This window comes from Garra rufa, chromosome 20, assembly GCF_049309525.1.
Source record: "Garra rufa chromosome 20, GarRuf1.0, whole genome shotgun sequence".
NCBI lineage: Eukaryota > Metazoa > Chordata > Actinopteri > Cypriniformes > Cyprinidae > Garra > Garra rufa.
This window is the reverse complement of record NC_133380.1, coordinates 32648954-32721042: the sequence shown is the minus strand read 5'-3', so window position 1 is coordinate 32721042 and position 72089 is coordinate 32648954. Positions and strand designations below refer to the sequence as shown.

General features: G+C 36.5%; 4 protein-coding genes across 4 annotated transcripts in view; all 4 read right to left on the bottom strand.

The window, feature by feature from the left end:
- The window catches only part of slc1a6 (solute carrier family 1 member 6), a 20510-nt gene extending 10320 nt beyond the window's left edge, over positions 1-10190 (bottom strand). The window contains exons 1-6 of the mRNA XM_073825716.1: positions 9938-10190; positions 9712-9849; positions 6607-6814; positions 6480-6522; positions 6019-6332; positions 2412-2645 (exon numbers count right to left, since the gene is read on the bottom strand). Of these exons, the coding sequence (XP_073681817.1) occupies positions 2412-2645; positions 6019-6332; positions 6480-6522; positions 6607-6814; positions 9712-9849; positions 9938-10154 (1154 nt within the window). The 5' untranslated portion in view covers positions 10155-10190. The remainder of the gene's footprint in view (positions 1-2411; positions 2646-6018; positions 6333-6479; positions 6523-6606; positions 6815-9711; positions 9850-9937) is intronic.
- Positions 10191-22914: 12724 nt separating this feature from the next.
- On the bottom strand, positions 22915-33298 carry tax1bp3 (Tax1 (human T-cell leukemia virus type I) binding protein 3). The gene is made up of 4 exons (XM_073825979.1): positions 33158-33298; positions 32232-32351; positions 32054-32131; positions 22915-23829 (listed from the first exon to the last, which is right to left on the bottom strand). The coding sequence occupies exons 1-4, from the start codon at positions 33194-33196 to the stop codon at positions 23692-23694; spliced, it is 375 nt and encodes a 124-aa protein (XP_073682080.1). The 5' UTR covers positions 33197-33298; the 3' UTR covers positions 22915-23691.
- A 3283-nt stretch (positions 33299-36581) lies between these two features.
- nr2f6b (nuclear receptor subfamily 2, group F, member 6b) lies at positions 36582-51647 on the bottom strand. The gene is made up of 5 exons (XM_073825717.1): positions 51433-51647; positions 47511-47861; positions 42216-42310; positions 38474-39049; positions 36582-37810 (listed from the first exon to the last, which is right to left on the bottom strand). The coding sequence occupies exons 2-5, from the start codon at positions 47777-47779 to the stop codon at positions 37536-37538; spliced, it is 1215 nt and encodes a 404-aa protein (XP_073681818.1). The 5' UTR covers positions 47780-47861; positions 51433-51647; the 3' UTR covers positions 36582-37535.
- A 15148-nt stretch (positions 51648-66795) lies between these two features.
- ushbp1 (Usher syndrome 1C binding protein 1) overlaps positions 66796-72089 on the bottom strand; it is a 19324-nt gene continuing 14030 nt past the window's right edge. The window contains exons 9-12 of the mRNA XM_073825551.1: positions 70806-70964; positions 70255-70352; positions 70049-70171; positions 66796-67645 (exon numbers count right to left, since the gene is read on the bottom strand). Of these exons, the coding sequence (XP_073681652.1) occupies positions 67480-67645; positions 70049-70171; positions 70255-70352; positions 70806-70964 (546 nt within the window). The 3' untranslated portion in view covers positions 66796-67479. The remainder of the gene's footprint in view (positions 67646-70048; positions 70172-70254; positions 70353-70805; positions 70965-72089) is intronic.

The following is a 72089-nucleotide window of genomic DNA, read 5'->3' as shown; positions in this document are numbered from 1 at the left end:
TCTGTCAGACAAGACCAAAAAATCATATTACTGATATCAAATCATATTAAATGAATGACACTGTATATATATATAGTCAAATTATAATATAATAACATTTCAAAAATATAGTGGATCTTGCAAATATTTGTCCAATATAATGCTATCTAGAATCTAGAAATCATAAATACTACCTGGGCTTTAAAGGGATAGATTATCCAAAAAAATTAAATTCTGTCATTAATTACTCACCCTCATGTCGTTCCAAACCTGTAAGACCTTCGTTCATCATCAGAACAAATTAAGATATTTTTGATGAAATCCAAGAGCTTTCTGACCCTGCATAGGCTGCAAACATAACTACCATGTTCAAGGCCCAGAAAGGTAGTAAGGACATTGTTGAAAAATGTCTCATTAATGGTGCCAACAGTGACACAGAGGAGAAGTCATTTTTGCAGAACAGCTTTTATTTTTGTTTTCTTGTTGCACAAAAAATATTCTCTTAGCTTCATAAAATTAAAGTTAAACCACTGATGTCACATGGGCTATTTCATCAATGTCCTTACTACATTTCTGTGCCTTGATCGTGGAAAGACCTGTTTAGAACAACGTGAAGGTGAGTAATTAATAATACAATTTGAATTTCTGGATTTAAATATTAATAAAAAAGTGCTGTGCTGTGTTCAGTTTAAATAGAAAATACATCCACACAACATTCATAAAATCATTCCATGGGGTTTTTAATGTATATTATTTAGAAACACCATCTGCTACTGGACCAGCTGATCTTCATCTCAGTTAACTGTCACAACAACAACAAACTATTTGCTCTGTATTGTTGCTGTGGAATGTGTAAAGTACTTTGAGTTTTTTTTTTGCATGTTTGTCACACTTTAATGTTTCAGATCATCAAACAAATTTAAATATTAATCAAAGATAACACAAGTAAACACAGCATGCAGTTTTTTAAATGAAGGGGGTTTTTTATGAAGAGAAAAAAAAAATCCAAACCCACATGGCCCTGTGTGAAAAAGTTAAAACATGTGATGATAAACTGTGGTTTATCACACCTGAGTTCAGTTTCTCTAGCCACACCCAGGTCTGATTACTGCCACACCTGTTCGCAATCAAGAAATCACTTAAATAGGACCTGCCTGACAAAGTGACGTAGACCAAAAGATCCTCAAAAGCTACACATCATGTTGAGATCCAAAGAAATTCAGGAACAAATGAGAAAGAAAGTAATTAAGATCTATCAGTCTGGAAAAGGTTATAAAGCCATTTCTAAAGCTTTGGGACTCCAGTGAACCACAGTAAGAGCCATTATCAACATGGAACAGTGGTGAACCTTCCCAGGAGTGGCCAGCCGACCAAAATTACCCCAAGAGCGCAGCGACGACTCATCCAAGAGGTCACAAAAGACCCCACAACAACATCTAAAGAACTGCAGGCCTCTCTTGCCTCAGTTAAGGTCAGTGTTCATGACTCCACCATAAGAAAGAGACTGGCAGAGTTCCAACACGAAAACCGCTGCTGAGCAAAAAGAACATAAAGGCTTGTCTCAGTTTTGCCAGAACACATCTTGATGTTCCCCAAGACTTTTGGGAAAATACTCTGTGGACTGACGAGACAAAAGTTGAACTTTTTGGAAGGTGTGTGTCCCATTACATCTGACGTAAAAGTAACACAGCATTTCAGAAAAAGAACATCATACCAGCAGTAAAATCTGGTGGTTGTAGTGTGATGGTCTGGGGCTGTTTTGCTGCTTCTGGACCTGGAAGACTTGCTGTGATAAATGGAACCATGAATTCTGCTGTCTACCAAAAAATCCTGAAGGACAATGTCCGGCCATCTGTTGGTGACCTCAAGCTGAAGCGAACTTGGGTTCTGCAGCAGGACAATGATCCAAAACACACCAGCAAATCCACCTCTGAATGGCTGAAGAAAAACAAAATGAAGACTTCGGAGTGGCCTAGTCAAAGTCCTGACCTGAATCCTATTGAGATGCTGTGGCATGACCTTAAAAAGGCGGTTCATGCTCGAAAACCCTCCAATGTGGCTGAATTACAACAATTCTGCCAAGATGAGTGGGACAAAATTCCTGCACAGCGCTGTAACAGACTCATTGCAAGTTATCGCAAACGCTTGATTGCAGTTGTTGCTGCTAAGGGTGGCCCAACCAGTTATTAAGTTTAGGGGGCAAACACCTTTTCACACAGGGCCATGTGGGTTTGGATTTTGTTTTCCCTTCATAATAAAAAAAACTTAATTCAAAAACTGCTTGTTGTGTTTACTTGTGTTATCTTCGATTAATATTTAAATTTGTTTGATGATCTGAAATATTAAAGTGTGACAAACATGCAAAAAAATTAAAAATCAGGAAGGGGGCCAACACTTTTTCACACCACTGTAAAGGTCAATAACGTGGTTACCTGGATGACGTGCCTAGAGCCGTGATGAGAGCCTGCAGCAGCCCAGCGATGAAAGTGAAAGGGTTCCTCTTGGTTACCACAAAGAAGAGCAGAGGCAGAACGAACAGGCCGTGGATGAGCAGCCCAACAATGACAGAAACCGTGTACATCCCTAACTGTCCGCCAACCTGAGCAAGATCCTTCATCTCAACAATCTTCCCTGCAATCAGGAAGAGGATTCCCACCGGAGCATACCTGCTCAGCAGAGGAGAGATGGGACACACATTGTACGATGAGTATATAATAAATAGTAGATTTTAATAAATATGAATTTGATAAATAACATTCGCATACATGCGTGCATTAATGAAGCCTTTATTTGTTAATTAAAGGGATAGTACTTTTTGTGCAAAAAGAAAACAAAAACAACAGCTTCATTCAACAATTTCTTCTCTTCCATGTCAGTTTTCTTTAAAGAGCAGACATTGTTGCAGAAAGTTGTTATTTTTTACTATTTTAACAATTTCCTTGCTACCTTTATGGGCCCTGTCTATGCAAGGTCAAAAAGCTCTCTGATTTCATCAAAAATATCTTAATTTGTGTTCAGAAGATGAACAAAGGTCAACATGAAGGTGAGTAATTATTAATGACATAATTTTCATTTTTGGACAAACTAACCCTTTAACTTTGAATTTTATTGCATGGTATTTTTAATGATATGTATAATTTTGTTTCAATATAAAAAAAAAACATTATAATTAGAAACGTTCTAATAATTACAAATGAATATGCCAAAATATACTCATAATTACACAATTATAATTATACAAATATTTCATATAATTATGACTTTTATTATATTGAGAACATTTCTCATAATAATTATAATAATATTTTAGAATATCATAATAATGAGAACCTTTCTCATAAAATCGAAACTTAATTATTATAAACATTAAACATATTATATAATATGTCATAATATTTACAGAAAAAAATTACATAAATACATTATTATGAGAAACTTTCATAATAATGAGTTAGTATGTATAATAATGAGTATAAATTGTATAAAGGTTTTCATAACAAAACAATTATGACAGGTATTTTATAGGAATTTTTAAAAACATATTAATGACATTATAATAACACACTAATTTGCTATTATAAAAAGGTTTCTCATTAATATGATAAACTAATGCATTATTATAAGATTAGTTTATGTATTTTTAAAATATTATAATATTAATATACAATATAATATATAATAATAATATATGTGACCCTGGACCATAAACAAAACCAGTCTTAAGTCGCTGGGGTATATTTGTAGAAATAGCCAAAAATACATAGTATGGGTCAAAATTATTGATTTTTCTTTTATGCCAAAAATCATTAAGAAATTAAGTAAAGATCATGTTCCATGAAGATTTTTTGTAAAATTCCTACTATAAATATATCAAAATGTAATTTTTGATGAGTAATATGCATTGTTAAGAACTTAATTTTGACAACTTTAAAGGTGATTTTCTCAGTATTTTGAATTTTTTGCACCCTCAGATTCCTGATTTTCAAATAGATGTATCTCGGCCAAATATTGTCCTATCCTAACAATCCATATATCAATAGAAAGTTTATTTATTGAGCTTTCATATGATGTATATATCTCAGTTTTGTAAAATTTAACCTTATGACTGGTTTTGTGGTCCAGGGTCACATATTAAAAATGTTTCATTTATTTAAAAAAAAAAACTTTCATATACCATTTCAAGAAATGTTCATCACACCTTGAATATATCAGAGTGTAGTGCATGGAGCCAATCAGACATGAAATAACTAGTTATATTCCTTAAATGACTTCTCCCCCATGATTAACACCTATGTGCTATGAGCCAGTCCTTTGTTCACTATCCAGCTCATCCCCCCACCATCAAGATAAGACTCCTACCAGAAATGCAGGGAAAGATAGACTTTCCTTATTCAGACATGCAGTCCCACATACAGTTATATAGAAATGTACACGTATCAATGTGTTACCTTTTCTTATATTGTTGTTTCTGTTATGTATGTCGGCCTCAAACAATAATCCGCAATAGGTGAATTATTGTGCATGCTAAGACTCTCACATTTAGAATCACTCAGTCAAACGAGAAGATACATAGATCATGTTTGGTGTCTATGAGCAGCATTTATTATTCCCTAAATGTTAATGTTTGTGGCATCTTAATAACTCATTGCTTTATATGTATTATTGAACTTTTGAAAGTTTTGTGGCCAAACAACCAATCAGCTTCCACATGCGAAACCCCATTGTGAGAGACAAAGACTTTCAATCTTCCCTCCAAAACTCAGATCAACCGGATTGGTCAAGGTCCAACTGTGGGCGTGAACGACCTACAGGTTTATAAACCTTCCCTCATCTCTCTCATTTTCTTGCTCTTGCCTTCGGGACACAAAGACACGTCACCCGCACCTCCCCCCAGATCCATGGGGGGGGGGGGGGGGTCTCACCTAGCGGAGGAGATGATGAGGCCTGCGATACTCTCAAGGAACTGGAAAGGACTTTCTGAACTGAACACAAACGGAACAATGCACAACAACAACAAGCTTGCAAGTATCCGTCCTTTCTACAAACGTAGATAGCTGCGTTTAAGGCGTTTTATAAAAGAAACGATTTCAGGATGTTCAGAACCGTTTCATTCCTGTCCCTTTGCAAACTCACTGTCTGTCTCTCTCTCTCTCTTACTCTCTCTCTCTCTCTCTCTCTCTCTCTTACTCTCTCTCTCTCACGCGTTCTCTGTCTATTTGTGTTTTATGTACGTTTGTCTATGTGCGATCGTTTGTAAGTAGAATAGTTTAATAAACAACCATATATTCACATATAATGATTCTCGGTGCTGAATGCTTACATTACAAAGTCACTTAAACTGTTTCGATCTCATATTGCTACCTTAAGCCCTATTCTGTTCAATTGTTTTAACTCCGTTCTGGTTAGTAAAAACGCGTTGCCGTGACGACGGGCCAACGTCAGAGTAATGGGTATCGCTGAATAATTTGCTGGACAAAGAAACCAGTCGATATCGTTATTACTGTTACTGATCAGAAACTGGAAATTGCGTATATTTAATGACGATTATTATACACGATTTCCTGTGAGTTAAACTACTTTCCCTGACTGAAATGTATGTTTTAAATAACTCATTTCATCCTATTCATTGGTCGTAAGACCTGGTGGAGTTTGCAGTGTATATGTGATGAGAGGAACAGTCTCATGCATATACACACATATATTGATCATCTTAAATTCTTTGAGCTAACCAAAATTCTCTACACAGAGTATACACCTCTTAATCAATATTTTCAAAAATATGTTCAATTATATTTTTAATTTAATTGAAATTAATTATTAAACGTTTGGTGTGTCACATCACATGAGTTTAATTTTGCTCATTATTACATTGTACAGTATCACACTGCCTTTTATTTACCTTTTGGTCCCCCAAAAAATATCAAAATAAACTGTAGTAGGTCTACAAAAATTATCTGTATCTGTGTCATTGTCAGTATGAATTGCCTTACATAAAAGATTCAACAGGAAGGTTATCAGAACATCAAATTACACACTAACCAGATAATGATGGCCACCAAGCGCATTATGGCTTCATTCAGGCAGTCAAAGAAGTCCCGGAGAGCCTGGCCCTGCTGTTTCATGTTTCCAATCACTAATCCAAAGCACATAGAGAACACCACCAACCCCAAGGCGTTCACGCCGTTCGAGGACCCTGAGACAGGCAACACCTCTTCCACCGTCTCCTGGATGGTCTGCAGGACTGTGCTGAGGTTGGACACTTGGCTGAGATCTGTAGAGTTGAAGCTGTCTGATGCATTGACCACGATGGTGACATTTTTGGTCAGCACGGTTTTCTTGTATAGTGTTTTGTACTGCAAGAAAAATGGGCGATTAGTAATGTTACTTGTACCAAATGGGTCTGAACAGAATATTAGAAATTAGAAAGACATTAGATATTACATATTAGAAAAAGAATATTTTTAACCTCAACCATGTGAACAATTTAAGGACAGACAAACCTGTTTAAAGCAGGCCTCAACTAAATTCGGTGGAAACATATTTCTATAAGAACAATGAGAAAAATCTGAGTTCATAGCATTCAAAAAATAAACAAGCATCAGGGGTCAAACTAAACTTTCTCCTCACCTTATCAAGTCCAGAAAAGCATCAGCGGCCTGCACTGGCTCAATGCTGCCACTAGAGGCCACTGGACTGTCCCTGCTGCCTTTACCTGGCCTGATTATAATCACCATTACGATACCGATGAAGACTGCTATAAACGTGGTCACCATGTAGTAGACGATGGCCCGAATTCCCATCTTCCCTGAGGCCTTGCTGTCTAACGAGGAGATTCCTGAAGACACGCAGCAAAAAGAGACAAAAGATCTGTGCTTGAGCATTTCAGAAGTGACAATCATCCTATAAAGCAGCATGATTACTTTAAATAATGGATTTTGATTAAATAGTTTTAGCTTATGCATGTATTAATTTCACATTTCACAGTGGCAAAGAATTGGTATTTTTTTACATATACTATTAAATATATATTAAAATATAGCTATTATATACAGTGCCTTGCGAAATTATTCATACCCCTTCATTTTTTCACATTTTGTTACATTGCTGCCTTATGTTAAACTACTTTAAATTACTTTTTTCCCACATCAATCTACACTCCCTACTCCAATGGCAAAGCAAAAAATAGGTTTTTAACATTTGTGCAAATTTATTAAAAATAAAAAACTGAAAAGATCCCGTTGCATTAGTATTCATACCCTTTTCTGGGACATTCAAAATTTAGCTCAGGAGCATTCATATTGCTTCTAGATGTTACTACACTTCGAGTGGAGTTAAAGTGTGGCAAATTCATTTGAATGAGTATGATTTAGAAAGGCACACACCTCTCAGAAAAGGTCTAACAGCTGAAAATGCATATCAGAGCAAAAACCAAGTCCTGAGGTCAAGATAACTGCCTGTAGAGCTCAGTGACAGACTTGCGTTAAGGCAGTGATCTAGGGAAGAGTTCAGAAAAAAATCTGCTGCATTGAAGGTTCACAGAAGCATGTAGCCTGCAGTATCCATAATAGAAGACGATTGGAACAGCTAGGACTCTAGAAAATGTCTGCCAGCCCCCATCCAAGCTGACAGAGCTTGAGAGGTGAAAAGGTGAGGCAAAGAATGGCAGATAATTGCCAAATGCAGATGTGCAAAGCTTGTTACATCATACCCAAAAAGACTTGAGGCTGTAAAGGTGCTTCAACTATGTACTGAGTTGAGGGTATGAATACTTATGCAATGTACTTATTGCAGTGTTTGATTTTTAATACATTTGTAAAATTTGCAAATCTGGTTTTTGCTTTGTCATTATTATGGTGTATGGAGTGTAAATTGATGTGGGGAAAAACTAATTTAAAGCAGTTTAACATAATACTGCAACAAAACGTGAATAAAAATGAAGGGGTATGAATACTTTTGCAAGGCACTGTACACTACTGTTCAAAAGTTTGTTACGAATTTTTAAACCTTCTCTTCTGCTCATTAAAATGTATTTGATACAGTGAATACAGTGAAAACAATATTGTGAAATATTATTACAATTTAAAAAAACTTTCTAGCTGAAAATATTTTAAAATGTAATTTATTTCTGTGATCAAAGCTGAATTTACAGCATCATTACTCCAGTCTTCAATGTCACATGATCCTTCAGAAAGCATTCTAGTGTGATTTGCCATTTAAAAATAATTTCTTATTATTATCTGTTGTGCTGATTCATATTTTCCATAAAGTGTGATACATTTTAAGATTTTTTGATGAATAGATACACACAAACAGTATTTATTTAAAAAATAAATCTTCAGTAACATTTTAATTAAATGTCTTTACTGTTTTGTTTTGTTTTTTGTTGCACATGTGATCAAATTAATGCATCCTTTCTGAATAAGAAATGAAAAACTTATAAACCCTAAAGTTGTGAACAGTAACATAGAACAGAATTATAAAGTACAATTGTACAAAACAAAAGCACAGAAAGCATAGACGCTGAATACGTTACAAGCGATAGTTTTACAAAACATAAATTATCAATGAAGAATAAACCCTGCTGTAAAGAAATGTTAAACGGGTAGTTCACCCAAAGATGAAAATTGCCATCATGTTCTCACTCTCCAAACCTGTGCGAATATTTTTCTTCTGTTGAGCACAAAAGAAGATATTTGGAAAAATGTGGTAACTGTTGCTGGTAACCATTAACGTCCATAGTGTGGAAACAAACACTATGGAAGTCAATGGCTACCAGCAACTGTTCGGTCACCAACATTCATCAAAATATCTTCTTTTATGTTCAACAGGAAGAAATTCATACAGGTCTGGAGGGTGAGCAAATTATGAATGAAAATTATTCATTTTATGTGAACTACTCTTTAAAGGATTAGTTCAATCCTGAATAAAAAACATTCTGATAACGTCATTCAAGATGTTCATGTCTTTCTTTCATTTGTCGAAAAGAAATTCAAGTTTTTGAGGAAAACATTCCAGGATTTTTCTTTCTTTTGTCGAAAAGAAATTAAAGGTTTTGAGGAAAACATTCCAGGATTTTTCTTTCTTTTGTCGAAAAGAAATTAAAGTTTTTGAGGAAAACATTCCAGGATTTTTCTTTCTTTTGTCGAAAAGAAATTAAAGGTTTTGAGGAAAACATTCCAGGATTTTTCTTTCTTTTGTCAAAAAGAAATTAAAGGTTTTGAGGAAAACATTCCAGGATTTTTCTCCATATAGTGGACTTCAATGGGGATCAGTGGGTTGAAGGTCCAAATTGTAGTTTCAATGCAGCTTCATAGGGCTCTAAACAATCCCACCTGAGAAAAAAGGGTCTTATTGAGCAAAACGATCAGTCATTTTCTAAAAAAAATAAGAATAAAAATGAATATACATTTAAACCACAAATGCCCGTCTTGCACTAGCTCTGCAATGTGAGTCTACGACTCTACGAAGCTGCATTGAAACTGCAATTTGGACCTTTAACCCGCCACCACTGAAGGAAGGAGAAAACTCCTGGAATGTTTTCCTCAAAAACCTCCTTTTCAACTGAAGAAAGAAAAACATGAACATCTTGGATGACATGGGAGTGAGTAAATTACCAGGATATTTTCATTCTGGAGTGAACAATTCCTTTAACCGTTAGTTCATGCTGTTAGTTAACTGATAGTTAAAGTGTTAGCGAATGCTCTATAGAGAGTGAAGTGATTTGTGGTGTACCTGTTACCAGGCTGGAGACGATGAGCGGTAGAACAAGCATCTGAAGCATCCTCATCAGCAGCTCTCCAGGGAAAGAGAAATACTTCACCTCTCTGACGGACAGGTTATGAGATCTCAGGGCGAAACCCAACACCACCCCTGTATACAGTCAAACAGATCTGAAACTTCAAAAAACAAGCCCAACATGACTTTTCCTGCTGTTTGGCTCAATGATATACTGCATTACCTAAAGCCACAGCAGCCACTGTGAAGATCACGAAGGTGTTCCTCCGCAGAAATGTCTTGACGCTATTCCTTGTGATGCCGCCCATTTTTCGTCTGCTTCCCGACATCTGCTTCTGTAACACTCGGCACAGACGGTGGAGCCCCTCTTCAGCGCGCTGTGGCTTCTCAGAGTCTTCACTCAGAAACAGACTGGTGCTGTTTGGAGGCTTCTCGTTCATAATAAGCTCTAATACATGGTCCAAGAGGGTTTCGTGGGAAACTATGGCCAAAAAATCAGAAAGAAAAGGAAAAGAGTTTAAACTTGTACTAAAGCCTAACTATTCTAAGTATTTTCTTTTGTGCTCAACATGAGACAGACAGTCATGGGTTTGAAACAACATGATGCAAGTAAATGTTGACAAAATTTGAATTTCTTTAACCTCTACACCACAAAGCCCACTTAAAACAAGTACACTTAACATTTTTCTGTTCTGTATTTCTTTTTTTATATATACAGTATCTGAGTGAGTACACCCCTCACATTTCAGCAACCATTTTAGTATATCTTCTAATGAAATGAAACTTGGATATATTTTAGAGTAGTCAATGTGCAGCTTGTATAGCAGTATAGATTTACTGTCCTCTGAAAATAACCCAACATACAGCCATTATTAGAGGTTCAGTAACACCCTGAAACCGAGTTACACTACAGTGGTCAGCGTCATACGGAGGTTTTCCATGATGGGTTCCATTCGGACCAGGGCTTGCAAGGGTCGATCAACGAAGTTAAGCACTCGTTCTGTGCGTCAGGTGCAGAACCTGGCTTCAAAAATCAGATGCATGAGTGCTGCCAGCATTGCTTTAAAGGTTGCAGAAGTAGAAGGTCAGCTTGTCAGTGCTCAGACCATACGCCGCACACTGCAACAAGTCGGTTTGCATAGGCGTCGTCCCAGAAGGAAGCCTCATCTGAAGCTGGCTCACAAGAAAGCTCGCAAACAGTTTGCTGAAGACAACCTGTCCAAGAGCATGGATTACTAGAATCATGTCCTGTGGTCTGATGAGACTATAAGATAAACTTGTTTGGCTCAGATGGTGTCCAGCATGTGTGGCAATGCCCAGGTGAGGAGTACCAAGAAAATTGTGTCTTGCCTACAGTCAAGCATCATGTCTGGGGGTCTGGGGCTGCATGAGTGCTGCTGGTACTGGGGAGCTGCAGTTCATTGAGGAAAACATGGATTCCATTATGTACTGTACATTCTGAAGCAGAACATGATGCCTTCCCTCCAGAAACTAGGCCGAACGGCAGTTTTCCAACATGATAACGATCCCAAACACACCACCAAGTTGACAACAGCCTTGCGGAGGAAGCTAAAGCTGAAGGTGATGGTGTGGCCAAGTATGTCTCAGACCTGAACCCTATTAAGCACCTGTGGGGCATCCTCAAGCGTAAGTTGGAGAAGCACCATGTGTCTAACGTCCAGCAGCTCCGTGAGGAGTGGAAGAGGATCCCAGCAACAACCTGTGCAGCTCTGGTCAATTCCTATGCCCAGGATTATTAAGGCAGTGCCAGATAACAATGGTGCTAACACAAAATATTTACACTTTGGACAAGTAAATTATCAGAAATGTTTTATTTTGGAAATGAAGCAATGCTTCAAGCACCAACTTCAATCCCAACTTGTTTAATGACATGCTGATGCCATGTTGATGAGAGGCTACAGTAATGGCATGCGCTAATTGATTATGAAAACTGTAAATACAAAATAAATGTCATTATGAAGGCGCTTATCCCGAAGACAACAAACAAATATCATGTGACCTCCAGATAAGCAGTACACAGTGTCTCCACTGAGCTGGTCATTGTGTATTCTGTTTCAGATGCACACCAGGATGGAAGTGAAGGTGTGTATGCTGAGGGCTGTTCTGGAGTCAGCTGTGAGTGTGAAGAACCTGCTGAGAGCGCAGGGCTACACACAACAGCTGACTTGAGCACATATTTGTGTAGAGGCTGAATTGGATGATGAACAGCAAAAGAATTCACCCGTTGAACTTGAAGCAGTAGTTCAACCAATGCAACTCATACTGATGGTTGATGAAGTACATTTCCCCAGTATCATTTTCAATAAAGATTAATCAGCGTAGTAAAATAAATAAATAAATAAATAAATAAACAGCATCTTGACTTAATATCTAAAAAATGAAACTGTACATCTTGGAATTACGACCTTAAATTTGTTACTTTATACATCACAAAGTGGCTACACCTCACAATGGGCGTGAAATATTTGCAGTAACATATCTCACAATGCGACATTATATATTACAATGTTATTTTAGATCTCACAATGACGTTTACACAATTTCAACTTATTTACAGTGTGACTTCACACATTGCAATTATACAACTTTGAAATTGCAAATTTATATCTTGCAAATCAGTTTTTCTGCATAATTTCAACTTTATATCTGGAAAGGTGACTTCAAATTTTGCAGTTATGACTTTGAAATTGCAACTTTATATCTTGCAATTGCAACTTTTCTGCAAAATTCTGCAAAACTTCATATCTCACAATGTGACTTTACACTACCAGTCAAAATTTTTGACAGTAAGATTTTTTAATGTTTTTTTAAGTGCATTTATTGGATCCAAAATACAGCATAACATTGTGAAATATTTTTTGTTTAAAATAACTGCTTTCTATTTGAAAATATTTTAAAATGTAATTTATTCCTGTGATCAAAGCTAAATGTTTGCATCATTACTCCAGTCTTCAGTGTCACATGATCCTTTAGAAATCATTGTTATATGCTGATTTGCTGCTCAAGAACATTTTCAGGATTCTTTGATTAATAGAAAGATCCAAAGATCAGCATTTATCTGAAATAAAAAGCTTTCGTAACATTATACACTATACCATTTAAAAGCTTTAGTCAGTACAATTTTATTTATTATTTTAATAGAGATTAATAATAAGAAAACCTGAAAAAAATACTCGGCTGTTTTCAACATAATAATAACAATAATAAATATTTTTTGGAGCAGCAAATCAGAATATTAGAATTATTTCTGAAAAATCATGTGACTGGAGTAATGATGCTAAAAATTCAGCTTTGAAATCAAAGGAATACATTACATTTTAATATATATTTAAATACAACCCAGTAATTTTAAATAGTACAAATTTTCAAAATTTTACTGTTTTTTTGCTGTACTTGTTTGGATCAAATAAATACAGGCTTGGTGAGCAGAAGAGGCTTCTTTAAAAAACATAAAATTCTTACTGTCCAAGAAATTCTGACTGGTAGTGTACCTTTTGCAATTTTGCAAAAATACAACCTTGAAATTGCATCTTTATATCTTGTAATATGACTTTTTTTAATTTTCTCTACATAATTTCAACTTTATATTTTACAATGGGATTATTTCTTAATAGCTATTATTTTAAACTTTGCCTCCCAATTAGCTTTTTTTTCTCTTTAAGGCAGAAACAGCCTTCCATATTTCAGACATGGTGTTACAAATAGGAAAACTAAAGCAATTCTATCAGGAATCCCACAAGCAAAACTCCTCATAAAAGAAAAGCTGTCCAGGTTGCTCATTTCCATACAATGGAAGTGAATGAATACTGAGGCCGTCAAACTCTGAAAATTACAAAAGAGCACCATAAAAGTGATCTGCTCTGCTCTATATTACAAAACATCTAAGGCCATGCAATACATTTCTGTTTTTGTTCCAACAAATAAAAGAAATCATATTTGGGGTGCATTATTGCTTTTAACCTAGAAAAATACTCTAAAACTTTGAATTGTCTGACAAAATAACTAGCCGTTATACAGACCACTAATATCAATTACTTTGTGTCTAATGTCAGAAGACGTTAAAATATATTACACTCCATAATACACCTTTAAAAAGCATTAATTAAATTTGGGTAACTAAACTATTTATCACACAGCAACTCTACAGTATAAAACCTTGATATGGGTTCACTCACCACTCATGGTTGCTCTGCAGTGTGTTAGTGCTGTAGATACTGGACTGAAGTGGTCACAGGTAAAGCACAACTCATGCCAAACACACATGAAACAGTTTTTTATAAGGCCTGACCTTCTCTCACCCTCCATGTGACCCCATACTGAGTGACAGCAGAGGTACACAGCACACCTTTTGACCTGATCTAGGGCCAGTTTTCCCTCTATTGATCCCTGCTTGGTGGTCTGATCACTGATCTTAAATCAGCATAAATACACACATCAACAAACACCCCAGGTGAGCACTACAAAGCTGACCCGCACCATAATCTTGACCCCATCCTGTCCACTTTCCAATAGCGAACCAAAAGATCTGCACTTGAGCCACATCACAAGAAAACTATTTTTCTGTTTTCTGACTACAGGGTGTTTTAGATACAGAATTACTGTTTGGGTATGCATTTTGGTGAGACAACCCAACTAAAATAAAGAACGAAAGGAAGAATTCATACTATTGGCAATTTGTTTCCTCATCCAAAGTTAGCTCGGTTAAATGTTAGATTATAATTTATATTAGAGTATTCATACACTTTTCATTTTAAAACAGCAGAACACGACTTACCATTTCGTAGCGGCTCTTCTTGTATCTCTTCTGTTCTCCGTGCGCGTTCTGGTAACGTCGCGCGTAACAGATGCGCGATACCCTGCGTTCACACCGGTTTAAAGAAACCAAAAAGGCGGAGAAAGTGATTTTTGCGTGGGAAAAGGAGGTTAAGGATTTTTTTCCTGAGAGAAAAATCAACGACCTACTGCCCGACGGCGGAAAGAATCAACACGTTAATAAAGTCTCATTGGGGGAGGCGTTTAATACTGTGCGTATGCAACGAAAACACCCGCTGAGCTTTCATACTGCCGGAATCATCTAATGACTGCTTATCACTGTCACACTGTCATTTAAAAGTAGCCTACCTAAAGTTATGATATGTGAAATATGATCTTCAATATGTATTTAAATAGTATTTACTGTAGTATTTGAGGGTAAGAGGCAAATATTCAGCGTATCTCATTACCATGACAACGTGATTGCTCGCACTTGTTGAGGTCCAGCTTTCAGATCATGTGTGTGCGCGTGCATGTGTGTGTGTGTGACCTTCTGCTCCGATCTACCCACTCACCACCTACACACGTGTCTTAGGTCTGTATAAACTCTCGCTCTTTTTCTTGCAACTTTCCCCAGGGAATCTGCCATTTTTTAGCACATTAATAAGGGTTGGTTTAATTTTATATATTAGGCTATATAGCACGTTTGCATTAAGCTATCTTCTGCAAGACTGACAAATAATTATTCATGTACAAAATAGTGTTTTTAGGAGAAGTTCACTTCAAAAACAAGAATGCACAGATCATTTACTTGCCCCCCTTGTCATCCGAGATGTTCATGTCTTTCTTCCTTCAGTCATAAGAAAAGAGTTTTTTTGAGGAAAACATTTCAGGATTTCTCTTCATATAGAAAACTTCTATGGTGCCCGCGAGTTTGAACTTTGTAGTAAAATGCAGTTTAAATGCAGCTTCAAAGGGCTCTTAACAATCCCAGCCGAGGAAGAAGGGTCTTATCTAGCGAAATGATCGGTTATTTTCTAAAAATAAATTACAATTTATAGTTTTTGTAACCTCAAACGCTCGCCTTGTCTAGCTCTGCGTGTACACTGTGTATTTCAGTTTAAGACAGTTAGGGTATGTCGAAACACTCCCATCTCATTTTCTCCTCTAACTTTAAAATCGTCCTACATCGCTGTTTTACCTTTTTCTGTAAAGGACATTTGATCTTCTTTGCATGTTTACTTTGTAAACACTGGGTCGGTACTTCTGTAGGACGATTTTGAAGTTGAAGGAGAAAATGAGATGGGAGTTTTTCGACATACCCTAACTTTCTTGAACCGGAGTACACGCGTTGTCAATATTTTTAGAAAATAACTGATAGTTTTGCTAGATAATGCCCTTCTTTCTTGGCTGGGATCATTTAGAGCCCTTTGAAGCCGCATTTAAACTGCATTTTGGAAGTTCAAGCTCACGGGTACCATAGAAGTCCATTATATGGAGAGAAATCCTGAAATGTTTTCCCCTAAAAACATAATTTCTGAAGAAAGAAAGATATGAACATCTTTGATGACAAGGGGGTGAGTAAATTATCTGTACATTTTTGTTCTGTAAGTGAACTTCTCAAATGTCCAATTTTCTTTCTTTACCCAAAATATAATGTTATTTGAAATGTTATTTTTAATTTTCTTGAAATTGCAAATTGGTGTGTCTTACCATATTAATTTAATGTATTATCCTGTTCATGAACACACTCTTTTAGTGCAAACAGTTTTACTGTTTACTACTCGTTGTTATTTTTATCATTATTTCCCTATAATGAACCAGAAGTTTCACCTACTTCCACATTGAAGAATAAGGTGGATTAATGTTATTTTTACCCAAAATAATGATATTTGACTGTTTATTTTTTTGTCTAAAAAAGTCTAAATGCCCATTTTTTTATTTCATGATTAGAATGTTATTTAAAGGTTGCGAAAACACTTTTTATAACATATGCTTCAAGTACAAATAACATTCTACATATAGCATTCTGAGAATATCTAATTTTTTTTAAATGTTAGTAAAAGTTACGAGAATGTTCCCTGTTAGCTGGGTTATGCCATGGAAAATTTGGGGTCGTTAGACCTGCCATGAAAGCTCAAAATTTCACTTATGTCAAATGCAGTTTTCCCGCCATTTTGTAAAATATACTTTGTCAACATTTTCTCAGCGTGTTAAAATTTTTGTGAGAGTTTCTTCAGGCTACATTAGTCAAAACTCAATAAAAGGTTTTTGATATTCCAAAAAATTCTTGTACGCACAATAATTCTGACAGTTTCGTTTTATTTTGTTATGTGTTTTATTAGACAGGTGACAGACGCACAGAGCAGCATTATAACAGAGCTTTCAACACACTCAAATGTATCTAGTATGATAAAACCACACATACGCATGACCGAAGGAGCGTGGCATAATAAACTTTGGCATAATAAAACCCCAGCTGCTTTTAAGCTGTGTGTTATCATCTCTCATTAGCAATTGCTTCAGCTGCCTCGTTTAGCTTCCATGACTTTCAGGCACCCTGCTTCATACTACAGTGAAGTTAATAAAACTTTTGTATATTAGCAAAACCATTAACATGATACCTTGCCGAGTTCCATCAGATTGCATCGGCTGTAAGGATGAAGACGACAACTCCCATGATTCCACACTCAATCACAACGTCACCAAACTATGCCTTTGTTTTGTTGTTTGTTTTGAATATGTGCTCTCTAGTGGAGAAAACTTACATATTGTGCCTTTAAGCATTCGTTCTTGCATAATTGTTTAATAAAAATTGATCGTGCCAAGATCGTATTCAAAGCTGTATCTTGGATCTCAGTGCAGAAATTTTGATTTTATTACACAAACTCAAAACTGGAAACAGGAACTGAACAGAATGCAAACCAAACCAAACAAAACAGCAAACTAATGGTGGAAAAATAAACACAAAGGAAACAAGGTCAAACAAGCAAATTAGAACAAAAACAAAGCTGATTTTTACAGAAAGAATGCATTACTATCCTTTGTTATTCTTGTAAGAATGTTCCTATCTAACAATTGTAGCCCTAACCTGAACCATGACCCCATTTTATTTATTTGCTCCTGAGCATAATGCCAACTGCATAAACTTTTCAACAAAGAGTCCAGCTTGTTATATATTAGCTTAAAATACAAGTGCTTGTTGATAAAAATTATGCAATGCAAGTTAGTTTGTTTTTTGTTGAGAGGAATCTGGAATGAGGTGCAGTTTATAGTTGCCAAATACAGTGCCTTGCAAAAGTATTCATACCCCAATTTATTTTACACCATAATGACAAAGTAAAAACAGAACTGTCACAACTTTTTTGTAAGAAATTGTTTTGTAAATTTCTTACAAAAAAAAATGAAATAAGTACATTGCATAAGTATTCATACCCTTAAAGGGGTCATAAGATGTTGCAAAAAAAAGAGCATTATTTTGTGTATTTCTTGTAATGCAATGTGTTTATGCAGTTTGAGGTTCAAAAAACATTTTCCACATACTGTACATTATGAAACGCTACAAAACTTATTGTTGATGGAAACCGAGGTGTTCTTTGATTGGCCAGCTATCTGGTGCGTTGTGATTGGCCGAATACCTCAAGCGTGTGACGGAAATGTTACATACCATGCCGTTTCTCGGCGTAACGAGACAGAAACAGTAAAACCCATTATAAACGAGGTATTTGTTGCACCCAACGGGGACATAACTACTGACTATAATGACTCATACTGTCTTTTTATGCGTTGCGTTGCATCCCGCCACGTAAACATAACACCATGTCTGCATTTGTGATCATAGAACGAGAAACAATAAGCACTACTCTACACTGCTTAAAACTCGCGTTTGAATAGTCAGGACTGAATTCTTTAAAGGTGCCATAGCCTCCTGACTACCAGCAATGGAGTTTTGTCTTCTGTAGAGGACAAAAGTTTTTAGCGATTTCTCGGAGACCTTACATGTCAGATTTTTAAGTCTGGATGTCCTGTACAGAGCACATTCAGGGCTTTTCAGAGATACCAAATGATTGGAAGTTTCACCATGACCACTCCCTCTTCTTGGTCTTTAAATATGGCTGACATTACTTTAGTGATCAAATTTAACACCCTTATGGAAATATGGTAATATTTTGTAATGATCATTTAAATCTGAATAATTTTCACATTGTTTCTCATAAAACAACATCTCAGGAAAATGTTATGGGGTTTCAAATTAAAATATGACTTTCTGTTAAGAAACAGGACATTGATTTCATGCATGTCCACTGTAGAGGACACTAGGACTTGGGAAACACAACAAGTAAATAGGGAAAGAAATTATATTTCAGTATTGCTATGAAGTATTAGATATTATTATGAAAATCTTGCGAATTATTACTCTCATTATTATACTTATTTGATCATTATACGTCGCCCCAAAAACACATTAATATGCAAATTATACATAGTTTATAGATACATAGTTTATAATGGGAAAACCTGTTCATGGCCATTTTACACACATTCTACATAAAGAAAAATGGTTTATCAAATCATTCTGTATATATCTTTTAAAAAAATTGCTGAGAATCATCTATATATAAAATTTGGTATGAAAAATAAAAATGGATTTGTGATTAAACAGAAATTGGACTGTTTTTGGCTTTTTTTTTCTATTCATGTCTTTTAATTAAAAAAAGAAGAGACTTTTTAAAGTTCTGATGTCCTCTACAGAGGACGTAGCATAACATATGAATAAAATATAATTTTTCAAAAATTTTATTTTTCAATTTTGTTTATAGTCTAAACAATGTGATGACATGAAAAAATACTAAAATCTCAAAACATTTTTTTCCTGGTAGTCAGGAGGATAGAATGCATTGAAACAATATTTTAAATTGTTCTCTGATATCTACCTAGAAGGTATATGGCATAGGAAAGGGCAAAAAAAATCTCCAGAAAGTCCATTTACAACCCTAGGATTTGTCCCTAGAATGAAATGCTCTGTTTTTGCCTTATTTGGAAGGTTCTTGCATAATAATGAGGGGCTCTGCTCTGATTGGCTGTCTCACAGAGCGGCTCGCTCACATAGACACAGCTGTAAGGAAACACATGGAGGAAATACGGCCACTTTCTTTATTTAACTCTAGCCGATTTTTAATATGCGGTTTGTTGAATCTGCCGTTTTGAATCCGCGACATTTTACTCTCACTACTGTGATCGCATGTGCTCTGTTTAACGTTACACTGCAGCGACACAAGTACTTACCACACAAGTTTTGATGCTTTAGTGATGCTCAGGATCTGTAAATCATTGGCCATCATCAGTGCACTCATCTCTCCATTTATGTGGTAAGTAAAATCTTATGTGCAGGCTACCGCTAGCATTAAGCTAACCATGTCCCTTCACTGGCTTGCCTTATTTTACTGATGTACTGACGTTACTGATGATTGGGCGATACAAATGTTGGGGGCGTAACTATTAACGATCGCGACTATTGCGTAATAGTCTGTGTTATGTTGGAATTGACCTATTTTTCGGTGGTCTTTTGCAAACACCAGATTTATATAAGCAGGAGGAAATGGTGGTGTTTGAGACTCATGGTATGTCATGTCCATGTACAGAACTGTTATTAGTCAACTATGCCAAGCTAAACACAGTTTTCCATTCTATGGCACCTTTAAATATGAAAATGTACTTACAGGCCGTCAGTCAGAAGTGCAGACTGTCCTTGCAACATTGGAATTGCCCCACTTTACAGCCTTAACCCTTTGTGTACAGCTGGCATTGTAAGTTGCTCTCCCGGGTTCAGGAAACAGTTCTAGTTGTGTCCTCATTTGGAAGGCCAAACAAAGTACTTTAGCTTTCGCAATGAAACACAGTGCATCTCCACAACATGGCGGCTGCAACAATACTACAGCCGGGAAAAGTTACTTATTTTTTTCCATATGCATATGGGCGGTGTTACGCTAATCTACTCACCCCGAGACGTGGACGTGTGGGGGCGTGTTTGAAAGAACCGTTTTAGGGAGGTGTGGCTGAGTCTTAACTTTTATAATACATATCTCTTTGGTTTTGAGACTTTAAGCTTTGCAACTTTACAGATCTTATCGATGCACAAACAGCTTGTAACACTCCAAAGACAAAGGAAAACAAGAAACCGCATCATATGACCCCTTTAACTCAGTACTTACCTGAAGCACCTTTACAGCATCAAGTCTTTTTTGGCACTAAGCGACAAGCATTACACATCAACATTTGGCAATTATCTGCCGCTCTTTTCCTCACCACTTCACCTCTCAAGTTCTGTCAGCTTGGATGGGGTCTGGCAGACACACATTTTCAGGTTTCTCTAGAAATGGTTCATTAGGTTCAAGCCCAGGCTCTGGCTGAACCACTCAAGGACATTCACAGAGTTGTCTATAAGCCACTCTTGCTGTGTTCGTAGGGTCATTGTCCAGTTGGAAGGTGAACCTTCTGACCAGTCTGAAGTTCTGAATGCTCTGGACTGGGTTTTCATTAAGGCTATCTCTATATTTTGGTGCATTGAACTTTTCTTCTACTCTGACAAGTCCCTCAGTCTCTGCCACTGAAAAACAGCCCTACAGCATGAGGCTACTACCACCTCACTTTACTTTTGGGATGGGATTCTGCAGGTGATGAGCAGTGCCTGGTTTCTTTCAAACATGATGCTTAGAATTGAGGTTCATCAGACTATATAACTTGTTTCTCACTGTCTGAGGGTCCTTTGGGTGCTTTTTTGCAAATTCCAAGTGTGATTTTTATGTGTCTTCACAGAGAAGAGGACTGGGTCTTGCCACACCACCATAAAGCCCAGATCGGTGGAGTGTTGCAGTGATTTTTGTCCACATATGATCATGGAGCTCAACTAGAGTGTCCATCAGGTTCTTGGTCACCACTCTAACCAATGTCCTTCTCCATCGATTGCTCAGTTTGGCCAGGAGTCCACCTCTAGAAAGAGTCCTAGTTGTTCCAAGCTTCTTCAATTATCAATAACGGAGGCTACATGCTTTTGTGAACCTTCAATGCAGCAGATTTTTTTCTGAACTCTTCCCCAGATGTGTGGCTTGATGCAGTCCTGTTTCTGAGTCCTTGACCTGGCTTGGTTTTGGCTCAGATATGCATTTTCAGCTGTTAGACCTTTTATCAAGATGTGTGTTTCCAAATCATGCCCATTCAATTGAATTTGCCACAGGTTAACTTCACTCAAAGTGTAGTAACATATACAAGCAATATGAATGCTCCTGAGCTAAATTTTATTTGTCCTAGATAAGGGTATGAATACTTATGCAATGGAATCTTTTAGGTATTTCATTTTTTAAAAACGTGCAACAGTGTACTATTTTAGTAGAAGACAGTAGAAGAAAAAAATTTTAAAATCACAAAAAATCTAAATGCACTGAACTCTGTGCTTTTACATTGTAACTACATATTACACACAATAATAAAAGCAAAAACAGAAATGTGGCCTCATCAAATACTCAAATTTGTTTTCACACAGAATGCAGCCCTGATATGCTTTTTTAGTAAAAATTTGTGTTTCTGTTGTTCAGGGAGTGTAAGGACCGTAAACATGGCTTTAACATAAAAGAGCGCATTTCGCATTTCTGAAAGGTGACAACAGCAGATTGCATCGCTATGGTAACACAATGGGCCTGCCAGAGAGTGGGTGGTATGTTGCATGCATGTTCTCCATTTAGCTACAGTAATTACACATTCAGCTGCTTAGAAACAGGCATGAAACACATTAGACACAGTTTGGGTTTACTATTGTAAAGTGTTCTTATTACAAATTAGCTAAGCAGTGACAAATCATTATGTCATTACAGAGAGTAGGCCATATAGTGCTAAAATCATAAATTGGTATGTGACACTGAAGACTGGAGTAATGATGCTTAAAAAAAATCAGCTTTGCATCACAGGAATAAATTATATTTTAAAATATATTAAGAAACAGAAAATAGTTTCAAATTGTAATAATATTACACAATATTTCTGTTTTTACTGTGTTTTTTTTATTAAATAAATGCAGCCTTGAATGAAGCACGTATCACATTTTCTTCATGGAGGAGTTTGTGAAGAGGCATTGCCCTATAATTACCAGCAGCCTCACTTCTACAGCACTTTCTGAGTTGCATTATGAGCTACCTGGTTGTATGCTCACCTTTGCCTGCTAACATTAAAGAGATGAAAGTAGCCTGAAGTACAAAACTGCCTGGACAAACAAAAGGTCAGGAAATAGATTTGTTGCTCTGAAATGTCACCATCTTCAAGCTTAATGTGAAGACACACATATACAGCCTGACAGAAGAGCCAATCAGAGTCTCATTAGACATCAGAGCTGAGACAGCAAACACTCCATTCAGGTCATTAAAACACCAAAGCACGTGCTAGAAGATTCCTTTATTCGCTTACGTGAAAATATATCTTCATACAATCAAACGCCACAAAATCTGTATCAAAAACATTTCCAAAACAGGAAAATGTGAACAAAAAAGATTAGCTAAATACAAAATTGCAGTGTTCTCAATTGTGCCAAATCCAGATGAAGCCGTTTATCTGGTCAGTGGATGATATTTCGATAGCATCATTAGGCTAATATTGTGTTAATTAAATACAAAAACCAAGATATAAGATGAAGAGTACCAAAAATTAAAAAAAACTAGCAAAATTAGTGGTCATTGTAGTACAACTGTTTGCTGGCTGTTTCCCATATTACTTGATTCATTAATTAACAGGTGAATATGTAGGTGGAAGTGTTAATGAGGAATGAGGTGAACATAATTCACTGTAGCCCTTGAGATCAATAAAAGAAATGATATGGAGTTTACAGACCCCAAGACACATTCAGGAGTATATGTGGTAAAGTATTTGGCATTAAGTGTAGCTAAATGGAAAATATTGTGTAGCAAATTATGGAATGCAAACCACAATCTTTAGATTGTACTCTGACAGCGATTATTCACACATACACTGGTTCAGTTAAAATTCAATACGTCAATTATCTTTAACACAAGTCCTTGTTAGTCCATATTGAGTGTTTCTTGGCATCACTCTTTGGCTGAGGGAGGCTGTTTGTTTTTTATTAGTTAAAACATGCTCTGAACATGTGATGAACTAATAAGGACATTCAATTAGCTCAAATGAGCACGTTTCAGATCTGCATTAGTGTTGCATTGAGTGTCTGACTGCCTCCTCCAGGGATTTTCTAGTGACGAGAAGCCTGACCACATCTTCGCCCTTCTTGGTGAGCTTTTTTCGTGCCTGATCATGTGTCACCATGGTCATGTCCCAGCCGTTCACCTGAAATTGAAATTGAGTGCACAAAAAATACATTTTATTTTTAATATATTATGCCAGATACATATCTTGTTCAGTCACAAAACTCTACAGTGCTTAGCAGAAGTATTCATACCCCTTCATTTCCCCCCCCACATTTTAATGTTGCTGCCTTATGTTAAACTGATTTAAATTACTTTTTTCCCTACATCACCATATTGACAAAGCAACAACAGCATTGTTACAACTTCATACATTTACTAAAAATAAAAAAGCTGAAATAAGTACATTGCATAAGCATTGCATTCATACCCCATATTTAGCTGAAGAACATTTACAGCCTGAAGTCTTTTTGGGTATGATGCAAGAAGATTTGCACATCAACATTTGGCATTTATCTGCCATTCTTCTTCTCACCTCTTCATCTTTCAAACTCTTTCAGCTTGGATGGGGGCTGGCAGACATTATCAGCTTTCTACAGAAATGTGTGATTGGGTTCAAGCCCAGGCTCTGGCTGAACCACTCAAGGACATTCACAGAGTTGTCTATAAGCCACTCTTGCTGTGTGCTTAGGGTCATTGTCCTGTTAGAAGGTGAACCTTCTGCCCAGTCAGATTCTGAGCAACTAAAGTGACCATCAACTTCTTGGTCACCACACTAACCAAAGCCCTTTTTCATTAATTGCTCTATGAAGAGTTGTGGTTATTTCAAACTTCTTCCATTAAGGGTAACAGAGACTACATGCTTCTGTGAACCTTCAATGCAGCAGAATATTTTCTGAACTCTTCCCCAAATGTGTGGCTTGATGCAGTCTCAGGGCTTGGTTTTTGCTCTGATATGCATTTTCAGCTGTTAAACCTTTTATTAGAACGTGTGTCTCTTTCCAAATCATACCCATTAAATTGAATTTGCTACAGGTTAACTTTATACTTTATTTGAAGTGTAGTAACATCTACAAGCAATATGAATGTTCCTGAGCTAAATTTAAACTGTCCCAGATAAGGGTATGAATACTTATGCAATGGAATCATTTAAGTTTTTTATTTTTAATAAATTTGCAAAGATGTTAAAAACCTGTTGTTTGCTTTGCCATTATTGTGGAGGGTAGATTGATGTGAAAACAAAAGGAAATTTAAAGCAGTATAACATAAGGCAGTAACAACAAAATATGAAAAGATAAAGGGGTATATACTTTTGCAAGGCACTATATATTTATATATTTATATACATATATATTAAATTAGCTTCTTTCTAGTGTTTTTATTTAACTAACTGTAAACACTTGGTTCACGAGTTCGCCTGCCCATCCAACCCTGATGGATAATGAATTCTGTGATAAAATGGCTAGAATTTGAGAACTGAGAATTTGTTTCTAATCAGCAGTAAGAAAGCCCAAAGCTCTTTGCAATTATTGAATGGGAGGCATGCTACAAATAATGTTTGTTGAAAGGGAAAAACAGACTTGGCAACCTTGACTTGAACTATGTGCCATATTTTAATTCATTCACTCAATAGTTAGTAGTACTAAGGGCATATGAAAAAGTAAAAAATAAAAAAGGATATATTACAGGATGCTTTTATGATGCTTTTTCTTTCATTTTAAATGCTTGAAAACCTCAATCCTTATTCACGTTCAAAAAACAAAGCAGACGGCATATGATTTAAAGGGGACCTATTATGCAAAAATCCCTTTTATAAAGGTGTTTGAACAGTTCTGTGGCCACAGTGTGTGAAAACAACCAGCCTGTAATAGTAAAAATCCACTCACTCATTTTTTAAATAATCTCAATAAGTCATAAACTCTCTCTGAACACGTGATTCCAGATTTCTCCCTACATACAGGTCACCATAACACCAGACTGCCTCACAAACAAGAGTCAGTTCAACGCTGGATTTTCGCAAAGGTTGATTGCGAAAGAGGGATCAATACCAACGCTTTGTGCGCAAACATTCGCTCTAGACAAAGTATCAAGCCTTTGTTTTCCAAATTGCCTCTCTGAAAGAGCTTCTTGGCACTCTGTAAAGCTAATGTTGCTAAAGCTACCATTGTCTTTGCCGGTTTTCACTGATGCTGCCTTCATGTGCTACCAGATTGATTGTAAATAGGAATGTGATAAAAATTGCATATGAAAGCAATGTGAAGTCAACTTGAACACAATCACAAGTGGGTCGTTATTTTTATCGTGTCATGCTCCCCATCTGTGTACAGTCGTAGCCAAAAGTTGAGAGAATTAAATAAATATTGGAAATTGGAAAAGTTGCTGCTTAAGTGTTTATAATAGCAATTTGCATATCCTCCAGAATGTTACGAAGAGTGATCAGATGAATTGCATAGTCCTTCTTTGCCATGAAAATTAACTTAATCCTGAAAAATACTTTCCACTGCATTTCACTGCTGCCATTAAAGGACCTGCTGAGATCATTTCAGTAATCGTCTTGTTAACTCAGGTGAGAATGTTGACGAGCACAAGGCTGGAGGTCATTATGTCAGGCTGACTGGGTTAGAATGGCAGACTTGACATGTTAAAAGGAGGGTGATGCTTGAAATCATTGTTCTTCCATTGTTAACCATGGTGACCTGCAAAGAAATGCGTGCAGCCATCATTGTGTTGCATAAAATGGCTTCACAGGCAAGGATATTGTGGCTACTATGACTGCACCTAAATCAACAATTTATAAGATAGGATCATCAAGAACTTCAAGGAAAGAGGTTCAATTCTTGTTAAGAAGGCTTCAGGGCGTCCAAGAAAGTCCAGCAAGCGTCAGGATCGTCTCCTAAAGAGGATTCAGCTGCGGGATCGGAGTGCCACCAGTGCAGAGCTTGCTCAGGAATGGCAGCAGGCAGGTGTGAGCGCATCTGCACGCACAGTGAGGCCAAGACTTTTGGAAGATGGCCTGGTGTGAATAAGGGCAGCAAAGAAGCCACTTCTCTCCAAAAAAAAACATCAGGGACAGATTGATCTTCTGCAAAAAGTATGGCGAATGGACTGCTGAGGACTGGGGCAAAGTCATATTCTCCGATGAAGCCTCTTTCTGATTGTTTGCGGCATCTGGAAAAAGGCTTGTCCGGAGAAGAAAAGGTGAGCGTAGTGTTGCTTTCGTCAACGAAAATTATGACTAAATATCGTCGTCAACGAACCTTTATCACGTGACGAAAACGAGACGAAACGAAAATGCTGGTCATGTGACGATGACTATATAAAATGTATTATGAAATATCGTTGACGATTAAAAACGAGACTAAATGTTGTTTACAAAATAAAAACTATGCTAAAATGTCTCTTTATTTTCGTTGACGAAAACGAGACGAAACGAAATGTTAGAAGAAAAAGAAGGAAGAACACATACATTTTTTTTCTACTAAAAAAAAAAAAAGCTTTTCGAAGCACCAACGGGATCAACTGTATCTAAAAGGGTTCATTACTCGAAGCTTTTCAACACGTTGTACACTAATGACATCTTGTGGTCAAAGGTGGAAAACGTTTCTTTTGCATTCCAGTTGTCCAAGCAATTTTTGGACAATTTCATAAAATAAATAAATTTGTGCTAAGAAAACCATAAGAAATATTTTACTTACAGAAGGTATAAATGAATTAATCTGTAAATAAACTTAAAAAAAATAAAAGTACAAAAGATTCTTGTATGCATAGATGATCAAGTAAATTAAGAATATTGTTAAGTTGATTAATTTTATTATTCGAAGCTTCTGTGTCGAACATCACATCATTAATTTTTAGTAAATTGTAGCTTGACCATTCAAACCTTGTTTCTCTGTTTGTTTATTTTTCCTGGCATTGTCATGCTATTTTATTTATTGTTTTTATTAAATTTTTATTTATGTGTGTGTACTTCTAACATGTTTGGTAGGTAAAATAAATGTTGTAAATTCAAATTAGAGCATCTTCTGCAATGGATGCATTTTTCAGCCTATAAGGTAACAAAAAAAATAATAATATAACCTTGTTTGAAATGGGTTTAGCTAAAAGAAAACTTTAGTTTTGTCTATACTAGGTACTTATACTATATTGACTGGGTTAAATAAAATTGCATTACTAAAAATAGACTAAATGTAATCAGTTTTCGTCGACTAAAACTAGACTAAAATAGTCATGGGTAATTCTGACTAAAATAAGACTAAAATGCTCAGACTTTTAGTCGACTAAAACTTGACTAGACTAAAAGGTGTATGAACTTGACTAAAACTAATAAAAACTAAAATGTCAGGTTCACACAAAGACTAGACTAAAACTAAAATCGGCCGCCAAAAACAACACTAGGTGAGCGCTACCATCAGTCCTGTGTCATGCCAACAGTAAAGCATCCTGAGACCATTCATGTGTGGGGTTGCTTCTCATCCAAGGGAGTGGGCTCACTCACAATTTTGCCCAAAAACACAGCCATGAATAAAGAATGGTACCAAAACACCCTCCAACAGCAACTTCTTCCAACAATCCAACAACAGTTTGGTGAAGAACAATGCATTTTCCAGCACGATGGAGCACCGTGCCATAAGGCAAAAGTGATAACTAAGTGGCTCGGGACCAAAACGTTGAAATTTTGGGTCCATGGCCTGGAAACTCCCCAGATCTTAATCCCATTGAGAACTTGTTGTCAATCCTCAAGAGGCAGGTGGACAAACAAAAACCCACTAATTCTGACAAACTCCAAGGAGTGATTATGAAAGAATGGGTTGCTGTCAGTCAGGATTTGGCCAAGAAGTTGATTGAGAGCATGCCCAGTCGAATTGCAGAGGCCCTGAAAAAGAAGGGCCAACACAGCAAATACTGACTCTTTGCATAAATGTCATGTAATTGTCGATAAAAGACTTTAAAACGTATGAAGTGCTTGTAATTATTTTTCAGTACATCACAGAAACAACTGAAACAAAGATCTAAAAGCAGTTTAGCAGCAACTTTGTGAAAACTAATATTTGTGTCATTCTCAAAACTTTTGGCCACGACTGTAATTCATAAACACGCATTTATTATGCACAGTACAATCAGATGACTGGCTTTTAAACCGATTTCTGTTTCTAGGGCTGAACACTGCTATTGAGAGTTTCTGAGATTTTCAGTATGTGAGACTGTCCTGTTTGCTTTTTGCTGGCTCTTGAAGCTCCGCCCTCTTCTGAAAAGGGGGCCGGGAGCACCAGCTTACATTTAACCCTTAAATGCATACCTCAGGTCTTTAGCAACCCAGGACGTCATTCACTAACCTCACCCTCCTTGATTTTTTCAAGTTTAACATCAACTTTCTTAGTATTCCTCAATATATTTAGTATAAGCAATATAACAAGAAAAAAACAGTAACAAAATATACAAGAATATCTGTTTTCTGATTATTTTTTTGTACAAAGTGTATAGGGTCGCTAGAGACCCAAGATGTGTAACAGTGCAAGTATTTTTTTTCGTGCGCAAAAATATGTAAATATCTGACTCAATATGTGCAAAATCACCTTTATTCCTCGAGATGGCACTGTTTAATAGACAATAATGACGTGATGTTTCACTCATAACTATGGCAGACATAAATCAACAGAATCTCATCAGCAAAAATTTAACTGGTTTGAATTGCAAAGCAATTACTGTACACAACAAAATATAAATGTCACTGTTATTAGATGGTGGATGTGGTATATAAGCTGTGAATAGTGTTGGGGAAAGTTACTTTTAAAAGTAATGCATTACAATATTGAGTTACTCCCTAAAAAAGTAACTAATTACATTAGTTACTTTTTATGGAAAGTAATGCTTTGTTGTTTTTGCATTACTTTTTAAATCTGGGCAGGGCTTGCTTGTTTGTTTTTAATATAAAAAGTTATATTTTCGGCAAATGTAAAAGCCTTTTCACACCAAAAGCCTCAGGCTTAGAGAAAAGTAAATTCATGTCTGTACAGTAGACCTCAGAAGAAAAAATGTCAACTCTTTAGCAATATTGAAGGTTGGTAGCAAAGACATTGGTTAATAAAAACAGATTAAATACATAAAGGATATTTGTATTTAACATATTTAATTATTGCAGGTGAATCTGACTGTTTTTATTCATTTTGAGGAATACTGTATCTGTTTTATTTAGTAAGTGAGATAAATGAATGCATGTTCACATTTATTCTAGAACTAAAGTAACATCTTACTCACAAATTTTCTCAACATGGGAACAGGAAAGCTTTTAATCAATAAATGGGGGGGGAAAGTAACTGGTGTTACTTATTTGAAAAAGTAACTCAGATATTTTCTTGTCAATTAAAAAGTGATTTGCTACTTTACTAGTTACTTGGAAAAAGTAATATTATTACATAACTTGCGTTACTTGTAATGCATTACCCCCAACACTGGCAGCGAATGTCAGCCAGATGCTGAATGTACTGTGGAAATGCGCTTTGAGGATGACGGCGATCCTAAAATCATCTGCTCAAATTGAACTCTTGTAAGTTTTAAAAGGTAACAAAATATGTTTGATTTAAAAAAAAAAAAAAAAAAAACGTTCTTAAAATATCAAGAGAATTTCTTGCTATTGTAGAAGTTAGAGATCCATCCGTGCTGGATATATAGGTCGGGGTCGCTAAAGACCCTAACATGTAATAATGATTGGCGAAACAGTCATGCATTTAAGGGTTAAAGGCACAAACACAAAAATGGCACGTTTTAGCTCAAACCCTAAAAGTGTTAATTTACAATAAGCTATAAAAATGATCTGTCAGGTATTTTGAGCTAAAACTTCACCTACAAACTCTGGAGACATCAGAGACTTTACTACAAAAAGAGGCATAATGGGTCACCCTTAAAACAACATGTAAAATTCAAATAGTGAGTAAATAATGACAATTTTCTATTTTGGGTTTAGTCACTGCTTTAAGTGTCACAATATGTAAAAAAAATAATGGTGATCCCAGCTGAAAGCCTAGGCCTGGTTTAAGTTGGAAGTAGCTGGTTTTAGCTGGTGGTCTCCCAGCTAAGACCAGTCTGGCAAGGCTGGGAAAGTGGCCAAAACCCCTCTAAACCAGCCTGGTTGACCGGCTAAAACCAGCCAACCAGCCTAGGCTGGTTTTAGCTGTTTTTTCAGCAGGGATACAGCACCCTCTAGAGGAGATTAATTTAGTAAAATAAGGAATCGTTTTGTTTAGGGTGTACTCACACTAGGCACGGTTGCCATGAACCAAGCCCGAGCATGATTAGTCAAACGAAGCGCGCTTTGGTGGTCAAATGCACTCGGGCACGGTTCAAACTGCCTAGTGTGAGTACACCCTTAGAGACCTGGGCCCGTATTCTTAAAGATTCTAAGAAACCTCTCAGAAAGCTTTTAATTTATCTTAAAAAAAGGAGTCTTAGCTTAAGAGTGATTCAGGATCAATCTAAGAGCAACTCTGAGTAAAGAAAAGACAAAAACTTTTATCTTAGTGTGGAGGCGGGGTTGACCCCGTTGCTAGCTATGACACAGCCTTTTGAAGACTGTGATTGGTTGGTTGTCCAAGAAGGAAATAAAAGAGCACTTTTAAGTGTAGGGTCTAGTTCAAGCCTTCACTTTGCAATTATAGGCATATTTTTTTATGTTTTACCGCATTACCACACACACATATAAGTTTATATATTTTATGTTTATATATTTTTTTATTTACCACACTGTTAATGTTGTATTTAATGTATTTGATAGGTAATGAACAGCAGCACATTAAGGTTTGTGTGATCTCTTTGCTTATAGAAGGTTGTGAACATACCCAAATTATTACTGCTGCATAGTTGCATTGTTTCCAGTTGCCAAATAAGTTCATGTAATAAATCTAGTGATTTCTTCCATTTCCGCACAATGTCAGAGATGTTAGCATGTCTCTAATAAAATCAGTCACAAACGTTATATCAGCAGAACCTCATGTGTAGCATCTTATGAAATCACTGTCATGCATTGTGTGCAAAATATTGCATTGCCCTCCTCATGTTTTGTCAGTGTTCTCCACTGCTAAAGAAACTCTTAAGCCTCTTAAAAGTCCTCGTCCCTACTCCTAACAATTTGGATCTTAAGACCTCTTTTAAGGGTTAAGATTCTTTCTGAATTACTTTTTTCTTTACTAGGATTTTTTCTTTAATTTTAAAGAGGAAACACCCACATTTCTAAGAATTTTCTTAGAATTTTGTCACTAGTTTGCACTAAGATTTTTTTTATGAATACGGGCCCTGGACAAGACTTTCTATCACTGTGAGAAATCACAGCTGATAATTTCTTATATTATAGCTGACAGGTTTGTATGTCTCACCTGCATGATTTTGTCTCCCATCCTGAGACCAGCCACCTCTGCAGGTCCCCCTTTAGACACACGTGTGACATAGATTCCCTGTGACATTAATAAAATTAGAAGAGTCACTTCTGAATGACACAGGCAGAAAACTGCCTCAGTCTGAATATAGGTCCATTTTTTAAACATGATTTTTCACCTTGTCTGTTTTGTCTTCGGAAAAAGGATTCTGGCTAGAATCTTGGTCGATTCCCCCACCAATGCTGAATCCTAATATTAAATTATCACCATCCCGTAGTTTGTGAATCTCAATTCGTTGCTGAAATAGAGAGGAAAGCAAAAGACTGAGTTGAGCTGAGTTATAAGTCAGGCACATTATGTCTCAAAATGTAGTTTCCTATATACATAGGCAGTATTTTTAAGAAAAACGCCCAAAATTGCTGTCTAGGTAGGAGGCCAACTAGTGTATCAGACATATCCTATGGCGCAACTGTTTATGACCATATATGGCAGCACTACCTGAACGAAAACATGAACCACACCTACTTACTTCACACCTGAGTGACATCACATCAGACTGAATAAAATACAAAAGAACAATTAACCCCAATTAAATTAGTATTTTAATATTAAGTGGATACCAAAAATGATCGGCAAGCTTTGTATAAAGTGCATTCCATTTCAATGAAGCCACATGAACACTTTGATTTTGCTCTAATTTACAAGTAAAACGTTGGATTCCGTTATATTTTGAACTATAATACTTTTATATAATCTTAATAATAATAATAATAATAACTAAAAAACAAAAACAAAAAAAAAAACTGAATAATAAATAAATAACTATTGTTCGCCCCGGGCTAACGTTAGCCTAGCGCGCTAACCCTTTCCATAATGTCAACTGTTAGCTTAAACTCAAATAAACTTATCCAAACTGTCCTGTCAAGCCATAGATTAGTATCCGGAACCCTAACCATGTTTACATTAATCGCTTCCCCAGTCAAACGACATAAAATGAATCACTGTCATGGTTTAAAACACTAAAGCACCGCACACAAAGCTGAAGGCACTGATGCTAGTGAAGCTTCACATGCTAAAACTTTCTCATACTGAATGCAAACTCACCACAACAGCTGTGACAGGCTGACCGGGAATGAACGACATTTTCTGCTTGATATGAAACTTTTATTCCCTGTTGGGTCTCGTGGGTGTTTAATTCAGTGATTTTCACTGATAATAATGCGAGTAAGGGTGATCGGTTCCTCCCCTTTGGCTGTGTGTCATGTTGGGGCTGGGCTGCGCTACACACACCCTGCCCTCAAGTCTGCATTACACTTCTCTTGAATTATTCGTCATATTCATTTATTTACTTTATTAATTTATCAACTGACTATGTGTAAATGTTGATGCGACTTATTTTTAGGTGTATTTACGAGTAAAACAGTGATTTCACTGTCATTCACACAAGCACCAGCACTGATTCACCAGCAGATGGCGGATGTAGATCGTTATTCATATGTGACAGATTTCAAGGTGGTGTAACCATCCTATGGTCACAATGAAGAAAATATTTATTATAATGTTTAGCTGCATATTTTATTATTATTAAATTAAAAGCAGATTTATTTGTAATGATTGATGTTTAAAAAATATTTGAATGCCAAATCAGTGCAGTATGACATTTTCCTAATTCCTTATTTCCTCAAAAAATTAATTCAGCCTAGTTTTATATTATAAATGTAGGAATTAATACTAATATAAAGAAATTAAAGATTAAAAAGGCAACGTACGTGTACTTAATAATCACTTTTATTACTTTTTTTTAACAACATTTTTAAAATGTGCACTAGGCTATGTACATTTCCGCTAGTCCTCAAATCTGATTGGCTGAGAGGAGTGTGATATTCTAGTGATATCGGAACGCCACCCTTTTCAGCATTTGCCATCACTACGCTTGTGGTATTTCTCACAGCAGGGTCATGGCGGACACCCAAATCCACTATAATTATCTTTGAGCTGTCTATTTGACTATTTGCCTCACCTTTTCACCTCTCAAGCTCTGTCAGCTTGGATGGGGGCTGGCAGACATTTTCTAGAGTCCTAGTTGTTCCAGTCGTCTTCCATTATGGATAATGCTTCTGTGAACCTTCAATGCAGCAGATCTTTTTCTGAACTCTTCCCTAGATCATTGCCTTAACACAAGTCTGTCACTGAGCTCTACAGGCAGTTATCTTGACCTCAGGACTTGGTTTTTGCTCTGATATGCATTTTCAGCTGTCAGACCTTTTCTGAGAGGTGTGTGCCTTTCTAAATCATACTCATTCAAATGAATTTGCCACACTTTAACTCCACTCGAAGTGTAGTAACATCTAGAAGCAATATGAATGCTCCTGAGCTAAATTTTGAGTGTCCCAGAAAATGGTATGAATACGGGATCTTTTCAGTTTTTTATTTTTAATAAATTTGCACAAATGTTAAAAACCTACTTTTTCTTTTGCCATTATGGAGTAGGGTGTGTAGATTGATGTGGGGAAAAAAAGTAATTTAAAGTGGTGTAACATAAGGCAGCAATATAACAAAATTTGAAAAAAATTATTTATGAATAATTTCGCAAGGCACTGTAGTTTTAAGAGTTTTTTTTTTTAGATGAGAATGTACTTGTTTAGACTTCAAATATGTGGTTTGTTAATAAAGATCTGATTTGAAAGATGACTTTGATGTTTTACTTCGTTTCAAAGTTCTTTGTGGCAAAAGACGGTTCTTCAGATTATAAAAAGGTAAGAAAGACTAAATGGTTCTTTGTGGAACCAAAAATGGTTCTTCTATGGCATCGCTGTGAAGAACCTTTTAAAGCACCTTTATTTTTAAAGGGATAGTTTACCCAAAAATGAAAATGTGATGTTGATCTGCTTACCCCCAGGGCATCCAAGATGTAGATCACTTTGTTTCTTCAGTAGAACACAAACAAATATTTTTTACTCAAACTGTTGCACTTTGTCAGTCATATAATGGCAGTGAATGGGCACCAAATCTTAAAAGTAACAAAACCACAGACAAAACCAACTGCGGCTCGCGACGAAAACGATCGGTCTGTGCAATAAACTGAACAGTATTTATATCATTATTTACCTCTGATTCACTGCAACTTTCTACTCTCCTGAGCGCGTTCACAACAGCCAGCGCATGATGCGTCTACCATAGTAGATGCACTATGCACTATGCCCAAATCCACTATAATTATTTAAATAATACTGTTTTTCTGTCACGGAATGTAGTTTTAAGAGTTTTTTTTAGACGAGAAAATACTTGTTTAGACTTCAAATTTGTGGTTTGTTAATAAAGATAACACCTATTTGAAAATGTGCTTTGATGTTTTGCTGTATTTCACTATGTGTATCATTCCGCTTGCAGTATTTCGCACAGAGATTGTCTTTTGGATGCCCAATTCAACTAAAATTGTATAAATAAGACGTTTTTGTGTCACAGAATGTATTTTTCAGGCGAGAATGTACTTGTTTAGACTTCAACTATGTGGTTTGTTAAATATGATAAAGTCTATTTGAATTTGAAATGGCTTTGATGTTTTCAGAGATGTGAGCTCCAGGGCATCAGTGGGCATTCAGCGCTCATGAACCCACCAAGAGCAGCCTTACCTTGGCCATTTTATTTTATGTCAATTTAATGCTGTATATGAGAGCGCTGCATTTGTACTTTTGACTGAATTGCCTAGCAACTTTTATTACTTTTATTAAAAAGTAAAAGTTATTACATATTATTGTTCAATAAATAAGATTTTATATAAATAACAGTAGTATTTAGTATTGGGAAACAGTGTGTTCGTTTGTGATGGTGATTAGTTTAATTGTTCCACTGTTAAATGCCGATGAGAGGCTGTTTTTATGAGTGAGTCAGCAGTAGACTTAAAGACTATTATTTTGAAAGAGACTGAAACACGGTTGTAAACAAGGAAGTTATTTTTACTTTCAACAACAGCTTGTAAGATGCAGCCAGCAAATGCACTGAGCAGCGCTGTCATCAGAAATCACCCTTAACAGATGAAAGGATAGTACGACAAAGATATCGCTTTCATTAGCGAACATTCAAACTAATGTTTTATTGTTAATATGAGATTGAGCTAAAAAAAAAAAAAAGCTCTATCAGATGCAGGTAATCACATTTGCACGGTCTCTCTCATAATACTCTACATAATACAGTGAGCTTTTAATACAGTAATACAATAAGTTTTAAGTGAAGCAAATCAACGTTCCTTCATTACTAAAGTGTATTATAGTGTATTAAAGTTGCATTTTTCAATAAGCAAAGGCTTGGGCTGTTAAACTGTCAACTTTAGATTTGAATCTGTGGCAGTAGGAAGTAGTTTGCAAAAATTAACGTTTTTAAAAACACTCCATTTTTGTTTCTTATGTATTTACACACTCGTGCCATTAAACTGTTGTATAAATGCAATATCACACTCATAGCCATACGATGGCTGTATACCGGCAAATATCGACAAATATCGTTTTTTTGTTTTTTTTTTGCAGTTTATTTGTTTTTTCAATACACTGCTGAAAATGCAAGTTTTTTCATAAACAGTCTTGTTACATAAGAGCTTCTTAGTTTATCATTCATTTTTTATTTCTAGTATGCAAAAATACTTGATATTTCCCACATTCAGCAATGTAAAACTTTGTACCAATTCTCTACCCCAGTGAAAAATTCACCAGAACGGTTTAAATAGGACAATCGAAGACATGGTCTATGTTCAGAATAGCATATTAGCATACTACTACATACTATTTTTTGGTATATAGTATGTATACTGTGCATAGTGTGTAAAACCTTGATGGCATTTGCCAGAATATGCAGTATAAAGCCCACTGCTCAGAATACTGTATCCCACAATGCAGTGTACCGTATTTACATAATAAACATGCAATATAATGAGGCCATGTCACAACAAAGTAGCATAGCACTGTTTGGGACATGTAATGTTGCATATTTCATACTGTTTCACATACTATTCAATATAAAGCAGTATACAGTAGTGTGCAGTACGCAGTACGCTAGTATTCCATTCTAAACATAGCCATTCATTGTTCACCATTGATTTTTCAAGTATATATCCCAACATTTTGCGACTCACAAATGCAGTTATAAAGATTCTTAATGTACATCTACACTAGATTTAAAATAGTTCACTATGCTCTGAAAAAGAAGTTATTATACACTGTTTTTTAAAGCTTTGGATCTGTGTCTGTCCTCTGTGTATCATTCATCTTGTCAAACGTTTTTGACAGACTTGATGCTCATGATGTGAAACATGAGGTATCCTGGTACTGGATGGCTCATTTAAACTGCATAGGAACATATGTGTCAACCTCTTTTAGACATACAGTATATACACGATCAACAAAACCCCAAACACAACATCTATCCACACGGTTACTGTGGAATCATGGGAGCAGCCTGAGATGGGACAACAAGTCCTCTGATTGTTCATCTACTGTCCTGGCACGTACGGCCAGCTGATGGAGCTTCCAGAGAGCTGCATGTCCCGGATAAGCGTCTCGATTGGCGTCTTGCCAACCAGCCGCATGAAGAAGAGCTGAGAGATGAGGTTGGCGGGAACGGCTCTCAGGGCGGGCAGTCGCAGCAGGAGTCGGCCGAAGCGCTGCGGCTGACCTGGATACTGCATGCGCTCGTACTCGGTCAGGGCCACTTGTGCTTTCTCCTGCAGGCTCTCGATGTGCGCCGGATCTGACAGCCCACATGCGTCTGCAAGAAAACAGGAAAAAGAGTTTACAACACAGCTGCAAGTGAAGTCATACAAGCAAATGCAAAGGATATTTTCTTTTTGAACGAGACATTTGTCCTGTTAACTTTTGAAAAGTCTGTGAAAAAGTCTGTGAATAACTTCCTTGAGAACCCAGCATGGCCAGGCTGGGAAAGTGGCCAAAACCCCTCTAAAACCAGCCTGCTGACCAGCTATGACCAGCTAAAACCAGGCTGGTTGACCAGCTAAAAGCCAACCAGCCTGGGCTGGTTTTAGCTGTTTTTTTTTTTTGCAGCAGGGATGTCGCTACACATTTAATAACATGTTCTGATACGTTTTAGCATTTGCTATGCATTTAGTAATGTGTATTTTACCATAAAAGTCCAAGTATGATAATGATAGACATAGGTCCCTCTTTGAATATAAGTCTATGTGATTTTGTTTTAATCCAGCAAGGAAAAATGGTACATTTGATAATTTAAAATAATACCGCAACTCTCCTCAAAGACAGTGTCTGTAGTGCAAATTATGTGGGAAGTTTAAACGCATTTAGATTTGTAACCCTATATATAAACAACAGTACTAGTGGTGCATTGCTATGAATATCCTGATAAAGTAATGATTTGAAGACGGTGCTATATTTTTAACACAGTTTCATCACTCACCCGGTGAAAACAGAGCAATGGCTTTCAGACAGCTGTATTCGGCAGAATCCACCTGCAGTCGTGTCAGCTTGTCCACCTGGTCCTGGAAAACCCGCACTTGGTCCATGAAGGACACGACACGGTCAGCGGCCATGGGTGAGGAATGAAAACCAGCAGCTGCCAGCAGGGGGGCAGTGTGCAGCGGCAGAGCCGACTGAGCTGCATTCAGGATGAACAGTTCACTCCAGCTGAGCCTCAGAAGGGCCACCTGCTCTGACACGGGCAGGTCAGGAAAGTAGGGAATATTCCGGGCCCATTCTATGGTACTGAAGAGCAGCCGGGCCGCCAGCTCACAGATATTGTCGATGCCCATGACGGAGCTATTGCCTCCTGCAAGCTGCTGGCCGCACTGGGCTCCGTAGCGGCTGTTGGGGTACGGCTCTGCTCTCAGGAGCTGGGAAATGAGTTCAGACACCGGCTGACCATTGAAGAATTCGGCACCCATGCCGTGACCTCCTCCAACATCACCACCCGCTCCAACCATGGAGGCTGGACTGATGCCTGCATGGGAGGGAGGGATTCGACCACGCTGGACCGCTGGAAAATAAAAGAAAAAACCAACAAAGAGAAAAGGAAAAATCAATACAATGACACAAACAGAAAGGAGGATACAGCCGATGTACAAGAGGCATCATTGTGGGAAAAAATATTTCTCAGCTTTTATTTACATTTGAACAAAAAGTGGCATGTCCAAAATTATTCATACCCTTCTCAATAATCAATAGAAAAGACTTTATTGGCTATTACAACAATCAAACGCTCCCTATAATTGCTGACCAGCTTTCTGCATGTCTCCACTGGTATTTTTGCCCATTCATCTTTAGCGATGACCTCCAACTCTTTCAGGTTGGAGGGTCTCCTTGCCATCACCCTGATCTTTAGCTCCCTCCACAGATTCTCAATTGGATTTAAGTCAGGACTCTGGCTGGCCACTGCAGAACGTTAATGTTTTTGTCTGCTAACCATTGCTTCACCACTTTTGCTGTGTGTTTTGGGTCGTTGCCATGCGGAAATGTAGGCCAAGTTTCTCTGCAGACTGCCTGATGTTGTTGTTGAGAATTTTTGATGTATTGCTCCTTTTTCATGGTGCTGTTTACTGTGATTAGGTTCCCTGGTCCCCCGGCTGAAAAACACCCCCAAAACATTAGGTTCCCACCACCATGTTTAACCAGGGGCGGATTTAGCCATTTTGGGGCCCAAGGCAAACACAGACATGGGGCCCTCTACATATTTTGTTCCTCCTTGTAAAACTGTAAAATCGTATTCTCATAATATATTACCTGTGCAATATTTATTATCTATTCACAAGGAAGAGTTGCCATTTGTTCTATTTACCTTGGTTTCCAAGCAGAATCTCCTAACTAGATCTGTTTGCTGCTGCCTAAATTGGAAAAGTTGTTTATAGTCTTCTATCTTGTTTTACTAAAGCCAGAAGAAACACACGTCATAAATCATGTAAATGATCAATGTGGACACATAAATGTAAAATGTTGTATTACAGTCTTCATCATTACTATAATGGCCAAAAGTGAACACGGAAGTGCTGTTACCTGCACAGGGCTTGAAATTAACTTTTTTACTTGGTAGCACTGGTGCCCCACATTCAAAAAGTTAGGAGCACCAAAAAAAAAAAAAAAAATTTAGGAGCACCCAATTTGTTTTTATTAATGCACGATGCACCGATCTTGATTATTCATGGCCGATTCTGATTGTCAATGTTTTACAAGCAAATGGGATAATTCTTAAAGCCTTTAATATATTTATGTTAGGCTTTAAGCAAGGAACAAGAATGAATGTAAACATGAGTACATGAACAAGCTGGTTAATTTCTCTATTAGAGCCATTTAAATTAGAGGCAGCCACTGTATTTTTAAACAATCTACAGTAGAAATGACAAAAAATAAACGGCACAGTTCGTTCTTAGTGGTGTTGACAAATGCAGCGATAATCAAAGTAGGCTACTCTGTTAATATTCAAATTGCAAATAGAGACCTAATTTTTCAAGCATGATACAGAGCTATAGACAACATTATCATCTTTTTATCTGCTCACATACTAATAACAGCCTAGATATTTTATGTAGCCTAATTTGCACGCATTGGGAAGTCTTTCTCTAAACTTGAGGTATTAAAATTGCTTTTGAATGTGCGTGCACGTTTTATTTTTGATTTTAACAATCGCGCGAAACTCTCGATTGCGCTGAGCGTGTTATAATACAAGAGATTACTATAACAGAGCCAATTGAAAGTAGGAGGACACAAACGGGATTTTGAAAAGTGCGTCCTCAATGGAAATTATGCCCCTGCGTGAGTGGAACTCTGCCGCTGAGTTATCATTTGACGTGGATGTATGCTGAGTTGTACAGTATTGAGACGGAGGCGCCAGAATGTATGTGACAGAATGTACGCTGTAGCATGAAATACAGAATATTTCTTCGATCACTTCCGCAGTTCTGCATCAGATGCGACGTGAAATAATGGAATAGTCCAACAGTGTGGTGTTCGAGGGAGGCGCCAGTTTCCATAACATATATTCTATAGTATTCTGATGACTTTTCAGAGAATCTTTGACATTTGCCATAAAGTAAAAACAAAAAAAATCACCTCGACCAAATTTTTTTGAGGGGGCCCCCTTGCAGCTCGGGGCCCAAGGCAACCGCCTACCTTTGCCTAATGGCAAAGTCCGCCCCTGTGTTTAACAGTGGGGATGGTGTTCTTAGGGTTGAACGCTTCTCCTTTTTTACGCCAAATGAAGGCTACATCATTGTGGCCAAACAATTCAATTTTTGTGTCATCTGACCATAAAGCAGAAGACCAGAAGTCTTCTTCTTTGTCCAGATGAGCATTTGCAAAGGCCAAGCAGGCTTTTGTGTGCCTTATCTGGAGAAGTGGTGTCCTCCTTGGTCTGTGTCTGTGGAACCCAGCGGTGTGCAGTGTCCGTTGGACTGTCTGCCTTGAGATGTTGCCACCAGCAGAGCCCAGATTCATCAGGATGGCCTTGGTGTTTATCCTTGGATTCTTTTTACCTCTCTCACTATCCTCCTGGCCAGCACAGGTGTCACTTTTGGCTTCCGACCACGTCCTCTGAGATTTTTCACAGTGTGGAACGTCTTGTATTTTTTAATAATACTTTGCACTTTAGCCACCGGAACTTCAAAACATTTAGATATGGTCTTATAGCCCTTTCCTGACTTGTGAGCAGCCACAATGTGCAGCCGCAGGTCCTCAGTGAGCTCCTTTGTCTTAGCCATGACTGTCCACAAACCATCAGCAGAGAGCTTCTGTTTTTCACCTGTTGAGTTAATTAAAACAGCTGTTCCCAATGAATCAGGGTAATTAGGATGCTTTAGAACTGCTTGGACTATTTGGAATGGTATAAAACTTTGGATTTTCCCATAGACTGTGACAGTTTGCAAAGGGTATAAATAATTTGACATGCCACTTTTTGTTCAAATGTAAATAAAAAGATGAGTAATATTTTTTTTTTTCACAATGATGCCTCTTGTACATCATCTTATTATCTTTTGGGAGAAGCCTGTGTCATTTCCGGTCAAAAAAAAAAAAAAAAAAAAACTTGCTCGTTGAATAAAAATATCTTTAAGTCAGAATTTGCCAGGGGTATGAATAATTTCGGGCTTGACTGTAAATAGACGATAATTATTCATATAATATATATTACAAATAAAAAGCAATGATTTGCTGACCTTCTTTCCTCATTCCCACCCGGAAACACTTCTTCAGACGGCAGTACTGACACTGGTTACGGTGGTGCTGATCAATCTGACATTCTCTGTTTGACCTGTGAAGACAGTTTAGATGCCTTTGAGCCAAGAGAATACATGAGATCATTTAAGATTTATCACTTTTCAAAACATAACATCAGCATTCAGACCAACAGAGAAAGGTTGCTAGGTGTGAACATCACTATATGGATTGCATGATTTAAAAAGATTAAATCTTTCAATAAAGTCATGAGTCATGATGGTAACTTTCCTGAGTGTTATATTATAATCTCTGCATAGATACTGATCATTTAAGTCATTATTTAATTCTAGTATTATCTGTGTAATTCTGAGCAGAAGAGAAGACTGTTACATTGAGACTTGACATAATGGCACAAAACACTAGTTTTTACTTACCAGATCATTTACTTACAAGTCATTAAAGACACAATCAGCCTTGTAAACGAATGAATAAATTACAAGATTAAATGTATTTACTGTAGTGTCTCCCAATAAATTGTCACAATCTCTAAAGCTAGTACAACTGCAAACTGAGAAGAATAAAATATGTTTATTAATATAAAGCGGCAAGAGTGATTAAACGTCATTGAATGTTAATGAATAAAAATTATGGAAGCTTGTTTCCGCAACTAAATAAAAAATGAAAAAAGGTAATTGCGATTTTATCTTGCAATTCAGATTTTTTTTCTCAGAATTGTGTTTATATCTCACAATTTAGACTTTACAACACACAGTTGTGAGGTATTCAGAAGTTGGGAGTTGTAAGTCAGAATTGCAATATAAACTCACAAACTCGGAATCCTCACTTTATTTCTAGCAATTCTGATTTTATAACTGACAATTGTGAGTTCATTTCATGTTAATTCTGTGAAAAAAGTCGAGATTCAAAATTTCGAGATTCAAACTCACAATCCTGATTTTATTTCTCGCGATTCTGACTTTATTTCTCGCAATTCTGAATTTATCACTGATTATTGCTGTTTTCTATCACGTTAATTCTGAGAAAAAAAGTCAGAACTGCACGTTTATATCTCGCAATTATGACTTTATTTCTGGCAGTTGTGAGTTTTGAGAAAACAAAGTCAGAATTCAGACTTTATCTCTCACATTTGCAGGTTTATTTCAAGTAGGCCTAATTCTGAGGAAAAAATCTGACTTTTTATCTTGTAATTCAGATTTTTTTTCAGAGTTTATATCTCACAATTCGGACTTCACAACACAGTTATTCAGAAGTTGTAAAAGTCAGAATTGTGTGTTATAAACTTGCAATGCTAAGAAAATAATTTTTTCTAGAATCAGACATTATAAATCACAATTTCAAATTTATTTCTCAAAATTCTTTTAAAAAAAAGTCAGAATTACAAGATACAAACTTGCAATTCTAATAAAAAACTGTATTTCTCACAATTCTGATTTTATAACTGACAATTGCAGGCTCATATCACATAAAAAAAAAAAGTTTATAACTCGAAATTATGGTGGGGGCAGCCGTGGCCTAATGGTTAGAGAGTCGGACTTGTAACCCAAAGGTTGCAGGTTCGAGTCTCAGGTCCGGCAGGGATTGTTGGTGGGGAAGGTGAATTACCAGCACTCTCTCCACCCTCAATACCATGACTGAGGTGAGACCCTTGAGCAAGGCACCGTACCCCCAACTGCTTCACTACTGTGTGTGTGCACTTGGATGTGTTAAATGCAGAACACAAATTCCTAGTATGGGTCACCATACTTGGCCTCACTTCACCTCCTTTCCTTCCTAATTATGATTTTTTTCTCAAAATTGTGAGTTTATATCTTGCAACTCAAACTTTACAACACACACTTGTGAGTTATTCAGAAGTTGTGAGTTATAAATCAATTGTGGGATCCCTTCTAAAAAAAAAAAAAAAAACAGCTAAAACCAGCCTAGACGAAATAGTCTCCTGACCAGCTAAGACCAGCCTGGCCAGAAAGTGGCCAAAACCTCTATAAAACCAGCCTGCTGACCAGTTATGACCAGCCAAAACCAGCTTGGTTGACCAGCTAAAACCAGCCAAACAGCCTAGGCCGGTTTTAGCTAATTTTATCAGCAGAGATATAAACTCATAATTCTGAGAAAATACTTTTTTTTAGAATCAGACATTTTAACTAGCAATTGCGAGTTTATATCTCACAGAAAAAAACTCACAATTCAGAGAAAAAAGTAAAGTATAACTGACAATTGCAGGTTTATATTACATTAATTTTAAGAAATTGTGAGTTTATATCTCGCAATTACGACTTTATTTCTCACAGTTGTGAGTTTATATCACACAATTAAAAAAAAAATTAATATAAATATTTTATATATCTCGCCATTCTGACTTTCTATCTCACAATTGCAGGTTTATATCAAGTGGCTTAATAATGAGGAAAAAAGTTAGAATTGTGAATTTACATCTCGCAATTCTGACATTATTTCTTGCGATTGTGAGTTCATATCCAGCAATTCTAACTTTATTACTCACAATTGCAGGTTTATATGACACAATTTTGAGAAAAAAGTCAGAATGTAAACTCGCAATTCTGACTCTTTTTCTCAGAATTATGTGATATAAACCCACAATTGTCAGTGAGAAATAAACTCAGAATTGCGAGATATAATACTTTTTTATTTTCGATTAAGTGAGGACAAGAGGCTTCCATAAAAAATAGACCTAATTTTGTGAACAAAAATGAGTGGTTTAAAAACCTGTGAGCTTCAAGTCTTTTGTGTTTAAAATACAAATTCGAACTCAATAACATACTAATAAATAAAAAACTTTTCCCTTGCAGGATTATTCCGACAAATAAAGCTGAATGTGAATTAATCCCTGTCCTTTCTGAGCTGTCATCTGTGAAGAGCTCTCCAGTGATTCTCAGGTAAATTATCACATAACCTTGGCACAAACACAAAGGTCACAATTCTGTTCATTCATTCCTAAAGTTCCCATGGCAGCAAGGCTAATGTTAGATCTGCTGTAAGAGGCCAATTATATACACAACATGCACAATTGTGTTTCGACAGCCACGCATCTTTGTGCAACATTCAGTCATAATGGCTGGGTATTTTTCAGGATGGAAAAAATGAAAATGTAGCATGTTGCTATTATGGCATGCTGTGGATATTTCTGTAATTCTGTTTGCTCCCAGAACATTTTATAAATAAGTCAAGGCATCGTTAAGCCTTACTGACTTGGTTAAATATGGCTGTGCTCAACAAAGAAATGCTTTCGACATAATATGATATCCAGAAGCCATCCAAACTATGACCGTCAAAATGTCCTCCTGCAATCACAGTTGCTTAAGATAAAAACTGAGTTAACAAATAAATTAGCTGGTGGTCAAGACTTCTGGATTGTGATGTACTGTTGCTGTTGTTTATTTACATGCACACGAATGAACCCTGCTCAACTTGTCACATTGCCAGCAGTTCCTGTTAGTCCAGTTGTCTAAGTAAGTACAAAAAGATGGACTGTTGGTTGCTTCGGTCGCTGTCAGCATGAGTGCTTGATAGCTAAGAGAGTGCCAGTCGTTTGTCAAGTTGTACCTGGTTAGGACAAGCTGTATGACTGTTCAACTAAAAATGTTTTGATGGAATGTTAAAGAAAGTCATCGTTACTTGCAGAAAACAGCCTAAATCTTAATATTATTATTAAACTCTACTTGATTAACTTCATAGCAGGGCGCAACATTTCACTGACATTTGTGACTAGAATAGAAATGTTAACTGTATTTTGCTAATTAAAAGTCACTCAGTTTTGTAGAATTTAAGCATTCAGTCTTTAAAGGAGTAGCTCATTTTCAGAACAACAATTTACAGATAATGTACTCACCCCCTTGTCATCCAAGATGTTAATGTCTTTCTTTCTTCAGTCGTAAAGAAATTGTGTTTTTTGAGGAAAATATTTCAGGATTTCTCTCCATATAATGGACTTCTATGGTGCCCCCGAGTTTGAACTTCCAAAATGCAGCTTCAAAGGGCTCTAAATGATCGCAGCTGAGGAAAGAAGGGTCTTATCTAGCAAACTAAAAAATAAAAAATTACAATTTATATACTTTTTAACCTCAAATGCTCGTCTTGTCTAGCTCTGTGTGTACTCCAGTTCAAGACAGCTAGGGTATGTCAAAAAACTCCCATCTCATTTTCTCCTCCAATTTTAAAATCATCCTACTTCGCTGTTTTACCTTTTTTGTAAAGGGTGTTTGCACATCTTCTTTGCACATTCAATTTGTAAACACTGGGTCAGTACCTCTGCAGCAAACTAGGTCAATTTTGAAGTTGGAGGAGAAAATGAGATGGAGGTTTTTTGACATACCCTAACTGTCATGAGTTGCATACACAGAGTTCACGCAGAGCTAGGCAAGACGAGCATTTGAGGTTAAAAAGTTGTAAATGTTTTTAGAAAATTACCGATCGTTTCGCCAGATAAGACCCTTCTTCCTCGGCTGGGATCGTTTAGAGCTCTTTGAAGCTGCATTTAAACTGCATTTTGGAAGTTCAAACTCGGGGGCACCATAGAAGTCCATTATATGGAGAGAAATCCTGAAATTTTTTCCTCAAAAAACATCATTTCTTTACGACTGACGAAAGAAAGACATGAACATCTTGGATGACAAGGGGGTGAGCACATTATCTGTAAATTTTTGTTCTGAAAGTGAACTACTCCTTTAAGTATATTTTACTTAATTCCATACTTAAATTTTACTTAAAAAAATGTGCCAAATATATTTTTTTTTCAGTGAAAAACGCAATATTAATAGTAATTATATTTATTTTTATCTTGTGGGACAGTGAAAATGCCATGTCACGTCAACAGCCCATGTGTGTGTGTGTGTGTGTGAAAGAAATATTTAAAAACCTAATTTACGTTTTTCATTGTGCTTCTAAATTTACTTGCACACATTTCTTGAGAAAAAAAAAGTAACAGTCACGCATTGATTATAGAATGATTACTATGATTTACTCCTTTATTACAGGCTCTGATTCATCCGTATGTAAATGTTCGCCTACATACACTCTATTTTAAATGTCAGTAAGAGGTTAACAGAGTTCACAGAAAGTTCAGCCAAATTCCTTTGCCAAGCTGCATCTGGAAGCACGCCGTGTGATTGGCTGTTGCGTCTGAGCAGTCGCAAATCTTTTTGTTTATTTATGCATCGGATGTGTGGAGCCATCAGTTCCATGCTAAAAAACTGACAAGTGTGCCAATTTGTTGTAATGTAAGTGAAAAAAACATAAACCTATTTGCTGTCTCTCACCTGCAGGTGTAGTTGAGGTTCCGTCTGATGCTCCTTTTGAAGAAACTCTTGCACCCTTCGCAGGTGAAAACGCCATAGTGCTTCCCGCTGGATTTGTCCCCGCACACCACGCAGTCCACCACGCAGGCCTTGTCCTCCTCAGCACCTTCGGCGTCGCTGTTCCCCGCCCGGGGCGAGCTGTTCTCCTCCTCCCCCCGCAGGTAACCTTTCTCACCGAGTCCATTAGCGCCGCCGTTGGGGTTGGCCCATCCCCCGCCCACCATGGCCATCTCTGTGTTCACCAGCAGGAGCTGCTTGAGAAACCTTCCCGCGTCGAGAATTCAGAGCCGCCCCGGAGCGAATCCCTTTAAGCTGCAGACAGTAAGCCGGACAAGTCAGACACGGAGGAGAAACACGTTTAACAGCCCTCTGAAGACCTCCGAGGCTTACTGGCCTGACATGTTTTTGTCATATCACAATCCCTGTTGCTTTTCTTCATGTCCCCTAACCACAAAACCCTCTGAAGATCTCAAGATCCCTTTGATTCAATGAGCAGTTCAGAGTTACCTTGCCCTTTTCACAGGAAACAATAAATTACACATAAACGCACCCAGACTTCGGGGAGAAAGACAAGCTCATCCACAGGCTGCACAGCTCTGAGACGTGGATGAAATGAAACTCCTTCTCAGCTAGCAGCCGCCGTGACATTACACTCGGAAAACCTACTCTACGTGCCCCCTAGTAACCGACAAGTTAAACCAGTTCCTTCGCTACTGAGAAACATGCGGTCGTGTTTGGAAACGTTGAGGGTATTACAGGTCACTTGAGTAGGTTTGACTCAACCTGCCAGAGTATTTCGTATTTACTTGTTCAGAAAAATCTTAAATGAGATCACTTAGTATCTCCTAAGCAGAAATGAGATTAAAAAGAGTGCAAACGGAGACTAAGTTAAGCCTGATGCTTCTGTGAGGAACTCCCCTCTAATCTCATAAGTGTCTCGTTCAGTTTCAGAAGAACTAATGATACAGAAGTTTGTGAAGTCAAACACTTTCTCATCAAATCTTTCCAAGAATTTATTTGATAGCTTTGTGGTACATCAGCAATGGTCTCATTTGTGTCTGCTTTTATTTTCCCTCAGTAATTTTAGGAGAAACATCTGAGACAAAGTTGAGAACTGACTTCGGAGTAATAAAACGGTCTTCTGGGGTTATCTAAACATCATATAATCCCAACGAAATTGCTTCCTTTAACCCTTGCACATCCTCAGGGACGTTTTAAAATGTTAATGCAAAAAGCATTATTTTAATTGGAAATTTTAGTCTTTTTACTTTATTAAACTACTTTACACTAGGTGCAAAAAAGCTACCTTAAGGACAAAAATGTTTCCATTAAAACTGCAGTATTTAATTTCAGTGCCATTAAAATGTAAAATTATGCAGTCTTTATTAATTGGCATTGATTTTGTTGGCAATTAAATGGCTTAAAATGTTTTTTTATAGATTGCCTTTTTTTTTTTTACTGTGAGCACAATTTTCTGCAAATACTTGCTTTTTATTAATCTGACGTTTCACAAAAATAATAATGCATTAATGTTAATGCTGTTAACATCCAAGATTAATAATAAAAATAAAAATAAAATAAAAATCTGCTTAGCATTTAGTATACGGAAAAGTATATGGTTTTTAGTATATGGATTTTATGGATCAAAAACATTGGCATTATGTAAACAAACTGGCATTTAACGAGTTAAAATCCTGGAAAAATTGTTTTAGTTAGATGACAGATATCACATATATATTTTTTAAGAATCCTAAAAAAATAAATAATAATAAAATTAAACTCTGCGTGGAACTTAGTATATGAAAAATAATCTATTTTTTTGTCTTTTCATAAAATAACAGAGGCATTATGTGCACAAACTGAAATTTAAAGGGTTAAAATCCTAAGTAGTTATATCACAGATATCTTATTAATAATCCCAAAAATAAATAATAATAAAAAAATCTGTTTAGCATTTATAATATGGAAAATAATAGATTTTTGTTTCTTTTCATAAAACAACAGAGGCATTATGTGCACAAACTGACATTTAAAGGGTTAAAATCCTGAAAATAATAGTACGGTTTGTACAGTATAAAAACCATTACGCCTATGGAATGTCCCCATAAAACATGTAAACCCAACATGTGTGTGTGTGTGTGTGTGTGTGTGTGTGTGTGTGTGTGTGTGTGTGTGTGTGTGTGTACCTGGTATTCATCACGTTGTGGGGACCAAATGTCCCCACAAGGATAGGAATACCAGTAGATTTTGACCTTGTGGGGACATTTCTCAGGTCCCCATGAGGAAACAGGCTTATAAATCATGCACAATGAGTTTTTTTGATGAAGTAAAAGTGTGCACAATCTCCTGTGAGGGCTAGGTTTAGGTGTAGGGTAGGTGTAGGGCGATAGAAAGTACGGTTTGTACAGTATAAAAACCATTACGCCTATGGAATGTCCCCATAAAACATGTAAACCCAACATGTGTGTGTGTGTGTGTGTGTGTGTTTTCATAAAAAACAGTGGCATAATGTGGACAAACTGTCATTTAAGGGGTTTAAATCCTGAGAAGTAATGATTTTTTAGTAGTTATATCACAGATATTCTTCGCATTTATTAATAATCCTAAAAATAAAGAATAATAAAATAAGCTGCTTAGCATTTAGTTTATGAAAAATAATAGATTTTTTTGTCTTTTCATAAAACAACAGTGGCATAATGTAAACAAAGTGACATTTAAAGGGTTAAAATCCTGAAAAGTAATGCTTTTTTAGTAGTTATATCACAGACATATCATGTTTTAATAATTCTAAAAATAAATAATTATAAAATAAAAAATCTGTTTAGCCTTTAGTATATGGAAAATCTATCTATCTAATCCTATAAATAAATTATAATAAACAAATCTGCTTAGCATTTAGTATACTGAAAATAGATTATTTTGTGTGTGTTTAAAAAAACAGCAGTGGCATAATGTGAACAAACTGGCATCTAAAGTGTTAAAATCCTGAAAATGAATGATTTTTTAGTAGTTATATCACAGATATTGCATATATATATAAATAATCCTAAAAATAAATATTTATTTTTTGAAAACCTGCTTTGCATTTAGCATTTAGTTTATAAAACAAGAATAGTTTTTTTTTTGCTTGTGTTAAAATCCTGAAAATGGATTAAAAAATTAAATTAAATTTAAAGGGTTATATATATATATATATATATATATATATATATATATATATATATATATATATATATACACATACACATACACATACACATACACACACATATTAATAATCCTAAAAATAAATTATAATAAACAAATCTGCTTAGCATTTAGTATACTGAAAAAATACATTTTTTGTATGTGTTTTCAAAAAAACAGCAGTGGCATAATGTGACCAAACTGGCATCTAAAGGGTTAAAATCTTGAAAATGTATGATTTTTTAAGTAGTCATATCACAGATATCTCAAATATATATTTGATTTTAGGACTGATGATGGTCAAAAAAAGAAGTAGTAGTCAGTAAAAGTGGATTTTTAAAAAAATATTTTTTATGACCATTTTTTGACCCTAGATCTTTTTTTTCCTCTGTGTAACTTTTTTTATAGCTGACACACAAGGGTTAAACGGCTAATAAAGAGCTGCTTTCCAAACAGCAGAAAGCCACAATGCCAAACATGCAGACAGAAACCTGGCTAATGATAAACAGAGCTCAGCCCCCACCCTGCTCCTCAAGGATCAAAGTTCAAGAAAGTTCCTTGCTCTTTCGCTTGGTTAAACAACGCAAACCCGAATGCTCTTGCAACTTTGCAGAGAAGGAAGCACCTTTTGGCCGAGTCTCAGTACACTCTGTGCAAATACAAGAAAGCGAGAGAGAGAGAGAGAGTCCTTCCGTACCTTATTTCGTCAGTGCCGGTTGGTCCAGCCGTTCGCTCTGCGGGGCCTCAGCATTCCCCAGAACCGACCTTAAGCTCTTCTAGCCGTCCGCTGCTTCCTGTGCCCTGCCTTTCTCCATTCATCAGTAAATCATGAGATCCAACGGTCAGGAGAAACAGCTGACCCGAGCGTCTGTGGTGACTGGCCAACAAGCCTCGCTCTGTTCTCTGTCTCTGTCTCTCTCTCTCTCTCTCTCTCTCTCTCTGAGTGGTGGAGGGCGAGCGAGCGTGTGTCTGTGTGTTCAGGGATTTGACACTGCTATTCAAGCCCTCTGGTTGCCATGGTGCTGGCTGCCTTATAAGGGTAATAGAGTCAAAGAGCAGTGAGTGGGCTGTAGCCACTCTACACAAACAACCAGGAATGCGTTACCACACACACGGTTAACCCCTCCAGGGATGACCATAGGTACACTTAGCGTACATCTGAGGACGGAGAAGACCTCCTCAGTGAGGATCCAAACATTAGAAGATCAGCGAGATTGAAATCAAAGAATATGGCTGGAGATTTTAGTTTTACAACTGTAGGAAGTTCCTCAGTGAACTTCACCTTAGACTTTGTCCTCAAAAAACGCTAGCATTTCTTTCAGTTTTACTAATCAATTACTAATTGTGTAAGAAGTCATTGTTTTATGTGGAGCTGGTGTGAATGTGGTTTTTGGTGCAGTGAAGAGCTTTGAGCTGCTTTGTTAATCTGATTTAGAGCTTTTTCAGATCACTCTCTGTGGAGGAACCTCGCGGAAATCTTTTTGTCTTCTCATCTGATTGTTTTGGCTTTCACACTGCCGAAAAAGACGTCTTGAAGCAAGCAAAGCTTGTCTTGTTTGGAGGATGGTCTGGCTGGTTTCGCAGCGTGACCTGAAGGATCAAAACTAATCTGTAACCAGCAAACCGGTTCAGGTGGTAAAATGTCAGATGGTGCAACTCAAAACGTTTTTGCACAACTATGATATAAACTTACAATTGTGAGGAAAGAACTCACAATTCTAACTTTTTTTTTAGTTTGTTTCACATTTGTGACTTTTTTTCTCACAATGGTGACTTTTTTCTCAGAATTGTGAGTTTATTTCTCGCAAATGTGACCCTATGTCTCACTTTTTTCTCAGAATTGTGTTTGTTTCGCAATTTGGCTTTTTTCGCAGAATTGCGAGTTTATTTCTCGCAATTGTGACTTTTTTCCACAGAATTGCACGTTTTTCTCACAATTGTGACTTTTTTCTTAGAATTTGAACTTTTTTCTCAGAACTGTGACTATATTTCTCACAAATGTGATTTTTTTCCTCAGAAATTACAATTTTGTCTTGCAATTATGACTTTTTTTATCAGTGTTGCGAGTTTGTTTCACAATTTGACTTTTTTTCTCAGAATTGAGAATTTCTTTCTCACAATTGTGACTTTTCTTTCTCAGAATTGCGAGTTTTTCTCACAATTGTTATTTTTTTTCTCAGAATTGCGACCCATATGTCTTACAAATATGACGTTTTTTTCCTCGGAATGGCACGTTTTTCTCACAATTGTGACTTTTTTCTCAGAACTACGACTTTGTCTCGCACTTGAAACATATTTTCTCAGAATTGCGACTTTGTCTCTCAATTGTGACTTATTTCTTCAGAATTGCGAGTTTTTCTCACAATAGTGACTTTTTTTCTCATAATTGTGAGTTTATTTCTCGCAATTGTGACTTTTTTTGCGACTTTTTTTTTTTCTCATCTAAAACCAGCAAACCGGTTCAGGTGGTAAAATGTCAGATGGTGCAACCCAAAAAGTTTTTGTAAAACTGTAATTATGTACATTTTATTAATGTAATTTTATAATTTAAATATTTATATTTAAAAAAAATGATCTTTTTGGACATAATAATTACGTTCACAAAAAAATTGAGCATAATGAAAATTCTAAAGTTTGAAAATGTGTAAAATGTGTCAAATGTGAAGAAAAAAATAGCTTTTTAATTTGGTTGTACCACATGATTTTTTGTCACTAAAGTTTGTTGAAAGTGGTGGTTTTTTTTGTGAGTTTATTTTGCAATTGTGACTTTTTTTCTCAGAATTGCAAGTATATTTCTCGCAAATGTAACTTTTTTCTCAGAATTTTGAGTTGTTTCACAATTGTCACTTTTTTTCTCAGAAGTCAGTTTATTTCTCACAGTTTTGACTTTTTTCCCTCAGAATTGCAAGTTTTTTCTCAAGACTGTGACTTTATGTCTCACAAATGTGACGTTTTATTCTCAGAATTGTGTTTATTTCCCACAAATGTGACTTTTTTCTCAGAATTGTGAGTTATTTCACAATTGTGACTTTTTTCAGAATTGAGTATATTTCTCACAATTGTGACTTTTTTCAGAATTGAGTATATTTCTCACAATTGTGACTTTTTTCCTCAGAAATTGCAAGTTTGTCTTGCAGTTGTGACTTTTTTCTCAGAGTTGTGAGTTTGTTTCATAATTGTGACTTTTTCCTCACAATTGGGACTTTTTTTCTCAGAATTGCGACTTTATGTCTCACAAATGTGTGTTTGTTTTGCAGTTTGACTTTTTTTTCAGAACTGCAACTTTTCCTCAGAAATTGCAAGTTTTTCTTGCAATTGTGACTTTTTTTTCAGAATTGTGAGTTGTTTCACAATTTTACTTTTTTTTCTCAGAATTGCAAGTTTTTCTCATAATTGGGAATTTTTTTTTCTCAGAATAGCGACTTTATGTCTCATAATTATGACTTTTTTTTCACAAAAAAACATTATATAACGTATATAATTCTAGCATTTACTCTCTCTTTTCCCATCCCAGCCCAATTTCATTTAAATTTAAGTTTGTCTAAGTTTAAGTTAATTAAGCTCAAAACAATGAAACAAATCAGATGAATTAAGAAGTGTCAGTTTTGTGAACTCAAAAGAAAAAGAAGGTTCTAAATAATCCAAAAAATTAATTTGATCAAACAAAAATAAAATAAAATAAATTCAAATAAAAAAGATTAAATTTTTTTCCCTTTTTCCCTCTACTTTTTATTTTAGTACAAGTTTATGCTACAAAACGTGAACTGTAACACTTTCATTAGATAGCTTTTTTATTACAACGCATCGCATCTGATAAAGTCATCACTTGGATAGAATAAATGTAATATAAATACACCTGTTCATTTGAATTCAACAGAAATCGATTCTGCTGATTAAACTAATTTGTTTAAGTTTGCCATAATCAAACCAGCTCATTATCTTCAGCATTAGGCATTACAATGATTCGTTGTATATTTTTGTCTTTTTCAAGTCATGTTTATTCTATTTAACCATTTGTTTTATAAAAATAACTCACTGCTTTACTGATGTACATCCTACAAAACTCATATGGCACACATTTGGAGCCATTTGTCCTCAGCTCACTTTGCTGGCTGTGTTTGTTTTCACTCTCTGTGTGTGTTTCCAGGTTTCTGGGGTTGAGATGTTGGTCTTTGATCAGGAATGCGGCCCTTCCTGGATTCTCATTACTTAGTATCTCCCTTTCCAATGTATGAAAGTCAGTATACACCTCAAATAATCATAGTTCATTTATCTAGTACACAAACTGGACAGGAACATCCACTCGCTACATCAAGTCTTTAAATTCGATTCTGCCCTCAATTGTTCTCTTTTATCATCCGCATTATAGTACAGTCGTGGCCAAAAGAATTATATAAATATTGGAAATTGGAAAAGTTGCTGCTTAAGTTTTTATAATAGCAATTTGCATATACTCCAGAATGTTATGAAGAGTGATCAGATGAATTGCATAGTCCTTCTTTGCCATGAAAATTAACTTAATCCCGAAAACTTTCCACTGCATTTCATCGCTGTCATTAAAGGACCTGCTGAGATCATTTCAGTAATCGTCTTGTTAACTCAGGTGAGAATGTTGACGAACACAAGACTGGAGGTCATTATGTCAGGCTGATTGGGTTAGAATGGCAGACTTGACATGTTAAAAGGAGGGTGATGCTTGAAATCTTTGTTCTTTCATTGTTAACCATGGTGACCTGCAAAGAAACGCGTGCAGCCATCATTGCGTTGCATAAAAATGGCTTCACAGGCAAGGATACTAAGATTGCAACTAAATCTACAATTTATAGGATCATCAAGAACTTCAAGGAAAGAGGTTCAATTCTTGTTAAGAAGGCTTCAGGGCGTCCAAGAAAGTCCAGCAAGCGCCAGGATCGTCTCCTAAAGAGGATTCAGCTGCAGGATCGGAGTGCCACCAGTGCAGAGCTTGCTCAGGAATGGCAGCAGGCAGGTGTGAGCGCATCTGCACGCACAGTGAGGCCAAGACTTTTGGAAGATGGCCTGGTGTCAAGAAGGGCAGCAAAGAAGCCACTTCTCTCCAAAAAAAAAAACGTCAGGGACAGATTGATCTTCTGCAAAAAGTATGGTGAATGGACTGCTGAGGACTGGGGCAAAGTCATATTCTCCGATGAAGCCTCTTTCTGATTGTTTGGGGCATCTGGAAAAAGGCTCGTCAGGAGAAGAAAAGGTGAGCGCTACCATCAGTCCTGTGTCATGCCAACAGTAAAGCATCCTGAGACCATTCATGTGTGGGGTTGCTTCTCATCCAAGGGAGTGGGCTCACTCTCAATTTTGCCCAAAAACACAGCCATGAATAAAGAATGGTACCAAAACACCCTCCAACAGCAACTTCTTCCAACAATCCAACAACAGAACAATGCATTTTCCAGCACGATGGAGCACCGTGCCATAAGGCAGAAGTGATAATGGTGGCTCGGGGACCAAAACGTTGAAATTTTGGGTCCATGACCTGGAAACTCCCCAGATCTTAATCCCATTGAGAACTTGTGGTCAATCCTCAAGAGGCGGGTGGACAAACAAAAACCCACTAATTCTGACAAACTCCAAGAAGTGATTATGAAAGAATGGGTTGCTATCAGTCAGGATTTGGCCCAGAAGTTGATTGAGCGCATGCCCAGTCGAATTGCAGAGGTCCTGAAAAAGAAGGGCCAACACTGCAAATACTGACTCTTTGCATAAATGTCATGTAATTGTCGATAAAAGCCTTTGAAACATATGAAGTGCTTGTAATTATATTTCAGTACATCACAGAAACAACTGAAACAAAGATCTAAAAGCAGTTTAGCAGCAAACTTTGTGAAAACTAATATTTGTGTCATTCTCAAAACTTTTGGCCACGACTGTATGAGATTACAAAGGTTTTATTGTGATCTGGTTTTTCAGGAAAGAGCCTTACGATCTCGGTTCAGGTGTTGAGGAATGTGGTAAGTGGGTTTAAAGATTAACCATTTCGTAGGTGCAAAACCATTTGCCCAATCAACACGCACTGATCTCTCTTGACTCTATTAGCGTCCTGGTGCTCTCTGACCCGTGCGAGAGGTCTGTCTCCCAACGCCGTGGGACCTTTGACCTTAACAGAGAGACGGAGCGTCAGACACTGACCAGCACGCCGTACAGGAACATCTGCTGGGCCGCAGCGGAGCACGAATCCACATCCTCCACCCTGAGAAAAACACTGCAAACTGCCCTCATTTGGTGGGAAAGTCACACTTGAGCAATTGTTATTCAAATGAGTTGACCTCAGTATTGATTACAGGGTTTTTAAAGATGTCTCAGAGCAACTAAACATTTAGTCAAGTGTTCCTCTCAGTGTTGTTTTACTGTCATTGAGATACTATTATGGTTTTTATGTTTAATATTTTCCATTTTCATTTTCATTTTAGTTCAAGTTTTAATAACTTTGCTGTTGTCTGTAGTAGCTTTTTAAAATATGTATGTCTATAAAGTTTTTATTTATTTTTATTTCATTTTTAGTCATTATTAATCATAATTAATACAAATTAATATACAATTAATATTTTAAATAAAACCACATTTTAAAAAATCATTATTATTATCAAAACAAATGTCCCTTTATAAAAACCCTTGTTCCACTAAACACTAAAAGCATACAATTAATGCAAAATTAATATACAATTAATAAAATAAAACCACATTTAAAAAATAACTAATACATTATCGAATTTTTTTTTACTTTTATAATAACCCTTGTTCCACTAAACAAAAGTGAAATAATTAAAATAATTCTTGAATATTTTCCTATAAAATCACAATATCACCTCTCCTTCGAGAAAAAAATGGAAAATAAAAGCAAAAATCAATACAATTAATACACTTTCAAAAATTAATTAATATATTATTCAAATAATTTTTTTTTCATTTATAATAACATTTGTTCCACTAAACAAAATAAAAATTAAAATCATTCTTGAATATGTTCCTATAAAATAAAAATATCACCTCTCCTTCAAGCAAAAAACTTGCAAATAAAAGCAAAAATCAATACAATTAATACACAATTATTATTTGAAATCACATTTTTTTTTTAAATTGAATCGATATTTTATTAAAATAAAATCAATCAATCATTTTTTTAATGTTTTTCTTTATAATAACCCTTGTTCTGCTAAACAAAGGTAAAATAATTAAAATAATTCTTGATTATGTCCTATAAAATCCAAATATCACCTCTCCTTAAAGCAAAAAACTTGCAAATAAAAGCAAAAATCAATTCAATTAATACACAATTAAAGGTTGTATCAGCGATTTCTAGCCTGAAACATAAAGTATCAAATTCAGCTGACCTTTCATCACGATCCGCTCGCTGCCTGCCCCATAAATTGTCTGTGAAAAAACCGCGTCTCTCTGGTCAGCCTAGGGTCCGAGATATGCCAAAAAAACAATCGGCACTACCAACCTTTCCACAGATAAACAAACAGTGTTCCAACCAATCAGCGTCAGGGGTTTGGTGTTGTGGACTTTCGCTCCGCCTCCCTCACATCCCTGCACCAGTAGGAAAGTCCACAACACCAACCCCCTGACGCTGATTGGTTGGAACACGGTTTGTTTATCTGTGGAATAGTTGATAGCGCCGATTGTTTTTTTGGCATATCTCGGACCCTAGGCTGACCAGAGAGACGCGTTTTTTTCACAGACAATTTATGGGGCAGGCAGCGAGCGGATCGTGAAGAAAGGTCAGCTGAAATTGACACTTTATGTTTTAGGCTAGAAATCGCTGATACAACCTTTAATATTTGAAATCACATTTTTTTTAATTGAGTTCATACTTTATTAAAATAAAATCAATTTTCCTTTATAACAACCCTTGTTCTGTTAAACAAAGGTGGAATAATTCGAATAATTCTTGATTATGTCCTATAAAATCAAAATATCACCTCTCCTTCAAATAAAATCATTTATTTTATTTTTTCCCCTTCTTTTCTGCTGCTTTTGTACTACTACACTGTAAAAAAAAAATTATTGATTAAAAAGTTGTAAATATAGGGCACAATATACTGCATTATGAACAAATTTCCTGTATTGATTTTTTACAGGTGATTTACTTGTATTTTTGAATATTGCTCTAAATTGCGTTTTATTTTAATGTAAATGTCTGTAAAATTAATGGATAATATGCTGACTTTTTACGATGTAGTTTATGCGACATAATGACTACTACTTGTGTGCTTTTTTATTGCGGTGAACTGCATTTGACAAATTTGTCACTTAAATGGACTAAACATACAAAAATACACCTGTTCATTTAAATTTAACTGAAAGTAGCTCCCTTATTTTCTGCTGCAGTACTGAAAATGTAGCTGTAATGACTAGCACAAGTAAACGCCTCACACTAAAAGTACAAAACTACCCTTCTGCAGCCTAGACGAAGTAAACAGCGGATGGAGAGGTAATAAAAAGAGGTCAACTGGGGTGATTGTATGGGCTCTAATACGCTCAATCTTATTGGGTAAAAGGATTACAAACCTGCTCCCTTCACTAAAGGCCCGGCTGCCTGCTTTCACCTCTAAGAATCTTGCTCTCTTAATCCGTCTCTTACTGGAAAAGAGAGTTAGGCTTTTACGTGAGGTCAGTGTTTGTGTGGGCCGCAGCAATTCGGGGTCAGATGAGGCTGCGTGTGTATTCAGTCTAGCATTGATATGTTTACTGAAGAGTTAGTTCAATATGACAGTCGTTGCAGAAGTTAGGGTATATTTCACTTGTAAAAACAGCTATTGGTTTCAATGTAAGTTTAAAAGTATTTTTTGATAAACGTCTCCATTTGCTTTAAAGGAAGAAGGTCATACGGGTTTGGAGCGACACGAGAGTGAAAGCATGTTTTCACCCGTTTTAATAGTCTGTTGGACAGCTCAAATGAAAGAGAGAACAGAAAAACCACGTTCAATCATCTGATCAGGGTCAAACGTCGTTTTTTTATCTGAATAGCAGCATGTTTTACCGCTGAGTGCGGAGCGTGAGAGGTTAAGAGCGAAGAAAGGGAGGGCCGGAGGAAATTAGTGGAAAGCAGAAATAGAGTGCGAGAGGAAAAAGAGAGCATTGATTTCTGTGAGAAAAAGAGCAGCGGCCGGCCACAATCCACTCATGCTGTTCAGGGGGAAGCGTATTTAAATGTGACATGATGTTTGGGGTAAATGAGCTGACCTTAACCCTGCGGGTCAGAGCCTGCTGTGTGTGCGTGTGTGCTTTTGAGGCGAGGGCGGGCCCTAATAACCCATCCCCCTCCTGTGATTGACAGCTCCTGTTTTTGTGAGTTTTTTCCCAGGGATCGGATCATCCCAAAGCTCTTAAAACACTTTACACCACACAGATGCTGCTGGGTTTGTGTGACCTGCTCTTGTTTGACGTTTGCCTTCACTTTCCATTTCACAGGTTGTTGTATTTGAATGAGTGAATTAGTTCATTAGATCTGTGAGTTGGTTATGAATATCTAAACAGTGCGCATTTAGACACCTAAATACTCACTAAAATGTCACAGTTCTTGTCTTGGCCAGTCTTTATTTATTTACTGAATTTATAAACAGTCAGTTGTGTCTTAAGTGAGTAGTAAATAGTTGAGGGGAAATATATTGTTGCATGAAGACTTGAGGGCTGGATCTGGGTCTCGAGGGGGCTAGTTTTGGTCTTTATTTTAGATGGTTGCTAGTTGTTCTAGGTCAGTGATTCTCAATGTTGTTGACTCCCAACGCCCCACACATTGTCTACAACAATATTCAAAAGCGTCAAAGCCTAGTTTAAAAAAATGAGTAGAGGTTTTTTATTATTTTAAGTAATTTTTGAGTAAAAAACAAACTATTTAATACTAATTTAATATTAGTTTTTTTTTTTATTAGTTTTATATATATATATATATATATATAGGCTTTGTAGCCATAGGTTTATTTTCAAAACGTACTTTAATATGTTATTTTGATCTAATCCAAATTTTGGGTAGGAAATTAGTAAAGTATTTTTTAGTATTTTTTAGTAAAAAAAAAATACTGTTCGAGGCTTTGCAGACCAAGTTTTGTTTTCCAAACTTATATTAATGTTATTTTGATTCAATCCTAGTTTTTTCTTGAAAATTAGTAAAGTATTTTTAGTCATTTTTTTTTGTGATCAATATTTTATTGTCTTTTCAAACAAACAAACAAACAAACAAAGAACAAGAGAAGCAACAGACATATCAATAATTTTACAATCTGAGAAAGAAAAAACAAAAAACACAACAATAACCTTTATATGGTCATTCCTTTATATAATCTAAAATTTTGGAAGCAAATCATTGCCATGCATCAATCGTACTAGGTTTAGCCTTGTTAATTCGTGCTACTGTACATTCACAAGTCACTATGTTAAGGAGACTATGAATCCAAAATGTTTTTGCACACATGTGCGGTATTTTTAGTCATTTTTGAGTAAAATGCCATTCAAGGCTTCTTAGCCCTAGTTTCGTTTTCCTAATTTTTGAGGAACATTAAGTATTTTTAGTATTTATTAATGTTTTTATGTTCATATATATATATATATATATATATATATATATATATATATATATTCAAAGCTTTGTGATCCTTTTTTTTGTAGGAAATTAGTAAAGTATTTTTAGTATTTTTTAGTAAAAATAAATACTGTTCGAGACTTTGCAGACCTAGTTTTGTTTTCAAAATGTATTTTAATATATCATTTTGATCCAATCCTAGTTTTTGTAGAAAATAAATGAAATATTTTTAGTAATTTTTAAGTAAAAAAAAAAAAAGTATTCAGGAAATTAGTCAATTATTCTTTTTGTAAAAAAAATAAATAAAATACTCTTTAAGGCATCATAGCCCTAGGTTTGTTTTCAAAACTTATTTTATTATTTATTTTATTTTATTTTATTAAATTATTTTGATGCAATTATTTTAAGTATTTCTAGTCTTTTTTTGGTAAAAAAATAAATAAATAAATAGATTAAAAATACTCTCTAGGTTTTTTAGTATTTTTTAGTGTTTTGTTTAGTATTTTTTAATTAAAAAAATTTCAAAACTTAAGTTATTTTTATCCAATCCTAATATTTTTTGGGGGGTGGGGGCGGGGGGTTAGTAAAGGTTTCTATGATTTTTTTTAGTAGTTTAAAAAAAAACTATTCAAGGCTTTGTAGCCTTAGTTTTGTTTTCAAAACTTATTTTAATATATTAGTGTAATCACAGTTTTTGTAGGAAATTACTATTTTAGTATTTAGGTTTTTTTTGCAATTTTTTTTGTATAAAATTTAATTACATTTCAGGATTCCAGAAGTTTTAATATTCTTTGAGGTTGACATTTTGTTAAATTAATTATTTTTAATACAAACTTTTAAACTATTTTTACAATTTTAATCTGATCAAATATTTTGGTTCTTGGCATAACTAGTAAAATATTTTTTTCTAGAACTTTTTTCATTATTTACATGACTTTTCCAGGTCTAAAAAAACACTTTTTAGATTATTGTTCCTCATACATTCTCAGAATGTACATTCTCAGGTACAAAAGCTGTCATTGGGTAAAAAGGTACACTTTTGTAGCTCATTTACACATAAATGGTGCATATTAGCATCTTAAATATGCATATTAATACCTAAAGTGTACATATTAGTATCTAAATGATATGTGTTACCAAGATTCAGGCCTATATACTTCAGGTCCTTCCTTCAGTCTAAGTCAACTTTTTTTTACACTTTTTTTTGTCTCCCAGGTGAAAATGTGAGTGTGATCCGCCACAAAAGTGTGGGTATGGTTTTAGTAGAGAAACAGGATTATCTCATCATTCAGCATGACGTTTTCACATCACTTCAAAGTTGAAGTGAACAGTTTGTTCAGGACAGCGATATAGGAGACGTAATCATTATCTTTATCCAAACGATCACTAAAACTCGGATCTTCCCCAGCAGGCGTGTTCAGGACGGAGTCTGTGTTTAACGTGACCCCGTGACCCCCTTTATTCACCAGCTCCTGCAACAGAGAGCAAATCCTTTAACCCTAGGGGTGTGACACTCAACCTTTGCCACAGCTGCAGTCAGCTGGCCCGGGCGGCACTGAAAGACGTGGATCAGTGAAAAGAGAAGACAAACGTGTGAGTCAGGCTCCTCTGACCTCTTGCTCTATTGTGTGTCCCTCCCTTCCCCCCATTTCTACTGTGAGAGAGATGATGAGACTGAATCTTCACAGGAAGAGCGAGCCGCGCTGGGAAAGACACAGCACCTCTGGCACACACTGACCCAATTTCTGTGATCTCTGCTCACAAGGAAAAAATGCTCCTAAATGAAAAAGATTATGCAGCTGCTTTGATGGTAAAGAGGGAATAGTCTTTGACGAGAAGAGGTCAGAGTTACAACACAGTGCTATTTTTGTCTCACTGAGATACTATTATAGTTTTTGTTAATACCCTGAATTTGATTTTTGTCGCACATTTTCTATTTTCATATTAATTTTGCTTATTATTATTAAGTTTCAGTAATTTAGTTATGTGTTTTTGTTTATTATTTTTTTGTTCTTTTAAAAATTTTTTTATTAAGTTCTTTTTAAGTTTTAGGGTGTGTTTACAGGACAACAATGCACTAAAAACGGAAAGGTTTTTGCTTTGTGGTTTTTAAAAGATTTGCGTACAGATGACAACATTGTTAAAACAATCCCTGTTAAAACTAAACTGTTGTATTATGCATCACCAGTACATAGCGATGTCACTGGCGATGTAAAAAAAGTTGCACATTACTATAGAATGCATAATGAATACATAATAACATTAGCGTTTTCACAAATTGCGATTTGTATAATTTACAATAATGAAAATAGACGAAAATAGTTAAGAATAACAATTTTGTAGTTTACACTAAGTCGTTGTACGTTGTAAAGAGAGAGCACATATGTGCATGGTTGCCAGGCTGGGAAGATTAAGTAAACAACTGGGCAAAAAAATGTATGGATTTATAAAAAAAAAAAAACTGATTGGGGATTTAAAACTATTGAAATGTAAAATAATTTTGATCTAATCCTAATTTTTGTATGAAATTAATAAAGTATTTTTAGTCATTTTTTAGTAAAAAATACTATTCAAAGCTTCGTGGCTTTAGTTCCCTTTTAGTCGGTCCCTCCTACATCACGTCAGAGAAGACCGACAAATTGGGATCTCGCTCAGAGAGACCAATCTATTTCGAGTGTAAACTAAATGAGCCAATGCATATTCGTATGCGATGATTGCATTCAGCTGCTGCTGATCACAATCTGCTGCAGCTTTTCACTTCAGAGCCAATCAGTTCAAGTCTGCAAGCAAGATAAGAAACTTTAAACGAGTCACGCACTACAAACAGCTTGTGTGTGTTGATGGCATAGTGCTTCAGTAGCGATGGTCTCCTTTGTCGAGTGGGAACGCTGCCCCCTTATGTGTTACTGTTGCCATCTCCTGTGCGCCTCAGCACCTAAAAGAGCAGTTGCCTAAAAGAGCATTCAAGGGCGGACTTCTTTATACAGACACGGCTTTCAAACATGCCCTTCCACCCGTGCACTTCTGGATGCGGTCGTTACCTGGTGCCGGGTGATTGCCACGATCGTTGCCTCATGTGTCTGGGCACTAAGGCCTTCGTGGACAAGTAATTGTGAGAGGATGACCGTCGAGGAGTTGCCGACCAGACTTCCTGCAAAGGGGCAGGGTGCCAGTTCCTCTGCCCAGATGTAGTGTTCCCCCTGGTAAACGCCGGGGGCGTGCGCTACCTCTGGCAGAGAGCTGACTGGGTTCATGGTGATGGTAAGGAACTCCCCTCCAGGAAACCAACCCTCGAGGGCTCCTCCTTCCACCGGCACTCCGCAGCAAGTGGAGCTGCCCAAGGAATGGGCTGGACCTTGCCGAGAGGTACCACTTGTATCCTATGGTTGGAATACTGGTATCTCGGTGTGGCTCGCCCTAGTTCTCAGAGCCCCACAGGTACCTTTCTTCCCGGAGGTGCATGATTAGCTCACTGGGATGTGGGCGCCACCTTTTACTGCCAGAAACTGCTCCAGTGGCACATCCTTCCTCACCACACGGCTGTCCTGCTGGTGGAGCATGTAGTGGCGATGCAATTGTTTCCCAGCGACGCTTCCACCTGGCAGGGCAATGCATCTCTCCCCTCCTGGGCCTGTAGGCATTCTTCAGCCTTGAACAGCAGTGCCTACATGGCCTGCAGAAGCTGCCTCCACCCTACGCGCTATGGTGTTATTACAGGTCCATCAGACCAAGGCACTGAAGGACCTGTATGAGGGTGGTAACGACCCAGAAGCTATCTGGGGGCCTGGATAGAGCTTCCCAGTCCATCTTGTTGGCTCCTTCAGACCATCTCTCTGCTATGCGATTCAGAATGCGACAAAGCCGGTCCCTCCAGCCGATATGAGGATGGGATTTTACAGCCCTTACTTCATAGTACCCAAGAAACGCAGTGAGTTGGTTTGCAGCGATCGACCTGAAGGACATGTGCTTTCATGTTTCAATCCTTCCGTGCCACAGACCATTTCTGCGGTTCGTGTTAGAAGGACGAGCATATCAGTACAAAGTCCTGCCATTCTGGCTGTCCCTGTCATCCTGTGTCTTCACGAAAGTCGCGGAAGCGGCCCTTGTTCCCCTCAGAGAGCAGGCCGTTCACATCCACAATTACCTCAACGACTGGCTTATACTGGATCAGTCTCAGGATCAGTTGCGCGAACACAAGGACTTGGTACTTGTGCACCTCAGCCGGTTGGGTCTTCAGGTCAACTGGGAAAAGAGCAAACTCTCCCCGACGCAGAGGATCTCTTTTCTTGGTATGGAGTTGGACTCAGTTGAATAGATGGCACGCCTTATGCAGAAACTTCCCCAGTCAACATACCTGAATACGACTGCACGGACAACACTGCGACCATTGCGTATCAACCGACAATTGGTCTAGTGGTCTACGCTTCCTTCACGTGTCGCAACTCGCCTGCCACCACCTCCTCTGGAGTCAGAAGCATCTGAGGTCACTTCAAGCCATTCACATTCCGGGTCTGCACATGCGTGCAGCCATTGATCGTTCACGGCACAGGAGGCTCGTTCAGGACACTGGAAAGGGTAGCAGCCATGGCACTTTGGTAGGGACCCCAATCCGACGTGACGTCGAGAGTGACCGACTGTTAGGGAATGTCTCAGTTACATATGTATCCCGCGTTCCCTGAAGGAGGGAAACCTGACTATGCGTTGCACCTGCTGCCTAATTATACTCGCGCTGTGATCAGCGGCAGCTAGATGCATTTATGCATGCCAATGTGCATAGGCTCGTTTAGTTTACACTCGAAGTAGATTGGTCTCTCTAAGTGAGATCCTAATTCGTCTGTTCGACGTGACGTCTCCGTTCCCTCCTTCAGGGAACGCAGTTTACATACATAACCGAGACGTTTTATTTTAAAACTTATTTTAATAGATTATTTTAATCCAATCATAGTTTTTAATCAAGTATTTTTAGCACTTTTAAGTAATTTTTAGTACAAAAATCCTATTCAAGGCTTTATAGCCCTAGTTTTGTTTTCAGAACTTATTTGAATATATTATTTAATTATTATTTATATTAATTAATCAAATCCTAGTTTTTGAAAGAAATAAGTAAACCATTTTTAGTATTTTTTAGTAAAAAGTACTAAAATAATTCTAATGTATACATTTCAGGATTCCCAAAGTTTTGGGAGTTTTTATATTCTTTAGGATTGACTCTTTTTAATGAATTAATTTACACAGCACTTTTAGTCATTTGTGATTTAATGGATAAGCATTTTACGATTTCTACCTCATAAAATATTTAACTTTTTGGCATAACTAATAAAATATATAATTTTTTCTAGGACTGAAATTCCTGTTTTTGTAGTTTACAATGAGATAATGGTGTCATTTTCAAAACATTGCACTTTGAAAACCGCAGTTGTCATGTAAATGAACGGCCAAAACACTTAACAAATTTCCAGTTTTTAGTTTGTGTTTTTAGTGCATCAAACCAAACTAAATCAAATTAAGAACTGTTGCCTTGCTGAAAAAGTTTTTATTTTATTTTGGTTAATAAGAATTGTTACATCGTTTGTATAGTGCTTTGCGTCAGTACAATTTTGTTGTGTTATTTGTGTTAGATGGACAAAATTGACAGTGTTTTTCTTATGCATACACATTATTGTTGTTTTTGCTTTTGCTTTTGCTTTTGCTTTTATATAGAAAACTATCAATTTACAGTAGTTTTTAAACTACATGAAAACTATAATAAGCTCTGTTTTATTCATTATGTAACAACTTTAAAATTATAAACAAAATGTACTTCTTACATACACATACTGTAGCTGTACACCTAAAGAAAGGAATAATAATTAAAAGCAAATGTTTTTAAGATGTACTGTACACTCACATGAGGATATAAAATTATATCAGTAATATCTTCACAGCAAACTGTCAAAATAAATGCTTGTACAAAATAAATGTAAAATCAGATCAGTAACACAACTTTTGTGTGATGCAGCATCCACACCAGCAGGTGTCAGTATAACCAGCAAACCGATTACCCTATTGCCAAATGGTGCATACTTTGCAGCCATTTGACTGTTGTAGGTCAATGAACTATATGCTCAGTGTTACTAACCTCTCATTCAAAATCAATCTAACTTTCAGAAATGTTTGTCAGTAAAATGACACTAAGAGGGACTATGGTGTTTTTTAGAGTATGGTCTCCTCTCTCCTCCACTCCATAGCTTCCACAGTAGCACTTAGCTCGGCCTCTTCTTTAGCATGACGTTCGCTCATGACTGTGATCTGCTTCTCCAGTCGCCACAGCTGCTCCTGGTGCTTCTTCCGAGAACTTCTGTAGGTGCTTGAAACTTTGCTGTTGGAAAAAATGATTGTGACTATTCTAGCATACATGGGTTGCTGACATTTAGATAAAGTTAATACTAACTTGACACAGATAATGCTAACTTCTTGTAGCTATTGTAATCGGTCCTATGCACACAACTCTAAGTGGGATACTAGTCAGGGTGCACTAACAAGGATGCTAATGTTCTCACTCCAATCTGGGTCACGGCACCAATATAAATTGGTGTTTTTGCACCGTTCCGAACAAGAGTTACAAATCAACATCAACTGAAATGGGAATCAGGCTCACTAACAAGGACTCTAAGGACCACAGCCACGAGAGTCAGTTGCTAGTGCACCTCTTGAGGCCAGGTGAGTGGAGTTTACCTGCACAGCTTTAATTAGGGCTGCATGATAATGGTTAAACAGTTCATCATGATTATTTTGCACAAAAATATATAATCACATAACCACTAATCAAAAGAACGTCAACTTGTGTAGTTTGCTTGCAGATTTAGTTGCAGCAAAACAGCACAAATGACCATGTAAAAGAAAAGGGACTGGCTGTATTAAACATTCATTCAAGCTGAATCTCAATAGAGATCGCTAAACTCCAACTCATGTTTGGTGGCTTATCAGCGCTTTTTCCATAATGCAGAAAGTGTGTATGCATATGGTTGCCAGGTTGGGAAGATTAAGCAACCCACTGGGCAGAAAGTGTAAACTCTGACTGCTGAAATCTGGCAACTGCAACCATGAAAGTTTGTGGAGGTTTGTTACCAACGCAAGATAATGCAAATGTCAAATTAAAATGACATGTTTTCAGGATAAATCCACATATATTGTCATTTAGAGATACTTTACAGCAGAATCTGACCTGTCTTCAGAGTTTCGATAATTGATTCTGGTATTTTCTTATTTATCTCTGTGAAGCTGCTTTAACACAATTCGGTTTACAGTGCCTTGCGAAAGTATTCATACCCCTTCATTTCTTTCACAATTTATTATGTTGCTACCTTATATTAAACTGCTTTAAAAAAACTTTTCCCACATCAATCTACACTCCATACATCATAATAGCACAGCAAAAACTAGGTTTTTAACATCTTTGCAAATGTATTAATAATAAAAAACTGATTCCATTGCATAAGTATTCATACCCTTATCTGGGACACTTGAAATTTAGCTCAGGGCATTCATTGCTTGTAGATGTGACTAATCTTTGAGAGAAGTTAACCTGTGGCAAATTCAATTGAATAGGTATGATTTGGAAAGGCACACTTGTCTTAATAAAAGGTCCAATGGCTGAAAATGCATATCCGGAGTAAAAACCAAGCCTTGGTGTCAAAAAGCTGCCTGTAGAGCTTAGAAACAGAATTGCTTCAAGTCACACATCTGGGAAAGATTTCAGAAGAAATTCTGCTGCACTGAAGGTTCACAGAGTCGATGGTCTAGATGAGCTCCATGATCATATGTGGAGATAGGAGAAACTTACAGAAAGACAAACATCACTGCAACACTCCACTAATCCAGTCTTTATGGCGGCATGCCAAGACTCAATCCTCTCCTCAATGAAGACACATGAACACACTTGGAATTTGCAAAAGAGTACCTAAAGGACCTTCAGACTGTGAGAAACAAGATTCTGTGGTCTGATGAACCTCAATTCTAAGCATCTTGTTTAAAGGAAACCAGGACTGCTCATCACCTGCAGAGTACCATCCCAAAAGTAAAGTATGGAGGTAGCAGCCTCATGCTGTGGGGCTGTTTTTCAGTGTCAAAGACTGAAGGACTTGTCAGAGTAGAAGAAAAGCTCAGTGCACCAAAATAATGAAAACCTAGTTCAGAGCATTCAGAACCTCAGACTGGGCAGAAGGTTCACCTTCCAACAGGACAATGACCCTAAGCACACAGCAAGAGTGGCTTATAGACAACTCTGTGAATGTCCTTGAGTGCCCCAGCCAGAGCCTGGGCTTGAACCCAGTCAAACATTTCTGGACAAACCTGAAAATGTCTGCCAGACCAAATCCAAGCTGACAGAGTTTGAGAGGTGAAGAGGTGAGGAACAGATTGGCAGATAATAGCTGAATGTTGATGTGCAAAGCTTGCTGCATCATACCCAAAAACAACTGAGGCTGTAAAGGTGCTTCGGCTAAGTACTGGTTTAAGGGTATGAATACTTTTGCAATGTACTTATTTCAGTTTATTTATTTTTTATTTGTGACAATTTTGTTTTTACTTTGTCAATATGGTATATGGACTGTAGATTGCTGTGGGAAAAAAGTCATTTAAAACAATTTAACATAAGGCAGCAACATAAAACGTAAAAAAAATGAAGGGGTATGAATACTTTTGCAAGGCACTGTATGCAAGGCACCTACAGATACTCTATTTCATATACTAATGATAGTGTTGTGATGTAGTTTTGGATTACTTGTAGTAGCGAGAAAGACGTGCAATGTCCTCTCGGTTGATCCTTCTCTGAGTAGTGCTGTCTGTGAGCGCAGAGTCCAGCGATTCACGTAAAGCTGCCACTCTCCTCCTCAGTGATTGTTCCCTGCAACAGGAAGCAGATCATCCACGAGTCAAGTAATGTGTCTTTTTCACAAGTGTCTGATGTGGTTTGATGTTTTCTCTTACCTTTGCATTGCTGCTTGAAGTTCTCTTAGGATAGAGTGATTTCGAGGACCAGGAATTCCTCCTCCATCTTCTAGCTTTGCCAGATTTTCAGCAATTCTCTACAACCGAGACCAGGTATATCACTTTTCAGTTTTTCTGAAGCTTTAAAGATATGAAGCTTCTGGTAGTTCAACACATTGGAACTCACAACTTTATGTTATGACACAACTATGAAAACGGACACAGAAGAGACTAAATTGTTGTATATAGCTGTTATTTTAGTTTTCTTTGTGCACAAAAAGTATTCTCGTAGCTTTATAACATTACGGTTAAATCACTCATGTCACATGGACTATTTTAACAATGTCTTTGCTGTCTATGAAAGGTCAGAAAGCTCTTTGATTTTATCAAAAATATCTTAATTTGTATTCCGAAGATGAACAATGGTCTTACAGGTTTGGAATGACATGAGGGTGAGTAATTAATGACAGAATTTTCATTTTTGGAAGAACTATCTCTTTAAGTATCGACTTAATACTGGTACTTTTGACAGGTCACACATTTCAAATCACCTGCTGTGTGGCTCTCCTCTCGCCCAGCTCATCTCGCAGACTGTCCAGAATCAGAGCACCAGCAGAATCCTGGGCACTCTGGACCATCAGCACCAGGTCCAAACACCGCCTCTCCTTCTCCAGGAGCCGGAGGTTCCCGCGCATCTCTGACATCTCCTCCTGTGCAAAAAGATGGCATGTTATGAGAAACCGTACATTTTAAATTTTTGACATGGACATTAAAAAACACAACTAAAATTATGAGATTAAAGTTGTAACATTTTTTAAATAAAGTCGAAATATTTTGGGAATAAAGTCAAAACTATGAGAACAAAGTCAAAATATTTCGAGAATAAAGTTGAAATTACAGAAATAAAGACGAAATGTTTTGAGAATAATGAATAAAGTTGAAATGTTTTTTGTGAATAAACTTGAAATTAAGAGAATGAAGTCGAAATGTTTCAAGAATCAAGTTGAAATTACAAGAATAAAGTCAAAATGTTTGGAGAATAAAGTCGAGGTTACAAGAATAAAGTCTAAATGTTTCAAGGATAAAGTAGAAATATTTTGAGAATAAAGTTAAAATTACAAGAATAAAGTTGAAATATTTTGAGAATAAAATTTAAATGTTTTAAGAATAAAGTCGAAATTACGAGAATTCATTCAAAATGTTTCAAGAATCAAGTCAAATTTAAAGAATAAAGTTTAAATGTTCTGAGAATAAAGTCAAAATGTTTCAAGAATAAAATTGATATGTTTCGAGAATGAAATCGAAATTACGAGAATAAAGTGCAAATGTTTCGGAAATTAGGTCGAAATTATGAGAATAAAGTCTAAATGTTTAAAAAATAAAGTCGAAATATATTGAGAATAAAGTCAAAATTATGAGAACAAAGTCAAAATATTTCGAGAATAAAGTTGAATTTACAGAAATAAAGACTAAATGTTTTGAGAATAATGAATAAAGTTGAAATGTTTTTTGTGAATAAACTTGAAATTAAGAGAATGAAGTTGAAATGTTTCAAGAATCAAGTTGAAATTACAAGAATAAAGTCAAAATGTTTGGAGAATAAAGTCTAAATGTTTCGAGAATAAAATTGAAATGTTTTGAGAATAAAGTCGAAATTATGAGAATAAAGTACATTTTTCGAGAATAAAGTTGAAATTACGAGAATTAAATCGAAATGACGAGAATAAAGTTGAAATCTTTCGAAAATAAAGTTGAAATTACAAGAATAAAGTCAAAATGTTTCTAGAAGCAAGACGAAATTACAAGAATAAAGTTGAAATGTTTCAAGAATAAAG

Excerpts from the sequence above, each read along its gene's own strand:
- tax1bp3 (XM_073825979.1), bottom strand. The coding sequence starts at position 33,196 with ATGTCGTTCATTCCCGGTCAGCCTGTCACAGCTGTTGTG. Across the intron at positions 32,352-33,157 it reads AGCCTGTCACAGCTGTTGTG|CAACGAATTGAGATTCACAA; the intron begins GTGAGTTTGCAT and ends TCTCTATTTCAG. Across the intron at positions 32,132-32,231 it reads CCGAAGACAAAACAGACAAG|GGAATCTATGTCACACGTGT; the intron begins GTGAAAAATCAT and ends TTAATGTCACAG.
- nr2f6b (XM_073825717.1), bottom strand. The coding sequence starts at position 47,779 with ATGGCCATGGTGGGCGGGGGATGGGCCAACCCCAACGGCGGCGCTAAT. Across the intron at positions 42,311-47,510 it reads AACCTCAACTACACCTGCAG|GTCAAACAGAGAATGTCAGA; the intron begins GTGAGAGACAGC and ends CTGTCTTCACAG. Across the intron at positions 39,050-42,215 it reads GGTGGGAATGAGGAAAGAAG|CGGTCCAGCGTGGTCGAATC; the intron begins GTCAGCAAATCA and ends TTTATTTTCCAG.